The sequence below is a fragment of the Zea mays genome, chromosome 8, assembly GCF_902167145.1.
Source record: "Zea mays cultivar B73 chromosome 8, Zm-B73-REFERENCE-NAM-5.0, whole genome shotgun sequence".
NCBI lineage: Eukaryota > Viridiplantae > Streptophyta > Magnoliopsida > Poales > Poaceae > Zea > Zea mays.
This window is the reverse complement of record NC_050103.1, coordinates 181,072,802-181,144,336: the sequence shown is the minus strand read 5'-3', so window position 1 is coordinate 181,144,336 and position 71,535 is coordinate 181,072,802. Positions and strand designations below refer to the sequence as shown.

The window sequence follows — 71,535 nt, the reverse complement described above, 5'->3', positions numbered from 1 at the left end:
TGCGCCCTTCCATGGGATCATTCCCGGGAAGCGCGTCCAGCCCCTCGGACAGCTCGACCTTCCCGTCTGCTTCGGAACACCCTCCAACTTCCGAAGAGAGACCCTGACGTTCGAGGTGGTCGGGTTCCGAGGAACCTACCACGCGGTACTGGGGAGGCCATGCTACGCGAAGTTCATGGCCGTCCCCAACTACACTTACCTGAAGCTCAAGATGTCGGGCCCCAACGGGGTCATCACCGTCGGCCCCACGTACAAACACGCGTTCGAATGCGACGTGGAGTGCGTGGAATACGCCGAGGCCCTCGCCGAGTCCGAGGCCCTCATCGCCGACCTGGAGAGCCTCTCGAAGGAGGTGCCAGACGTGAAGCGTCATGCCGGCAACTTTGAGCCAACGGAGACGGTTAAGTCCGTCCCCCTCGACCCCAGCAGTGACGCCTCCAAGCAGATCCGGATCGGCTCCGGACTCGATCCCAAATAGGAAGCAGTGCTCGTCGACTTTCTCCGCGCGAACGCCGACGTCTTCGCGTGGAGTCCCTCGGACATGCCCGGCATACCGAGGGATGTCGCCGAGCACTCGCTGGACATCCGAGCTGGAGCCCGACCCGTCAAGCAGCCTCTGCGCCGATTCGACGAGGAGAAGCGCAGAGCCATAGGCGAGGAGATCCACAAGCTAATGGCGGCAGGGTTCATCAAGGAGGTATTCCATCCCGAATGGCTTGCCAACCCTGTGCTTGTGAGAAAGAAAGGGGGGAAATGGCGGATGTGTGTAGACTACACTGGTCTCAACAAAGCATGTCCGAAGGTTCCCTACCCTCTGCCTCGCATCGACCAAATCGTGGATTCCACTGCTGGGTGCGAAACCCTGTCTTTCCTCGATGCCTACTCGGGGTATCACCAAATCAGGATGAAAGAGTCCGACCAGCTCGCGACTTCTTTCATCACACCCTTCGGCATGTACTGCTATGTCACCATGTCGTTCGGCTTGAGGAATGCGGGCGCGACGTACCAGCGGTGCATGAACCATGTGTTCGGCGAACACATCGGCCGCACGGTCGAGGCCTACGTCGATGACATCGTAGTCAAGACAAGGAAAGCCTCCGACCTCCTTTCTGACCTTGAAGTAACATTCCGATGTCTCAAGGCGAAGGGCGTCAAGCTCAATCCCGAAAAGTGTGTTTTCGGGGTGCCCCGAGGCATGCTCTTGGGGTTCATCGTCTCCGAGCGGGGCATCGAAGCCAACCCGGAGAAGATCGCAGCTATCACCAGCATGGGGCCCATCAAGGACTTGAAAGGCGTATAGAGGGTCATGGGATGCCTCGTGGCTCTGAGCCGCTTCATCTCACGCCTCGGTGAAAGAGGTCTACCTCTGTACCGCCTCTTAAGGAAGGTCGAGTGCTTCACTTGGACCCCTGAGGCTGAGGAAGCCTTCGCGAACCTGAAGGCGCTCCTCACGAAGGCGCCTATCTTGGTACCCCCAGCTGCCGGAGAAGCCCTCTTGGTCTACGTCGTCGCAACCACTCAGGTGGTTAGCGCCGCGATTGTGGTCGAGAGGCAAGAAGAGGGGCATGCATCGCCCGTTCAGAGGCCAGTTTACTTCGTCAGCGAGGTACTGTCCGAAACCAAGATCCGCTACCCACAAGCTCAGAAGCTGCTGTACGCGGTGATCCTAACGCGGCGGAAGCTGCGACACTACTTCGAGTCTCACCCGGTAACTGTGGTGTCATCCTTCCCCCTGGGGGAGATCATCCAGTGCCGGGAGGCCTCGGGTAGGATTGCAAAGTGGGCGGTGGAAATCATGGGCGAGACGATCTCGTTCGCTCCTCGAAAGGCCATCAAGTCCCAGGTCTTGGCGGACTTCGTAGCTGAATGGGTCGACACTCAGCTCCCAACAGCTCCGATCCAGCCGGAGCTCTGGACCATGTTCTTCGACGGGTCGCTGATGAAGACAGGAGCCGGCGCGGGCCTACTCTTCATCTCGCCCCTTGGGAAGCACCTACGCTACGTGCTACGCCTCCATTTCCCGGCGTCCAACAATGTGGCCGAGTATGAGGCTCTGGTCAACGGGTTGTGGATCGCCATCGAGCTACGGGTCCGACGCCTCGACGCTCGCGGTGACTCGCAGCTCGTCATTGACCAAGTCATGAAGAACTCCCACTGTCGCGACCCGAAGATGGAGGCCTACTGTGATGAGGTTCGGCGCCTGGAAGACAAGTTCTACGGGCTCGAGCTCAACCACATCGCTCGGCGCTACAACGAGACTGCGGACGAGCTGGCTAAAATAGCCTCGGGGCGAACGACAGTTCCCCCGGACGTCTTCTTGAGAGCACCTAGAGGGGGGGGTGAATAGGTGATCCTGTAAAAACTTCAAACTTATAGCCACAAAACTTGATTAGGTGTTAGCACAGTTTATGCCAAGTGGCTAGAGAGGAGTCAAAACACAATAACCACAAGAATCCAATCAAGCACAGAGTGACACAGTGGTTTTATCCCGTGGTTCGGCCAAGACCAACGCTTGCCTACTCCACGTTGTGGCGTCCCAACGGACGAGGGTTGCAATCAACCCCTCTCAAGCGGTCCAAAGACCCACTTGAATACCACGGTGTTTTGTTTTCCTTTCACTATCCCGTTTGCAAGGAATCTCCACAAATTGGAGTCTCTTGCCCTTACAAGTATATGATCACAAATGAAACACAGAGTAAGGGAGGAAAGCAACACACACAAATCCACAGCAAAAGCGCACACACACGGCCAAGAATCGAGCTCACAAGACTATCTCAGAGTTCTCACTTAGAACAGAGCTCGAATCACTTAGAAACACAAACGAATGCGCAGAGACTTAGTGTGGATGATCAAGAATGCTCAAAGGTTGCTTGTGTCCTCCTCCATGCGCCTAGGGGCTCCTTTTATAGCCCCAAGGCAGCTAGGAGCCGTTGAGAGCAAATCCGGAAGGCCATCCTTGCCTTCTGTCGTCGGGGGCACCGGACAGTCCGGTGCACACCGGACACTGTCCGGTGCCCGATTTGTTTCCTTAAACGGCGAAGACGACCGTTGCAGACCGTTGGCAGATCTGGCGCTGTTGGCGCACCGGACATGTCCGGTGCACACCGGACAGTCCGGTGCCGTCTTCCGACCGTTGGCTCGGCCACGTGTCCCGCGCGGATTGCGCGGCCGACCGTTGGCCCTGGCCGACCGTTGGCTCACCGGACAGTCCGGTGCACACCGGACAGTCCGGTGAATTTTAGCCGAAGTCGCCGGCCAATTTCCCGAGAGCGGCCAGTTCAAGTCGCGCCAGCCTGGCGCACCGGACACTGTCCGGTGCACACCGGACAGTCCGGTGCTCCAGACCGAGCTGGGTCTTGGCAGCACACAGCCAAGTCCCTTCTCCTTTTCTCTATTCTTCTTCTTTCTGTTTCTAACACTTAGACAAATATATTAGTACTTAAAACCAATGTACTAAGGCTTAGAAACATACCTTTACTTCATGATTTTCACCTTGTTCATCCATGTACATAAATTCACATTTAGGCCCTTGTGTTTGCACTCAATCACCAAAATACTTAGAAATGGCCCAAGGGCACATTTCCCTTTCAATCTCCCCCTTTTTGGTGATTTATGCCAACACAACATAAAGCAAGTGGAACAAGTGCAAAATCACTTCAAATAAAAACTCAAATTGGTTTTGATTCAATTTTGGCATATATGGATCATCCTTTGCCACCACTTGGTTTGTTTTTGCAAATCAAACTCAAATCTCTATCTCTAAGTCAAACACACATGTTGAAGTATAAAGAGAGTCATTCCAAAAGAGATTGATCAAAGATTTCAAAAACTCCCCCTATTTCCCATAATCAATACTTCTCCCCACAAGAAGCCAACTTTTGACAAGAGAGACAATAAAAGACAATAAAAGCTTTTGACAAAACAAAAACTCTATTCTCTCAAGTGGTAGCTGATCCATTTATCACTTTGGCCTTTATTTTCTCCCCCTTTGGCATCAAGCACCAAAACGGGATCAATCTTGGCCCGTTAACCCCATTGCCTCACCAAAGTCTTCAATTAAGAGCAAATGGCAATAAGATTTCATGAGATGAACTTGGAATTAGTTACCCTCTCATCGGAGTGCAGTGGAAGTCTTTCATGGTCCAAGTCCACCTTTTCCCTTTCAATCCTCCTTCGAGACTGAATTATCAAACTCAAGCACATGGTTAGTCTCAAAGGGTCAAGTTGTAACACATCTCCCCCTACACATGTGCATCACTTTGCAATGGACTTGTGAGGTCCAGGGAGTGTTTGTACAACTTGAGCACCATAATAAGCAACATAATGCAAAAAGGAACATGATCAAAAGCATAACTACATGTATGCTACAATTCAATCCAGGTTCCGCGAATCTAAGACATTTAGCTCACTACGCAACCTGCAAAAGGTCTTCTCATCTAGAGGCTTGGTAAAGATATCGGCTAGCTGGTTTTCGGTGCTAACATGAAACACTTCGATATCTCCCTTTTGCTGGTGGTCTCTCAAAAAGTGATGCCGGATGTCTATGTGCTTTGTGCGGCTGTGCTCAACAGGATTCTCCGCCATGCGGATAGCACTCTCATTATCACATAGGAGTGGGACTTTGCTCAGATTGTAGCCAAAGTCCCGGAGAGTTTGCCTCATCCAAAGTAGTTGCGCGCAACACTGACCTGCGGCAACGTACTCGGCCTCAGCGGTGGATAGGGCAACGGATGTTTGTTTCTTAGAGTTCCATGACACCAGGGACCTTCCTAAGAATTGGCACGTCCCTGATGTACTCTTCCTATCGACCTTACATCCAGCATAGTCGGAGTCTGAGTATCCAACTAAGTCAAAGGTAGACCCTTTTGGATACCAGAGCCCGAAGCAAGGCGTAGCAACCAAATATCTAAGAATTCGCTTCACCGCCACTAAGTGACACTCCTTAGGATCGGATTGAAATCTAGCACACATGCATACGCTAAGCATAATATCCGGTCTACTAGCACATAAGTAAAGCAAAGAACCTATCATTGACCGGTATGCTTTTTGATCAACGGACTTACCTCCTTTGTTGAGGTCGGTGTGTCCGTCGGTCCCCATCGGAGTCTTTGCGGGCTTGGCGTCCTTCATCCCAAACCGCTTTAGCAGATCTTGCGTGTACTTCGTTTGGGAGATGAAGGTGCCGTCCTTGAGTTGCTTCACTTGGAACCCAAGGAAGTAGTTCAACTCGCCCATCATTGACATCTCGAATTTCTGCGTCATCACCCTGCTAAACTCTTCACAAGACTTTTGGTTAGTAGAACCAAATATTATGTCATCGACATAAATTTGGCACACAAACAAATCACCATTACAAGTCTTAGTAAAAAGAGTTGGATCGGCTTTCCCAACCTTGAAAGCATTAGCAATTAAGAAATCTCTAAGGCATTCATACCATGCTCTTGGGGCTTGCTTAAGTCCATAGAGCGCCTTAGAGAGCTTACACACATGGTCGGGGTACCGTTCATCCTCGAAGCCAGGGGGTTGCTCCACGTACACCTCCTCCTTGATTGGCCCGTTGAGGAAGGCGCTCTTCACATCCATTTGGAACAACCTGAAAGAATGGTGAGCGGCATATGCTAGCAAGATTCGAATTGACTCTAGCCTAGCCACAGGAGCAAAAGTCTCCTCAAAATCCAAACCTGCGACTTGGGCATAACCTTTTGCCACAAGTCGAGCCTTGTTTCTCGTCACCACCCCGTGCTCGTCTTGTTTGTTGCGGAACACCCACTTGGTTCCCACAACATTTTGCTTCGGACGAGGCACCAGTGTCCAAACTTCATTGCGCTTGAAATTGTTTAACTCCTCTTGCATGGCCAACACCCAGTCCGGATCTAGCAAGGCCTCTTCTACCCTGAAAGGCTCAATAGAAGAGACAAAGGAGTAATGCTCACAAAAATTAACTAATCGAGATCGAGTAGTTACTCCCTTGCTAATGTCACCCAGAATTTGGTCGACGGGATGATCCCTTTGAATCATCGCTCGAACTTGGGTTGGAGGTGCCGGTTGCGCTTCTTCCTCTATCACTTGATCATCTTGTGCTCCCCCTTGATCAAGCGCCTCCACTTGAGGTACCTATTCGTCATCTTTGGTTGGGGGTTGCACCATAGTTGAGGAAGAAGGTTGATCTCGTTCATCTTGTTCCTGTGGCCGTACTTCTCCAATCGCCATGGTCCGTATAGCAGCCGTCGGAACATCTTCTTCATCTACATCATCACAATCAACAACTTGCTCTCTTGGAGAGCCATTAGTCTCATCAAATACAACGTCGCTAGAGACTTCAACCAAACCCGATGATTTGTTGAAGACTCTATACGCCTTTGTATTTGAGTCATAACCTAATAAAAACCCTTCTACAGCTTTGGGAGCAAACTTAGAATTTCTACCCTTCTTTACTAGAATGTAGCATTTACTCCCAAATACACGAAAGTACGATACATTGGGTTTGTTACCGGTTAGTAGCTCATACGACGTCTTCTTGAGGAGGCGATGAAGGTAGACCCTGTTGATGGCGTGGCACGCCGTGTTCACGGCTTCCGTCCAAAAGCACTCGGGGGTCTTGAACTCTCCTAGCATCGTCCTCGCCATGTCGATGAGCGTCCTGTTCTTCCTCTCTACCACACCATTTTGCTGTGGTGTGTAGGGAGCGGAGAACTCGTGCTTGATCCCTTCCTCTTCAAGGAACTCCTCCACTTGAAGGTTCTTGAACTCGGACCCGTTGTCGCTTCTTATCTTTTTCACTTTGAGCTCAAACTCATTTTGAGCTCTCCTGAGGAAGCGTTTGAGAGTCCCTTGGGTTTCGGATTTATCCTGCAAAAAGAACACCCAAGTGAAGCGGGAAAAGTCATCAACGATAACTAAACCATACTTACTTCCTCCTATGCTTAGATAGGCGACGGGTCCGAAGAGGTCCATATGCAGTAGCTCCAGGGGTCTTGACGTGGTCATCACATTCTTGCTGTGATGCGCTCCTCCTACCTGTTTACCTGCCTGACAAGCTGCACAAGGTCTATCTTTTTCGAAATGTACATTTGTTAGACCTATCACATGTTCTCCCTTTAGAAGCTTGTGGAGGTTCTTCATCCCCACATGTGCTAAGCGGCGATGCCATAGCCAGCCCATGCAAGTCTTAGCCATTAAGCATGCATCTAGACCGGCTTCTTCTTTTGCAAAATCAACTAAATAAAGTTTGCCGTCTAGTACACCCTTAAAAGCTAGTGAACCATCACATCTTCTAAAGACAGACACATCTACATTTGTAAATAAACAATTATATCCCATTTGACATAATTGACTGACAGATAGCAAATTATATCCAAGTGACTCTACTAAAAACACATTAGAGATAGAGTGCTCATTAGAAATTGCAATTTTACCTAGCCCTTTTACCTTGCCTTGATTCCCATCACCGAATATGATTGAATCTTGGGAATCCTTATTCTTGACGTAGGAGGTGAACATCTTCTTCTCCCCCGTCATATGGTTTGTGCATCCGCTATCAATAATCCAGCTTGAACCCCCGGATGCATAAACCTGTAAGGCAAATTTAGGCTTGGGTCTTAGGTACCCAACTCATGTTGGGTCCTACAAGGTTAGTGCAAATATCCTTAGGGACCCAAATGCAAGTCCTGTCTCCCTTGCATTTTGCCCCTAACTTCCTAGCAACTATTTTCCTATCCTTTCTACAAATAGCAAAGGAAGTGTTTAAAGCACAATAAATTATAGAAGGTTCATTCACTACTTTCCTAGGAGCATGAATAACATTCTTTCTAGGCACATGAGCAATATTTCTCCTAGGCATATCCCTATCATGCTTATAAGAAGAACTAGAGGCAAACATGGCATGAGAATCATAAACATGTGAATCAAAATCATTATAAGCATTTCTAGCATTTCTCCTATCATAATACATAAAAGCATGGTTCTTTTTAGCATTACTAGCCATAGGGGCCTTCCCTTTCTCCTTGACGAAGATGGGAGCCTTATGGCTTGTTAAGTTCTTGGCCTCTCTCTTGAAGCCAAGACCATCCTTAATTGAGGGGTGTCTACCAACCGTATAGGCATCCCTTGCAAATTTTATTTTATCAACTTCATTCTTGCTAGTCTTAAGTTGGGCATTAAGACTAGCCACTTCCTTATTTAATTTGGAAATTAAAACTAGATGTTCACTACAGGCATCAACATCGAAATCCTTACACCTAGTGCAAATCTTAACATGTTCTACACAAGAATTAGATTTATTTGCTACTTCTAACTTAGCATTTAAATCATTGTTAACACCTTGTAAAGTAGAAATGGTTTCATGACAAGTAGATAGTTCATAAGAAAGCATTTCATTTCTTTTTACTTCTAAAGCATATGATTTTTGTGCCTCTACAAATTTATCATGTTCATCATACAATAAATCCTCCTGCTTTTCTAAAAGCCTATCCTTTTCATTCAATGCATCAATCAATTCATTGATTTTATCTATCTTAGATCTATCTAAGCCCTTGAACAAGTATGAATAATCTATGTCATTATCACTAGACTCACTATCACTAGAAGAAGCATAAGTGGAGTCTTGAGTACTCACCTTCTTCTCCCTTGCCATAAGACATGTGAGACGCTCGTTGGGGAAGAGAGCCGATTTGTTGAAGGCAGTGGCGGCGAGTCCTTCGTTGTCGGAGTCGGAGGAGGAGCAATCCGAGTCCCACTCCTTTCCTAGATGCGCCTCGCCCTTTGCCTTCTTGTATTGCTTCTTCTTTTCTCTTTTGTTCCCCTTTTCCTGGTCACTTTCATTATCGGGACAGTTAGCGATAAAATGACCAAGCTTACCGCATTTGAAGCATGAGCGCTTCCCCTTGGTCTTGGTCTTGCTTGGCTGCCCCTTGCGACCATTTAGCGCCGTCTTGAATCTCTTGATGATGAGAGCCATCTCTTCATCGTTGAGTCCGGCCGCCTCAATTTGTGCCACCTTGCTAGGTAGCGCCTCCTTGCTTCGTGTTGCCTTGAGAGCGAGAGGTTGCGGCTCGTTGATCGGACCATTCAAGGCGTCGTCCACATATCTCGCCTCCTTGATCATCATTCGCCCGCTAACAAATTTCCCAAGAACTTCTTCGGGCGACATCTTGGTGTACCTGGGATTTTCACGTATATTGTTCACCAAGTGAGGATCAAGAACGGTAAATGACCTTAGCATTAGGCGGACGACGTCGTGGTCCGTCCATCGCGTGCTCCCGTAGCTTCTTATCTTGTTGATAAGGGTCTTGAGCCGATTGTATGTTTGCGTTGGCTCCTCGCCCCTTATCATTGCGAACCGTCCAAGCTCGCCCTCCACCAACTCCATCTTGGTGAGTAAGGTGACGTCGTTCCCCTCATGAGAAATCTTGAGGGTGTCCCAGATTTGCTTGGCGTTATCCAAGCCGCTCACCTTATGGTATTCATCCCTGCACAAGGAAGCTAGAAGAACAGTAGTAGCTTGTGCATTCTTATGAATTTGTTCATTAATGAACATGGGACTATCCGAACTATCAAAATGCATTCCACTCTCTACAATCTCCCATATACTAGGATGGAGAGAGAATAGGTGACTACGCATTTTGTGGCTCCAAAATCCGTAGTCCTCCCCATCAAAGTGTGGGGGCTTGCCGAGTGGAATGGAAAGCAAATGTGAATTTGAACTATGCGGAATACGAGAGTAGTCAAAAGAAAAGTTAGAATTAACCGGTTTCCTTTGTTTGTCGTAGTCGTCGTCCTTTTGGGAAGAAGAGGACTCATCGCTGTCGTAGTAGACGATCTCCTTGATGCGTCTTGTCTTCTTCTTCTTCCCATCTCTTCGCTTGTGGCCCGAGCCCGAGTCATTGGACTTGTCATCCCTTGGCTCGTTGACGAAGGACTCCTTCTCCTTGTCGTTGATCACAATTCCCTTCCCCTTAGGATCCATCTCTTCGGGCGGTTAGTCCCTTTCTTGAAGAGAACTGCTCTGATACCAATTGAGAGCACCTAGAGGGGGGGTGAATAGGTGATCCTGTAAAAACTTCAAACTTATAGCCACAAAACTTGATTAGGTGTTAGCACAGTTTATGCCAAGTGGCTAGAGAGGAGTCAAAACACAATAACCACAAGAATCCAATCAAGCACAGAGTGACACAGTGGTTTTATCCCGTGGTTCGGCCAAGACCAACGCTTGCCTACTCCACGTTGTGGCGTCCCAACGGACGAGGGTTGCAATCAACCCCTCTCAAGCGGTCCAAAGACCCACTTGAATACCACGGTGTTTTGTTTTCCTTTCACTATCCCGTTTGCAAGGAATCTCCACAAATTGGAGTCTCTTGCCCTTACAAGTATATGATCACAAATGAAACACAGAGTAAGGGAGGAAAGCAACACACACAAATCCACAGCAAAAGCGCACACACACGGCCAAGAATCGAGCTCACAAGACTATCTCAGAGTTCTCACTTAGAACAGAGCTCGAATCACTTAGAAACACAAACGAATGCGCAGAGACTTAGTGTGGATGATCAAGAATGCTCAAAGGTTGCTTGTGTCCTCCTCCATGCGCCTAGGGGCTCCTTTTATAGCCCCAAGGCAGCTAGGAGCCGTTGAGAGCAAATCCGGAAGGCCATCCTTGCCTTCTGTCGTCGGGGGCACCGGACAGTCCGGTGCACACCGGACACTGTCCGGTGCCCGATTTGTTTCCTTAAACGGCGAAGACGACCGTTGCAGACCGTTGGCAGATCTGGCGCTGTTGGCGCACCGGACATGTCCGGTGCACACCGGACAGTCCGGTGCCGTCTTCCGACCGTTGGCTCGGCCACGTGTCCCGCGCGGATTGCGCGGCCGACCGTTGGCCCTGGCCGACCGTTGGCTCACCGGACAGTCCGGTGCACACCGGACAGTCCGGTGAATTTTAGCCGAAGTCGCCGGCCAATTTCCCGAGAGCGGCCAGTTCGAGTCGCGCCAGCCTGGCGCACCGGACACTGTCCGGTGCACACCGGACAGTCCGGTGCTCCAGACCGAGCTGGGTCTTGGCAGCACACAGCCAAGTCCCTTCTCCTTTTCTCTATTCTTCTTCTTTCTGTTTCTAACACTTAGACAAATATATTAGTACTTAAAACCAATGTACTAAGGCTTAGAAACATACCTTTACTTCATGATTTTCACCTTGTTCATCCATGTACATAAATTCACATTTAGGCCCTTGTGTTTGCACTCAATCACCAAAATACTTAGAAATGGCCCAAGGGCACATTTCCCTTTCACTTCTCCCGGGATCTGCATCAACCCTCCGTCAAGATCGACGACACGCCCGAGCCCGAGGCACCCTCGGCCCAGTCCGAGGCACCCTCGGCTCGGTCCGAGGCATCCTCGGTTCGGCCCGAGGTACCCTCGGCCCCCGAGGGCGAGACGCTGCACGTCGGGGGGAGCGAAGTGGGGTCACGCCTGATCAAAACTGGTAGACCCCGTACCTGCAATATCTCCACCGAGGAGAGCTACCCTCCGACCGAGCTGAAGCTCGGCGGGTGGCGCGGCGCGCCAAGTCGTTCGTCTTGCTGGGAGATGAGAAGGAGCTCTACCACCGCAGCCCCTCAGGCATCCTCCAGCGATGCATCCCCATCGCCGAAGGTCAGGAACTCCTGCGAGAGATACACTCGGGGGCTTGCGGCCATCACGCAGCGCCTCGAGCCCTTGTCGGGAATGCTTTCCGACAAGGTTTCTACTGGCCGACGGCGGTGGCCGACGCCACTAGAATTGTCCGCACCTGCGAAGGGTGTCAGTTCTATGCAAGGCAGACCCACCTGCCCGCTCAGGCTCTGCAGACGATACCCATCACCTGGCCTTTTGCTGTGTGGGGTCTGGACCTCGTCGGGCCCTTGCAGAAGGCACCCGGGGGCTACACGCACCTGTTGGTCGCCATCGACAAATTCTCCAAGTGGATCGAGGTCCGACCCCTAAACAGCATCAGGTCTGAGCAGGCGGTGGCGTTCTTCACCAACATCATCCATCGCTTCGGCGTCCCGAACTCCATCATCACCGACAACGACACCCAGTTCACCGGCAGAAAGTTCTTGAACTTCTGCGAGGATCATCACACTCGGGTGGACTGGGCCGCCGTGGCTCATCCCATGTCAAATGGGCAAGTAGAGCGTGCCAACGGCATGATTCTACAAGGGCTCAAGCCTCGGATCTACAACGACCTCAACAAGTTCGGCAAGCGATGGATGAAGGAACTCCCCTCGGTGGTCTGGAGTCTGAGGACAACGCCAAGCCGAGCCACGGGCTTCACGCCGTTCTTCCTAGTCTACGGGGCCGAGGCCGTCTTGCCCACAGACCTGGAATACGGCTCCCCGAGGGCGAGGGCCTACACCGACCAAAGCAACCAAGCTAGCCGAGAAGACTCGCTAGACCAGCTGGAGGAGGCTCGGGATAAGGCCTTACTACACTCGGCGTGATACCAGCAGTCCCTACGACGCTACCACGCCCGAGGGGTCCGGTCCCGAGACCTCCAGGTGGGCGACCTGGTGCTTCGACTGCGACAAGACGCCCGAGGGCGGTACAAGCTCACGCCTCCCTGGGAGGGACCGTTCGTCATCGCCAAAGTTCTGAAGCCCGGAACATACAAGCTGGCCAACAGTCAAGGCGAGGTCTACAGCAACGCTTGGAACATCCAACAGCTACGTCGCTTCTACCCTTAAGATGTTTTCAAGTTGTTCATATACCTCGCTCCCACGCAAAGTTTAGTCATCAAGGAAGGGTCAGCCTTGCCTCGGCAAAGCCCGACCCTCCCTCGGGGGCTAAAAGGGGGGAACCCCCTCTGCGTCGAATTTTTTCCTCGAAAAAAGGTCCTTTCTGCCAGAATGTCTTTCGTGCTTTTTGACTACTTCGAAAGCAGATCCTGAAAACGACAGAGTACACGTAAGCAGCCAAGGCTGACCGAGCCGAGGGACTCCTACGCCTCCGGGATACGGATACCTCACTCATCACCTTCTGCGATAAGTAACTCGCGTTCGGATAGGTGATTCCGCGGACCGAACAAGTCTTCACGTTCGGAAGCTCTTCTGCCGAAGCGATTTCTTGAGCCTTCTCGACTGCGTCGGGAACAGAACCCCATGGACGGGTAAGAGTGCGCGTAAGCGGCAAGGCCGACCGAGCCGAGGGACTCCTATGCCTCTGGGATACGGATACCTCACTCGTCACCTTCCGTGAGAAGCAACTCTCGCTCGCACAAAACAATTCTGTTACCGACAAAAAAGTCCAGATACTCGAAACAAGAGGAAAAGAGACGCAGCTTTACAACACGGCGAGGGTGTGTTTAGGCCTCGGCGGCCGCAGAAAACACACGCTACAAGATAATCTGATCCTGCAGGCTCGGATCTTGATGGCTGAAGGGAGCAGCAGCACCCTCGGCATCGACGACACCTTCGGTGAGGTCCGACCTAGCCTCGGATGGCGACGCGGTCCGAGGATCTCCACTCTGAAGGACGACGTCATCGCCACGCCCGGGCCATCGCCGCCAGGGTCTTCTCCGGGAATCCGGCCCGAGCAGGCGGCTCGGCTGGTCAACTCCGGCGTCGGTCCCGCTAACGGACGACCCGGCTAGGCTCCGGCCAACCAGGTTTCCTTTTCGAGCCAACCTCGCCTCTGTTCATGCTGACACCGCTACCCCTGGCCTCGGCTCATCGAAGAGCGGCCGAGGGGTTCCTTTAATTAAGCTAGAGAAGCCTCGGACAACAAGGCCGGCCGAGCCGAGGGACTCCTACGCCTCCGGGATATGGATACCTCACTCGTCACCTTTACACGGGGCGACTCACGCTTGGTGAAGCGGTTCAGACAACCAACAGGCGAGTCTTAGTGCTCGAAAATGAGAAAAAAAACACGGTTCCGTGCCGAAAATACATACATGTTCAGGCCCCGACAGCCACAATGAACAAAAACACTGGCATTCAAAGTGCCATTACAAACGGAACTCCGGTTCCACCTCCGCAGGTACGAACAACCCCACTCAATGGGGGGGCCTGCGGAGCAACAGAAGACCGACGGACGGCTCACCGTCGCCCGCTCCAGCAGCAGCGACAACAACCCCCTCTACGGGTGGCCAAACTGCAGCGGCGATGGCCTTAGGGCAAACGCTGCTGCAACCTTGCCCTCGCCCACGCCGACGCTCGAGGGGCGAGGACAAGTACAAAGAGCCGGAGGCCCGAAGCGCGGATGGTGGCGGTGATCCCGTCGGCGACGGGGACTTCTCGGGCCGCCTCCGCCTCGGCACCGACGACAGGGGCCGTCAGCCCGCTGGCAGATCCCCACTCGGATCCTCCCGGACGAGCAGGGCACCGACCTCCCCGCGGAGGCACCGTACTGGTGCAAAGGCAGGACCGCCCCAGAACACGAACGCCGCCCTAGCAGCGCGCGACATCTTGGGCGGTCCTCCCGTGCACATGGCGCGGCAGCCGCCTTCCGGCAGGAGGGGGCACTGGGGGCCAAGTCGACGAGCCCGACGCGCTGGGGCAGACGACGCCTGCCGTCGACCGGCCCCGCGTTGTCGAAGTCCGACCCGCCCGCAGGGCCGGCGAGCGCCCTCTCCCTCGAACGCCGCAGGAGAGGGTGACCCACGAACCCGCGCGGGAGGTAGAGCTCCGGCTCAGCCCGGCCTCCACCCCAGCGAGGATGATGAACATCCTTGAAGCTGAGGGTGGGACCAAGATCGCAGCCCGGCTTGCTTCTCCCCACCCAGGGGCTGGTGGTCATCGTCTTGGGTGACCGCCGGCGGGGGGGTACAGCCGGGCTGGCTGATGAAAATCCTTGAAGCCGAACGATGGCTGAAAGGTACCCACTCCCACGGAGTTGCGTCCTCCAACAACGAGGCAGAAAGACGGCGGATATCCCCCATCCGGGGGCTTGGAAGGTGGAAAGACACGATGCATAAGGGAGCGCGAAGACAGGTCGCCTTCCAAAGGGGGTCACCCTCCTTTTAAAGGCGACTCTCCCTACTTGCGCCCCCAACCGTCGCGGGCTGAGCCTTCTCCAACACACTCCAAGGTCCTCCCCTGCGGCGCGGGGGCTGGGTCCCGCATGTCATGCAAGCCGGCTCAGAGCAGAAGAAGCCAAACCGCCGTGCGCGGTGCGTACAACCGCCCAGCGGTTACAAGCGACTCTCCACTTTTGCCCAGACCAACGGGCGAAAGGGGCGGGCAACCATGCAGGCAGCATGCAACCGCGCCAAGTGGGCGCGCTTCTCCGACTCCCAACACGCCCAGCATGGAGGCCCAGGCCCACGCGTCATGCAACCGGCGCGCCGAATGCTTCGTGCATGCAACAGCACCGCCACTCGCGCCACTACCATGCCTCCTCGACTGTGGAGCCAATACCGCGACTCGAGGCGACCCAGCGCACGACCCAACAGCGCCAGCCTGGCGCGGCGGTCAATGCGGCCAAAAATGGGCCGGCAGTAATGGCGATGGCAGGCGGGCAGGAGCAGCGGCCACGTCGTCAGCCAAGCTCACATCCCGTCCGGGGGCAGCGAGAGAACCCTCTCGCACGGCGTGAAGACAACGCGCCCGTGATCCGTTCCTCGAACGGCTCACGCACGCGCAACGACCGCCCCGCCAACCACTCGCCCCGTCACATTAACTCCGCGGCGGGACAGACGGCGCCTCTGGCAGGAGAAGCGGGCGACGCTTCGCCTTCGCCATAATGACCGCGTCAAAAAAGGTACGCCGTGTCGTTCGATTTCGTATCCTTTTCCTTTTTTCCTCTTTCTCTCTCTTGCAACAGGGACCGAGAAAGGGGGATACCCCGAAAAGGATCCTTCCCCGTGAAGGAACCAGGCTCCGAGCCTCCCTACTGATCAAAGGTTCGAAGGCTGGCCCCCCGGAAGGGTTCGACAGCCGCCTCAGATCGCGTGGGCCCTACACCCACTACTGGTCAGAGGTTCGAAGGCCAGCCCCTCGGAAGGGTTCAACGGCCGCCTCAGGCTACTCGGGCTCCGCGCCCATTACTGATCAGGGGTTCGAAGGCTGGCCCCCAAAGGGTTCACAGCCGCCTCAGACGCCGAGCGAGGGATTACCATGGGTACGTTCGATACATAGCCGAGGCTCGGGCTGTGCTCCCGAGGTACCCTAGGACGTTTCCGAGACCAGCGGGAACGGTCTTGTAACGGAATCCCATCGGAGGGAGGCATCGAGCCCTCGGACCCCGTCGCCAGGGGACCGGGTCCGGCAGATCACGCGCAGGTACTTTTGGGCGTGCCCCTGGGCCCCTAGCCGACCCCCAACGAACGGGGCACGGACGTCCACTCGGATTACCCGCTTGCAGCTCACCGGAGACACCATGTTCGGCGCCCATCGAGGGCAATATGGCGCTTTCCCCCCCTCCTCCTTGCGGAAAGGCGACGCAGGGGCGTATGTAAAAAAGTCGAGTCTGTCCCTGATCGTCCTCTCGCCCTGTGCAGAGGCTCGGGGGCTGCTCTCGCAAACCCGGCTCTGGCCGAACCGTTGACAGCGTCAACATACCAGCCCGAGAACTTGGGACCCGACCGTACACCCGGGCTACGGCCAGCTCGCATGAGGGACGACCAGACCAGCCGAAGCATTACGCGAGGCATTAAGACCTCGGAGGAGTGAAACCACTCCTCCGAGGCCTCGGGGGCTACACCCGGCGGGTGCGCTCGCGCGCACCCACCGGAACAAAACGCAACCGAGAAAGGCTGGTCCCCTTGCAAAAAAGTGCGACGAAAGCCTCCAAGCGAGTGCTAACACTCCCTTTGAGGCTCGGGGGCTACTGTCGGGGACCATAATTAGGGGTACCCTCAAGGCTCCTAATTCTCAGCTGGTAACCCCCATCAGCATAAAGCTGCAAAGGCCTGATGGGTGCGATTAAGTCAGGGATCGGTCCATACGAGGGACTCGATCACGCCTCGCCCGAGCCTAGCCTCGGACAAGGGCAGCCGACCCCGGAGGATCTCCGTCTCGCCCGAGGCCCCCCTCCAACGGCGAATGTGTTCCCGGCTCGCCCGAGGCCCTGTCTTCGCTAAGAAGCAACCCTGACCAAATCGTTGCACCGACCGACCAAGTCGCAGGAGCATTTAATGCAAAGGTGGCCTGACACCTTTATCCTGACGCGCGCCCCCCAGCCGGCAGAGCCGAAGTGACCGCCGTCACTTCGCCGCTCCACTGACCGGCCTGACAAAAGGACAGCGCCGCCTGCGCCACTCCGACTGCGGTGCCACTTGACAGAGTGAGACTGACAGGCAGTCAGGCCCTGCCGCAGGCACCATAGGAAGCTCCGCTCCGCCCGACCCAGGGCTCGGACTCGGGCTAAGTCCCGGAAGACAGTGAACTCCGCCCGACCCAGGGCTCGGACTCGGGCTAAGTCCCGGAAGACGGCGAACTCCGCCCGACCCAGGGCTCGGACTCGGGCTAAGTCCCGGAAGACGTCGAACTCCGCCCGACCCAGGGCTCGAACTCGGGCTAAGTCCCGGAAGACGGCGAACTCCGCCCGACCCAGGGCTCGGACTCGGGCTAAGTCCCGGAAGACGGCGAACTCTGCCCGACCTAGGGCTCGGACTCGGGCTAAGTCCCAGAAGACGACGATCTCCGCCTCGCCCGGCCCAGGGCTCGGACTTGGGCTCGGCCCCAGAAGACGACGAACTCCGCTTCGCCCGACCCCAGGGCTCGGACTCCGCCCCGGCATCAGCCAGCGATCTCCGCCTCGCCCGAACCTGGGGCTCGGACCCGACCTCGGCCACGGAAGACAGACTCGACCTCGGCTTCGGAGGAGCTTCCACATCGCCCAACCTAGGGCACAGACCAGCCACGTCGATAGGAGGCGCCATCATCACCCTACCCCGAGCTGACTCGGGCCGCAGGGAACAAGACTGGCGTCCCATCTGGCTCGCTCCGCCAGATAGGCAATGATGGCGCCCTGCATACTCTGTGACGACGGCGGCTCTCAGCCCCCTTACGGAAGCAAGAGGACGTCGGCAAGGATTCAACCGCTCCGACAGCTGTCCCTCCGCCAGGCTCCATCGCTCCTCCGACGGCCACGACATCACACCAGCTGGGTGCCAAAGTCTCTCCGGCTGCCACAACGGCATGTACTTAGGGCGCTAGCTCTCCTCCGCTAGGCCAGTAGCACCCTGCTACACCCCCCATTGTACACCTGGATCCTCTCCTTACGCCTATAAAAGGAAGGACCAGGGCCCTCTTAGAGAGGGTTGGCCGCGCGGGGACGAGGACGAGATACGCGCTCGCTTGAAGCCGCTCGCTCCCTCTCCCGCGTGGACGCTTGTAACCCCCTACTGCAAGCGCACCCGACCTGGGCGCGGGACGAACACGAAGGCCGCGGGATTCCCACCTCTCTCTCACGCCGGTCTCCGGCCGCCTCGCTCTCCCCCCTTCGCGCCCGGCCTCGCGCTCGACCCATCTGGGCTGGGGCACGCGACGACATTCACTCGTCGGCCTAGGGACCCCCCGGTCTCGAAATGCCGACAAGACTCACAACAAACTGGACTTTTGGAGCAAAATTGTAGTTGCAAATTGTTAAGGATATATACTTGGGTCCTAGGGTACCCAAGACTTGTCAACAATAAAGGCAATGACTTACAGGACCAGATAACTCAGACTCATCTAAGGGACTTGGACTCAGAGTCTCAAACTAGATAAGTCGGATTTAGCGAAGGGACTCAAAATCAGATATCAGGGGGACTCGACCCACATGTCAGAACAGAATCGACATGGAAAACATATAAGGGGAGAAGATAGTTCATGAAAAGGGTGGTATCTTTGTTGCAACATTCCGATTTATATGAAAATCTACATGTAAAGATAAAGATAGATCTCCTAGATTATAGGAAGAACTTTTTTAGATGATCTCCATTCTTATATACACGACAGTTAGATAAGATTCTTGTAATCTACTGCACCTCCTTAGACTATAAAACATGGCGGTAGCTCCCATCTAGAGTATATCAATAAGCAGTAGCCATCAATATATAGGACGTAGGGTATTATCTCATATTTAGAGACCGAATCTGTCCATTTTTCTGTTATATTTGCTCTCAACCCCCAACACAAATTCATTTAGCATATTGTTGACTACACGCACATGTCACATGTGTAACCTCATCAAAGCCAAAGCCTGCATCCAAGCAGAGGAGCAATTGGCCCTGTTTGTTTCAGCTTCTTGTTACCAGAAGCTGTTGCGGACTGTCAAACGCTCAGCTTTTCAGTCCGCTTATATAAGAATCACTTTAGTCAAAACTGTTCAAATCAACGTGAACATAGAATCGGTCGAGTCGTTACGACATTAGAAAGCCATCACTTTCTACATCCTAAACCCTGTAGACTCTTTTATCTTCTTTCTGCATGTAATCTTCGTGATACTCAGATTCTTTTTACAGCCAGATTCCACCCTAATCAGATTCTCAGAAAAACTCTTCAGAAAAAAAGCTGAACTAAATAGAAAAAAGCTGAACTAAATAGGTATATCAAGTTTTTTTTTACAAAAATAAGTTAAAATACAGCTGAGCACGAGGGAGTGTGGAAGGTGTTTTTTTTTTAAACACATCAGCCGAAAGATGATGCACATGCTTAACAGGTAAACCAGCTGGGTGGATACACATACACAGCACCCAGCCACCCACAACAGTCAAACAAAATGAAGTACTATTTGATCACGGAGGCTCAATGGCATCATTGCACAACGAAGAACACAGATCGGACATTAGGTCATAGGATTTCCAAAAACACCTTCACTTACAATCATGAGGCTTATAAGAAAACACTCAATAGTCATCACCATAAAGGACCTGGGTGTGTAGCCCCTGCTATACATCAGATATCAGACAACTACGATTTATTCAAGTAAATTATTAAATATGGGGCTAGGACGCACACAGCATTAAACTACAACTGCTGTACACGATTTGCACATGTTTGCAGCTTGCTACAGGGCATAAAGTTCAAAACATGCACGGAAGCTATTATGCTAGTTTGCTACTGCACATACAACAAAGGGAAGGTACGAAACAGAAATCAGTTCTAACGCGGCTCTCTTGACTGAGACCTATCAGCCTGCCTATCGTCATCCCTGCCACCATGCCTGTCATCAGGCCTAACATGATGCCTTTCATTATCCGAAGGCTGCCTATCAAACTGTCGATCATTTCTCTCATTGTGATTCTCATATCGCATCTCGTTGCCCGAATCCTGGATGGATGGATATCCCTCTGTGTTTGTTGAATGGGCGAATTTGCAGTCAACTTTAAAGCAGTCCCCGCGTTCAAGAAATGTATAGCAGACTCCTCTATGTCCCCCATGACCCCCCATCGGCACCAGAGCGTGGCTTCCATGACTTTCTGCCTGAGTCGCCAGCACTAAAAGCACCACGGTGTCCAGAGTGCCTGCCCTCATTCTCTCTCTGCTGATTATTCCAATTATTAGGATTACCATTTGGTGCATTCCAGTTCATGTTGTTATTTTCCTGACTCGGGTTTCCCTGCACAGGAGCACTCCATCGAACGTTTTGGTTCATGTTTCCAACTTGTTGGTTTCCCCAGGCAGGATAAGAATTTGCATTTCCTGCTGCAACACCACCCCAAGGGGCCACTGCGACTCCTTGCATCTGACCTCCCATCATAGCAGCTGCATTTGGAATCCCCTGGCCTTGAGTTGCGGCCCAGATCATGTTCATGTTGGTGTTTCCTGGATTTGGTAACCAACCCATGTTTGGAACTGCATTTGGCTGGGTTGGCATGGCTGCACCCATGTTGTAGCCCGAAGCACCTTGAGCTGATGCTACCCAAGGCATATTCATATTGTTCTGTCCCATCATTCCCCAACCTAAGCTTGCATCACCCTGAGGTGTATTTCCCCAGGTCAGATTTCCAGTTATCTGAGACTGGCCAGATGTGTTCACCACTTGTGTAGGTACAGCCCACCCACTGCTTTGATTATCACTGCCAGCAATGGTTGACAATGAAGGTTGTACTGATGCAGCGGATGGTGTTGACATCATCTGCGATGGCATCGTCGAGTTGGAGACATCAGTTGATGACATCTGGTTTTTTATGTCTGCTGGTCATACAGCAACAATATAATTAGGTTGGCTTACACTTAAAAATCTTAGTAGGCGCAGATGAATAAGACTGAAATCACTGAATGTGCTTGAAGTAAAGGAAACAACAGGATCCATGATTTCTAAAAGCAAAAGGAAAAACAAACAGCAAGCGAGCATTGAGCTAATACCTTCATGTTGCTGAGTGTTCAGTTGTCCTTGTCCAAGCTGTGCACCCAGTGGTCCAATTGCTGCAAGAGACAAAAAAAATGTTTGCATCAAATACAAACATTTCTGTACTACAATTTCCAGATCTCAAATACATCGCCACCTATTAAGGTCAAATAGTGGAGTTACAATCTAAACAAGTCAGACAAATTTTAACCATACAAATTTGGTTCCAGTTTCACAGTTCTGAGCACAAATCGAGGGGATCTAAATGGGCGATCAATGGATTGTACTGAAACAGAAAAACCTTTTATAAGAGCCTACCTTTGGCTGAAGAGCTCACTTTTCCATGTGAAACATCTTCTCCTGATTTGGATTCAATGTCATCAGCTAATATGCCGTCTGTTTGCGGTAAATACGATATTTGCTTCTGGGAGGTCAAATCTGAATTAACCATTTCTGCATTTGCAGCTGCAGGAGCCGTTCCAGGAGTTAGATGACCCATATTTTCTGCAGACACTATGTTTTGTCCTGAAAAGCTCCCCATGGCAGGCTGAGTAGGTGTCACAGGATTTACCGCAACCCCAAACTGACTTGACGTGGCATTCCAACTTCCAGTAAGAGAATGTTGGCTTGTGTATGCTGCATGGGAATTTTGCATTCCATAATAACCTTGTGTGCCAGAATGGATCATGGTTGTTCCAAGGTTTGTTGAACTATAACCATGTCTTTGATTACTACTTGAGAAAGACTTTGCAACTACTGATTTTGGAGTTTGTTCACCAGCTATTGTGCTTTGCTCAAGAGGGGTTTTGTTAATTTGAAACAAACTAACATGTGGCGGTTCCCATGGAGGAAGGTCTTTCTCAAACTTCCCTGCCAAAGCATCAGTCAATAGAATGGAATCGTCCTGCTTCTCACTAGCTTTCCATATTTTCAAACTAGGAGGGAAGTAGCCATTGCTGTTCCATTTCCGCAGCTGTATGATTGAGAAAGGACCTTGGATTTTATTAGAAGGATCCATGTACAGCCAGATCTTCTCAGACTCGTTAATGGCTGATTGAGGTGCAGTTTTTGCCCCTGAACATATGTTATTAGCTAAAATTCCAGAAGAGGCACCAGGTGACCCTTGTGGAGCACTGCGTGTGGTGCCTTCCAGTTTAACTGTTTGTGCACCAGTGTTTGGGCTCTCTGATTTACTTGTATAACCAGCACTTTCACCTTGAGAAGAAAATGTGGACCTCCGTGGAAGGGGTGATTCCATATGAGAACTCGATTCGGCCCATGTATTTCGATTAGATTCCCAATTAGTTTTTGAATCTCGCTGTGCAGCATTTCTACCATCTCCTTTACCTGGAGGCACAGGATTACCATCTTTCCTCAAGAAAGAACCTCTGGACTTGTTGAAGCTACCTGTACAATAAAAATATGGAAATTCATGTCAGAGTTGTAATAATAATATCAGATGATACTATGGGCGGGAGTACAATACTTTTTTCAATTTCCTGCTCCTGTTCCTCCGGAGATTCATAATATGGATCCATCGCAGGGTCAGCATGTATTTCAAGTTCTTCATTCAGCCTACGAGCACGCTCCTCAGGAGTGCTTAGCAATCTAAGCTTCTCTACACATTCCCTAAGAGTGAATACTGATTAAGGTAGACAAGCCAAATTCGCATAAAAAGAAAGAACAGTCCTCATTGAAACTTCCATAGAATTCTTGTAAGACTTTTTCCTTCTCTTCTCTAATTTATAAAGATGTGCAGCTCTCCTGCGTGTTCGAGAAAAAAAAACTTCCAGAGAAAAAAAATGTAAAGCCTACTGGCAGAAGTGACAGAAGCAGACTAATTGACCATAAACACCAGTAGAAATTAACTATACTGACTGACTATGTATAATGCTGCTTATAGATGATAACAATAATGCATGAAAAAGGATATTCTTTTCTATAGCCCATATCACTTGCGCGGTCACGAAGATGCCCAAGTCGCATCTTTTCGCTTTCAATCCACTGAAAAGTTTGTAGTTTGCAGTGAAATCAGTAAAACAGAATTACTTAGCCAAAAAAAACGTTTAGAGTTCATTCGTATGAGCTGCTTACGTCATTGACTTTCAGAGTTTGGAGAACCCTTGCCTTCTCCTGAACCTCTCCCTGGAAGATAAGATAGTTAGACAAAAGAAAACAGTCAGAAATAACACAAAAATGTGCAAGAAACACTCATAAATAATTAATGATAACTTTACCACAGTCAGCCTTGGAATGAATCCATACTTTATGCTTTGACGCAAGCGTTTGCATTCCTCCTAGAAAAGAAAAAAACTATTGAGAATCAGGAAAAAAAGGCATGAAATTTGAGCAAAATAGAGTAGCAAATTTATTGATCAAGTGCATGTTTGTACCCTTGAAGTCAAGTAGCAAGGTCAGGGATCTTCCAACAGCAGTTAACATTAACAGTATCCAAAGTGGAAGACGGCCTTATACTAGATTTTAGTAAACTGCGTAATACTAGTAAAACTACTAAGTTCAAACTGAGAAGAAAAAATACCTCAGTGAACTCTTGGTTTGAGATTATGTCAATAGTTACTGCCTCCCGCTTGTCTAAGTTTAGTATCTCTAGAGTTATATCAGTAGTCCTTTTCCCATATTTATATTTTTCTGCAGATCTTCCAGTCCCTGAAAAAGATAGAAGGAAATTTAGTATAATGCAGTTAAGACAAACAATACCAATTAGGAAGTAAAACAACCCTTACCAACAATTTGTACAAGTCTATAAATGTCTTGCCTTTGCCCTGTACCAGGTATTTTTATCCTCACAAATGATCCAACAACTTTCTCATCAAATGTGTCAACATCGCCAATCAATTCTTCCATTAGGTTGCGACGTAAGTACATCAAGCCAATGTTATGGTTATCTATTGCCGCATAATCATCAAGATTAGGCTGGTGCCTCAGGTCATACTTGCGTGATTTTCTTCTTTTTTCTGAACTCATAACAACTGAAGCTTCACTGTTACCATCAGCATCCTGACTAGGATCAGGATCTACTACACCACCATGATTTTCATCAGCATCAATTGGTGAAACCTCACTCATGAAAAAATGTGATTCAAGAAGCTTAAGCATCTCAAAATGCCCAACACGTTCTTTCGCGAAGAGACTTTGGAGCAAAGAATCACAAATTATCTGGCTTTTCCGACGAGGATCACGCAGTTTGTTGCGTTTGATATAGTCAAGTAAAAGGGGTTGAACGTCATATCGGCTGATCACAGATTTATCGCCATTTCTCACATGAGCTACAAAGTTAATGAGCTCCTTAGAAGCCCAGCTGTCCTCTTCAGCTGAGGATGTAGATGTCCCAACACTTTCAGAGTCTTTTGATGAATGCTGGCTGCTCAAAGAACGCCTGGATAGTTTTCTAACCTTTTTCCCTGACGAGGTCTGAACATCATGAATGCCTGACAGGTCTCGTTTGGCAGATTTCCTAGTGCTCGCTTTTCCTTCAGAACCCTCATTGATGGCAGCTTGTTTAGATCGCTTCCTTCCCCTCTTTTTTGATGTATTGCTTTCTAGATTGCGCCCTGATGAACTCTCTGAATTAACTTCATCATTAGTATCAGGTAACTCTCCACTCTTTCGAGATTTGGCTGCTGATATTTCCTCAACTGTCAACGACAAGTTTGTCTTCAAATTTAACCAATAGTCCTTGAACAAATACCACCAGCTGCCTTTGTCATCAAAATCCACCTCCTGTTAAAACAAATTTTCATAAGACAAAATTCTACAGGTATAAAAAAACTACTTTAATCAATAGGGTTCCCTTCACATGAACTACAACAGATTGAAAGTAGTACACACCAACAATAAGCTAAAGGAACAGGAAAAAAGAACAAAGTCGAACATACAATAACCAACCTGAAAGTTTTCCAAAATGATTGTAATTACTACAATAGCTGATGTTGATTAATGAGAATTTGAAACATGGTGGGTAGTGGGTACTTTGTGCAACGTGTAAATGCTTTGTAACTCAGTGAAACTACATGCATCTAATGTTATATTGGTTTGCCAAAATAATATTTCCTACAATAAATGAGTGACTAGTAATTGTGGTAAATGCCGGATTGTAAGTGACAGGGTTATCTACCCAGAGTCATAACCATATGATGCATGGTACCATTTTCTGTGACTTATTAATCGATTGTTGTAATGTATGCAACTATGCATGATTGAGTATGGCAGCAGGTAGAATGTAAAACTTGAAGTAGTGATCAACTAAAATCTGATCACACTTGCACCAAGTGTTCCAAGTTGCAGCATGTATTCCCCTTTTCTTTTCAAAACACACACCGAACATATTTAAGGTCCCATTTGAATGCAGAAATTCTGTAAGAAACTTAAATAAGGGGAACTCTTCATTTCTGTGCAGAATAAAAAAACAATAATAACTTATTGCCAACGGATATAAATTGTAGCATGGAAAGTATCCAACATTGTCTTGGTATACTCCAGGAAAAACTAGGCTGTTTGGTTTGAGGAATGAGTTAGTCCATCATCTTCTCACTCCTCACTTTTTTTGTTTGGTTTGTGAAATGGAATGAGTTGGTCCATCATCACCTCATTCCTTCTAGTTAGTTAGTTAGTACTAATATGAGGAATGAGGTCATCCGACCAAATTTGAGGAATGGACCCATGATGCACCACCACATTTTGGATGGAGTGATTCCTCAAACCAAACACCCCCTAAGTGATGCACTGGTAAGCAATTAAGCATGCAGTCAAGCCTTCCATACATTTGCTATCTATTCTGGCATTTTAGATTGGACAGTGGACACCCAAAGGAGACATTTGCCCTACCGGAATTTTACATAAACAAATATATAGAAGAGGCAATAGTTTTCAATATTTGATTTTAGGGGCAGTACGGATGACCAAAAATCCAAAATACCACTTTTGTGACTAAAGAGTACCAAAATGTAAAACTATTTAGCACAAGTTCAAAAACACAATTCTGACTACACAGCAAATTGCCTACAAGTTGGATTGATCCACTAGGATTGACCAAATCAAATAAAAAGTCCAAATATGGATCAGCAACTTAATTGTAGCTGGGGGCATGGACATTGTGGAACTTTAGGAACAGAAGGAATTTTTGATGGGGCATCTCCTTCCTTTTCATCAACACTCCAATTCTTCAGAGAGGAAGCAACTTGCATGGTCAGGTAGGGGGGTGGTTGTTTGGAGCTACAAAGCTTCAGCCTCCAGGAGCTGACCATGGTCAGGTAGGGGGTGGTTTAGATAGCAGGCTGGTTGTGAGACCCCTGCTAAGGTCAGTGTTGTTTTGTTATAGGTGATTCGACCTGGTTGTATTTTTATTTTGCAACGTTCTTCAGCCTCCTAGAGGACTTTAAAGTGGCTGCTTTGTATGGGACATTTTACTTCTTTTTTTTCTTTCTAATATAAAAGAAGCACAGCTTTCCTGCGCTTCAAGAAAAAAAACTTAATTGTGCTGTGTCACTTCTATAGAAGTAGAACAAGTACTAGGAGAACATGGAAAAAACCAAGAAGCAACTTGCATGTCTGGTCTAAATCATTTGCATGGAAAGATCATATAAAACAATAAAGTGGTGACCTCAGTGCCATAAATAAAGAACTACAAAAACATAATGATAAAGAAAATAACTAGACTGAGGAAACTAGAATAGTGGTGAAGGATACCATTGGGTCCGCAGCCTCCTCTCTATTCTCTATCAACATCACAGTGTTCATGCATGTATCACAGAAGCCCTTATTTTCTCTGACACAGCTAAACTTTGCATCTTTCATGCATGCCTTGCATAATGAAAAGGTGCATGTGTAGCACATATGGCGGGCAGGTTTCTGACAGTTGCTACAAATGTGCCACCCTGGAAGCAAAGTAAATAGAATCAAATAAACCCGGAGTCCTTATTTCAGAAGTCAGAATAACAGAAAATATCAGGTTTAGAAATAAGCTAGCATCAGAGTATCAAACGCAAAAACTAAACATAATTCCTAATTTCATACACAGCAAGAGATAGCATACTTTCTAATCCATATCATCAACATAGTCTTTTAGTCCCAAGCAAGTTGGGGTAGGCTAGAGTTGAAACCCAACAACATGTCACCAAAAGGGGAAAGAGAAAGGGGAACGAAAAGCTTTTGAGAGCACTAAAAGGAAAAAGGCCTAATCAAGGTTCGGGCACGTGGATAGCTTCTTTCCAAGCACTTCTATCCAAACACAACTCCATTGGGATATTCCATTCCTTCAAGTCCCTTTTGATTGCCTCCTCCCATATCAAGTTTGGTCGACTTCTACCTCTCTTCACATTATTGTCCCGTCTTATGATGCCTCTATGCACCGGTGCCTCTGGGGGTCTCCGTTGGACATGCCCAAACCATCTCAACCGTTGTTGAATAAGCTTTTCTTCAATTGGCGCTACTCCTAGACGATCACTTATGTCATCGTTTCTCTCTCGGTCCAATCTTGTGTGCCCACATATCCAACGCAACATACGCATCTCTGCGACACTTAGTTGTTGAATATGTCGTCTCTTAGTAGGCCAACACTCAGCCCCATATAACATAGCAGGCATAATCGTTGTCCTGTAGAACTTGCCTTTCAACTTCTGTGGCACTCTCTTGTCGCACAGGACTCCCAATGCTTGACACCATTTCATCCACCCCGCTTTGATTCTATGGCTAACATCTTCATCAATAACACCATCTCTCTGTAGCATTGATCCCAAATAACGGAAGGTGTCCTTCTTTGGTACTACCTGGCCTCCCAAACTTACATCTCCATCCTCACTAATTGTAGTACCAAGGTCACATCTCATATACTCTGTTTTGGTCCTGCTAATTCTAAATCCTTTTGACTCTAGGGACTGATGCCATAACTCTAGCTTTCTATTTATCCTTCCCGGCTTTCATCTACTAGAACTACATCGTCAGCGAAAAGCATACACCAAGGGATATCTCCTTGTATATCCCTCGTAACCTCATCTATCACTAAGGCAAATAGATAAGGGCTCAAAGCTGAACCTTGATGTAGTCCTATGTTAATCGGGAAAACATTTGTATCACCATCAGTTGTTCTAATCCATATAAGTTAAACAAATCAAGACTGATATCACTAGCATCGGTGTTCAGGAACAAATAAAACATTCTCAATACAACAGTTCTATGAAAAAAAAACTCGACCTGCGAGGGGTAAGACAGCCCCCGGGCATTAAATTAAGAAGAAGACCTTCTCACACAGGTCGAGAAAACCCCCGAACCCCTGCCCCACTCATACACAGCGGCATCAAAGCCCATGTGAGAACGACCACGACCGGGGCTGAGCCTTAGACCTGTGCTTTGGCATGGGACAGACGAGGGGATTTTTTTAACCACAGCCTGAAATTCGCTCCCACGGGGAGTCGAACCCAGGACCTGAGGAGTGCTACTCAGACCACCTAGCCAACTCAGCTAGAGGCCCTTTCGCTCAACAGTTCTATGAACAATACAACAAGATCTCAGTTGCTCAATGCTTGAATTTTAACATGCAGCTAACCTTTAGAATATGGTTTTTTCAGGAATTAAGGCTCCAGTGGGAGCAGATATGAAGTGACATTTCCAGTGTTCTTAAGGCATCGCCTAGGCGACGCCTAGGCGTCCAGGCGCTCGGGCAAAACTGGTCGCCTTGCTCACCTTACCCGCCTAGGCGCCGCCTAAAGGCTAAGGCGGTTGTCTGGTGCACTTGCTCGCCTAGGCGCCTTAAGAACACTGGACATTTCAAAATTTTCAATTCCAGGCAGGGGAAGATGTGTTAAGCTGGAAAATAGAAAAAGAATTACAGGTTCTCAGACAAATCATTATACAATGGTTTTACAGTTAATGATGCTGGTCCCTCATTTAAATATATTTGAAAAGGGGAAAAATCAGGCAAAAATCAAAATCTTTTTATGGCTAATGGAAAACAATGCTGTGCTAACTAAGGATAACATGATCAAGTGGAATTGGGAGACAAATCCCCTCTGCTATCTTGAATATATACATATATTTATGTACATTAATATATACATATGATATGTATAATTCTACGTTATGCAGCAGGCCCGCAATGGTAATGGAAATGGCTAATTATTGAATAAAAAGCCCTTTTAACCCAATAGTAGAGTAATGCCATGGTAAGTCACAAGCCATCGGTTCAAATCCGATAGAGGGCTTTTCACTTAGTGCTAGACAAAAGTCATCGGTTCTGCGATCAGGAGGAAAGCATCACTCACCTCTTCTTTGATTGTCCAGTGGATAAAGAGGTGTGGAAAATTGTGGATCAAAACCTTGGGGCTGATGACACCCAAAACCTTAGCTCAATATTGAAAGTGGACTAAGAAATAGTGACCTAATGGTAACAAGTTCTATGCTGTTGGGATTGCTGCAATTTGCTGGGCAATCTGGAAAACAAATAACAAAGCTTGCTTTGATGGTAAATTGGTGAAAGTGAAACACCCTGCTGAATCGTTTGCTATGCTTGTGTGTTTATGCGATACTGGACAAGTCTGTATCTGGCAGAGATTGAGGAGATGATGGTTGAAGGGGTGAATGTCATGCTGCATGTCAACACAAGATTACTGGCAGAATCAGCTTTCTTCGGGCCAGGCGATGCTGCAGCTGGAGGACACACCTTGAAGGGGTGAAGGCAAGAATTGAAGGTTGCCTGAAGATGGTATGGTTGTGTACCCTGTGATGTATAAGGGAGTTTGTTGCACTGGTTGAACGTTTAACTTAGTTGGTTTGTTTGGTAGTCAGTTGTATCATTAGCTTTTAGTCTATGTTTTGCAAGGCACCTATTTCTCTTCTGCCTGACATCTGAAGTGGACTATTGGTCCAGACAAGAGTGGTCAACCATTTGTTGCCCCTGTCTCTTTCATCTAGGTTCTCTCTCGAACATCTGTATTTCTGTTGTGATTAATAGAAATAGGGTCGACCCCGGTTCAGGAAAAAAGGAACAAATAAAACATTCTCAAACGTAAGCAATCACTAATCTAATGTTGCAGGGGACCCTCTTCTTACACGATTCCCCTGTTCATAGTGTAAAATACAGATTAGTGTAAAATACAGAAATACAGATTAGTGTAAAATACAGAAATACAGTAAATGTCATACCGACGGAGGCAACTGCCAATGTCACTAATCTAATGATACTATGAACAGGGGAATCGTGTGATGACCAATGTTGCAGGATCAGTGTAAAATTTAAACAAGTTAAACAAATCAAGAAGAGCATGATAGAAAGATCTCACTAATCTCAATGTTTAGGAATAGATAAAACATTTTCAAGTAAGCTATATGATAGTAAGAACAGGGAAAACACGTGATGACCAATGCTGTAAGATCATTATGAATTCCATATTTCATACAAATTAAACAAATTGAGAAGGGAACTGTGAGACGACCAATATTACAGGATCACTGTAAATGTAGCTTCAAGAAATAATGCATGTCCACATGATCCAAATGCAAGCATTTATGTAAAGAAAATGAGGATCAGTCAGACAAATTTATTGCACATACCACAGTTCCACCGACCCTTTGACTTGAAGAAGTCATCATCCCGGTTAACACAAGAAGGATGGTAGGCTTTAGGGCAACCCCTGAAATGAGGACATATAAATGAAGACATGGTTAACCCAAAGCTGTAACATGTTCGATCTTCCAGATTTTGGAATAAAGAAACTCCATGTGATGCACAAACCTACGATCACAAATCACAAGATCACCACCATCAAAGCAAATGAAGCAAACCTCCTCCTCATCCTTCCTCTTTACAGATGGCTTGACCACACCCTGGACCTTGGAAGATGGACGGCCTCTCTTACGACGCCCTCCACCTTTCTTTTCCACTAAAGGAGGAGGTTCGTCGTCGTCATCATCTTCCATATGTGCAGCCTCTTCGTCAGGGACATCATCACCAGTTATGTCATTGACAGCCTCTGCAACATCTTCACCAACAATTGTGTTGTTTTCATCATCATCGTTAGTTGTGCCAGTTGCCTCCGTCGGTATGGCATTTACTTCCACTCCATCATGATCAGCAATCACAGCCTCTTTCAGCCCATTATCACTGCCAATCAAGCCAGCTTCCCCCATTTGGAGACCCTCTTCTTCGGGAATGTCATTACCCGCCCTGTCTATCTGAGCAGCCTTTTCTTCAGGGACATCAATACCACCCTCGCCAATTACAGCTTCACCTGCAATGTATTCAACAGCAATTCTGCCTTCCTCAACCATGTCTCCAGTAATGTTTACTGCATCTACCTGCATGCCTTCATCTTCCACACGATCTTCATCAGCTGTTGCAACTTCCTTTTGCTCATTATCATCTCCAGGCAGTCCACCCCTACCCATTTGTATCCTCTCATCAGGCACATCAACACCACCTGCCACATCATGTTTCTCACTATCATCTCTGGTCATGGTAACTTCACCCATGTGTCTGTGCTCCTCATTTGTGGCAGTGTCAGCAATAGTGCCAACACGTTCTGCCTCATTGTTATCTCCGGCTTGAATCCGCATATCCATATTTGTGCATTCCTGTACAGCATGGTCACCAGCTTCCACAAGCTCTGTTCCCACCTCATTTAACAGAGCTGTAGCCACATCCAACTGTGAGCTTTCCCGATCCTGAGCATGCACATCACCATGGGCTGAAACATCCATATCCATCCTTGCACTGTCATCTTGTATGTCATTTACCAAGAGAGCGACCTCATCAGCGTCAAGGGAATTGCCACCAAACTCCTGATCAGTTTGGTCATCGGACCTATGCACACCTCCAGGGAAAATTATATTGCAGTCATCATTAACCAGGCAAGCAGCCACCGCTGTGCAATCCTCTGCAGATGATACCAGAGCAGCACCGACCTCTATGAGATCATCTGCAGCAGCACTAACCTCTGTTTGCATGCCAACCTCCATGGGATCATCCACCAGCTTGGAGGTTGACACGGCAGCACTAATGTCATTAGTTTGCCCCTCTACATCAGCACCCTCCTCTGGCTCGTCAGCAGTAGCAATATCGGGTTGGTTGGGGTCTTCAGAAATCCCCACGAGCTCATTTGCCACTATAACACTGCCACCTCCACCATAACAAGTCTCGTAATCCTTCTGACCCTCAATAGCCTCAATATCCTTGTAGTCCTCGCCTAGCATAACATCCGGGGTTGTCAGCGTGGCCACCTCCATTGCAGGAGGTGGCTCAGCGTCGGACATACTGATTCTATGAGTGGAATAGTGCCAGACCAGGATTTGGGTGATTGAGTATTCCCAGCCACCGCTACTACACACCGTCAGTCGGACGTGTGTGCGCGGCGCTCGAGCTCGGCCCCGGGAGGCCGGGACGCTGGATGCTGCCCGCCTGCTCTACTTCCGTTGGCGCGCTGCAGAGTTCGCACGCTAGGCGGTGGCGCGCATTCGCCTCCGTCCGCTTGTCGCAGCCTCGCGCTGGGCGATGGCAACGCGGTTGCACCGTCGCAGCGTTGCGCTTGTCGGCCGCCGGTGCCTGCCTACCGGCTTCCCTAGGGTTTGTGATTGGGGATTGTGGTTGCCTCTCAGAAGGAGAGACCGAGAGGCGAGAGCAGCAGGGCGCAGGAGAGATCTGCTACAGGCGACTCGAGATGAGATGGCGTCGAGTGGGCTGCGGACAGTTGAGTACGGCTTGCTGCGACGGGCTGACGGCCCATGGGTTTACTCGTGTCGGACACGGGACATCCTCCAAATGTACGACTTGATTTCCTATTTTATATTTTACTAGGTCGGTGCCCGTGCGTTGCAACGGAACCGTATAATAACACGATAACCAAAGAATGAGATAGAGATTTGCCTGTTTCCATTATACGAGTGTACTGAATATACATGTAAATGAAACAATTCCTGAACTAATGGACCAAAAACTGGAACTTGTATCCTGTCCAAGAATTGTACACCACCAATCAAGTAATCCCTTCCCAACTCATCAATCACAACCTCCAACCTAGGGCCTAATGAATCAATCTGTATCATAGTGCAAAATGAACAAGAATTTGGCTCACTGTCCTGTACAGGGCATGGCGATTCTCTATCTTCTCTAATGCACAGGGCGTGGCGTTTTAGTCACATACAACTGGACGATCGATCATCCACCAACGCGGTGTTGCACTGCACTGCACGGTCATCTCTTCCACTGGGGCAGCCGTTCAGCCAGACTACCTGCGAATACAGCATATAGTACACAGAAATTGTAAAGAGAGCACTACAACAAGTATCTGCCTGTAACTATGTCATTGTCTCCACAGATGGTAATGAAGCAAGTGATTCCATACATGATATCTAACTTTTGGGCAAAATAACATGATATAAACATTCGCAAAGTTAACAGAACTTGTTAACAAGCATGATCAGAGAACACCAGTATCAGTGCTAAGACCAGAACTTGCTTTCCAAAATGCAGGCCACGGTTAAACATGAGTCATAGTAGTAGGTGACAATTTCAGCTGTCCAAGACCAGAACCAATTGATATCCAAGTCCAGAACCAAGACTAACTTCTACAAACATTTAGAATAAAACTGGGTTGCTACAAACATTTAGACTAAAAACGAGAACACACATTTGGAGTGAACCAAGTGGTATCCAAGTACAGAACCACACATTTTGAGTGAACCAACTGCTGTTGCATGGCATAGGATCACACATTTCAGATTTCAGGAACCAAATTACAGTTGTACATGGCTTGGATCTTCTTCTTTGGAGTTATCTTTTTCACAGCTTTCCTTAATTTCCTAGGTGGGGACAGTGTTGAAACAACCTCTGCTGCACATTCCACCGGTGGCACAAGTTCATTCACAGGAGGCATTGGTACAATTTCAAGTGAGGAAGATGGAATGCTAACAAGCTGCTATGAGGAAGAATCCACACTTAGTTCGGGCTGCTCAGCATATGCCTCAGGCTCTTTTGGAAACCACTTTTTAGTCATGCGTCTTGATGTACCAAAATGTTTGTAAGAAACTGCATCAAATCAGTGTTCATAAGAAACAGAATTTCTCTAGTGTAGGTCAAACATAAACTGCAAGGTATGATTTCATATCACTTGGGAAATGTACCAAATGCTCCCAATGGAACATCAACATGATCATGTTAAACTGCATCAAGTACATGTTATCTGTTATTTTAGTGAAAATCTGAACAGCACACAGAAGAAACATGGGTGAACTTTTGCTAGCCAAGCTATACAGAAGCTTATTTGATCATGTCAAAAGAAAAGAGGAGAAAGATAAAGAAAGTTATATGTACCTACTGTGTACTATGCAGACAGTATATAAAAGTAGAAAAGATCGCTAACCAATCATTTTACCACACAGCTAAGCTAACTGCTTGAAGTAGCGGTGGCGGTGGTCGAGCGCGGGCTGAGGCGGCAACAATGGCTAGGAATCAGATAAATAATTAAGATTGATAATGTTATTGTGTAATTACTACACACCTCTAATTAAGAGAGTTTCGGTATTCTCACCTCGAGAAGTCTCTTAGACAGTTTCGATATTCTCACCTCAAGATTGTGAACAGGTGCACCCATGTCAACCTCTCTGATACCAGGCACCAACAATAGATTGCAGCCCATCCGTTCTCAATCCTGCTAGCAGCAACAGCAGCCCATCGCCAAGCAAATAATATTCAACAAACAAAGCAATACAATAATTGTGCAACGAATAAAATCTTTCAGTTAAATTTGAATAATATCTTTTGAACAAACACAGTCTAGCGCAGATGAGCAGTCGGTGAGGTCGCGACCGGCCAGGTCAAGACGAAGGATGGCGTGGGGGAGGGCGTATCCCTCGTAGATGGGGATGGTGTGGCTCACACCATCTCCCGAGTCGAGCACGATACCTGAGAGAGGCCACAGATTTTAGAGATTACGGACTGCAGGAGAAAATCGGATTTGGAAATTGTTAAGCAGAGAACGGAATTAGCTCACCTGTGGTACGACCACTGGCATATAGAGAGAGCACGGCCTGGATGGCGACGTACATAGCTGGGGTATTGAAGGTCTCGAACATGATCTGGGTCATCTTCTACCTACACCAGAGCTCGCCCACTGCCGCGTTTGTTAAAACAAGCAGAAAGTATCCATGAGTTGCTCTACAGAATCCGTTCTAAAAGGCATCAATTGAAGCTATTCTTTGTTTCTATTTTGCTCCCAGCATAAGACAGTAATAAAAAAACATGGCATTGACCAACAAACCACAGATCGGGCCATTTCGTTAACGAAAGCAAGTGAAAAATGCTTCCTGATCAAAGGCAAGTATTTGTTTTTGCATACTTATGGTCAGGTCAAATAATTAGCTTACCGCTTGTCTCATGGTTCGAGGAAAGCCATCAAGGATGAACCCCAATTCACCCTTTTCTTCTCCCTCTTCCAGGCGTCTTGACAGCAGATTTATGATGATCTCATCAGACACCAGTTTTCCTTGATTGACAATCTCAGACATGGTGTGCGATCTTAACGCAGTCGCGCAGATGCCGAGATGCAGGTCCTGTTCACTTGGCGAAAAAGAAAGATCACAAGTAAGCATATAAGCAAGATCAAACAGTCTTCTAGATTAAACCAAACTTATTCCCGCAAATGAATTGAAGCATCGAAAGTTCAGAAACGCATACATGAATAGATTGAAATTTTGAAGAATGCATGCGGAAAGTCTCATAAGATATGATAAGTACCTGAAGATTATTCATGCACCACAGAAATTGTCATTAACTTGCAGCTACATTTTCATTTAGTATAGTGTATATTAACAAATAATTAGTAAGCAAAAGAAAACCTGGAGACGGCTCAAGGGTTTTAAAAAACTTTCAATTCCGGAAAGAACGCCAGCACGTGTGCTTTCACAGAGGGCCAGCACCTGCACTTTGCCTTTCAACCACTTAATTATCTCAGATTCCCAGTTGCTAACTAAGCTTGTGAGAAGAGTATCTCTGTTTTAGGAGTTGCTGCGAAATTTTCTTTGGTCCTTGCAGCATTTTCATCTCCTCATCTTAGACCTTAAGAGCAGTTCTCTGAACAAACTGTTGCAGTGGTATTTCCTTGTTGATTTCCTTCATATATTTCCTTGGTTTTTGGCAGACCGCAGCCTGCAGGGCAGCAGCCTGTGCCCATGACTTCGCCTTCACCGCCACAGAAAACTAACATCAGCCGCAGTACAACCATGATGCAGACGCCAACTGATGCTGGAAACTGTACTTTACAGTGGTTAGTTTTTTCGCTGTGCGTCTCGTGTCTTGTATACGTGTAAGATCAGGTTAGATTCACAAGACAACTCTTGAACTACACGGAGAGAAGTTGATGAGGTGAAAGAATTAATTGAGATAGTGAGAGAGTATATTCTTGGTCTGAAGATGGAACTCAAGAGAAAGGAATTGAGGGATGAGGTGACCCGCCAAAAGGAGTTGGCTGCTTACTTCACAAATTGCAAGCTTCAGAGAATTCATATGAGGCTTGTGCTTTCTAGTGCCATGGCTCTTTTCTTATCTTTTCCATTAATCTGAACCTCTTTTTCCGCATATATAGGTGCATGTTTGTAACTGAACATTATCATCTATTTGCTACAATCAACCCATCTACTTTCTGAATGTGTGATTGTTAGTTTTATTAGAGAAGATGAGTAATGTTCCAATATTGGTAGATAACTTTTAAAATTATAGGTCTGAGAAACTGGTATCCAAAGCCATGAAGTATGTCTCATGTGAAGTGATATTTGTGCTAACCTTATTGATTGTTATATTGTAGATGAATCTAATTCGTGTCTACCAGCTAGGCCATCCAAAGCGAAAGGATTATGTCCCTTGGTTCTATGGCTTGACAAAAACATTAAAGAGCATAAGGATTCAGGCTACATTTTGGGTTTTTTTATTGTCTTATAGTTCTCTCAGTCCAGTGTTTATTTCTTTGTCTAGGCTTGTCTCAATTTACCCTAACATTTCAGGGCTGGCCGTTACGAGGTGGATGGGTATGTGTACAGTGCAGCGGAAGAACCCAGAATTATGATTACAGGGAAGTGGAACAAGTCCCTGAGTTGCCAACCATGTGACCAAGAAGGCGATTCGCTTCCAGGCACGGAGCTGAAGGAGGTCGTACTTTCTTTCACATATTTGCGGATGACTGATGCACTGAACTGGTCATACTTGATTGACTGCAGATCTGGAGAGTTGCTCCTGCCCCACAGGGCGACAAGTATCAGTACACACAATTTGCACACAAAATAAACAGCTTCGACACGGCACCTAAGAAGCTGTTGGCATCTGATTCACGGTTGAGGCCTGATAGATATGCCCTCAAGAAGGGTGACATGTCTAAGTCTGGGGCAGAGAAGAGCAGGTACTTTCCCCATTCTCTGCTTTTCTGATTGTATATTGGAATTTCGAATGGCCTGTTTTCCTGCCTTCAGTTTTGACACCACCCCCGAGTTTCTGCAAACTTTCAGGCTCGAGGAACAACAGAGAGCTGAGAAACGAACTCGAGAGGCCAAGGGCGAGCAATTTACTCCTAGATGGTTCAACCTGACAGATGTGGTCTCCCCTACACCGTGGGGTGACCTGGAAATTTATGAATACAACGGAAAATACACAGAGCACCGGGCTGCCATAGACGGCTCCGATGTCACCGACGAGACAGATGTCACTTCAGTCAAGTTCAGCCCATGGCAATATGGTAGATCATCTTCCCAATGATTCTCCGTGGCCAGAAGCCGCCATGCCTACGCTCGCTGTGTAAAACACTTCCAGGCCTGGCCTTGCTGGTTTGTTGTGCCATCAGCGGTTTCCTTGCCCTTGTAGTATTGTGGCCTTCCCCCCCTTTCCCTTAAATGCTACAGTTATTCAGGAAGTGGTGTAGTCCGTGTACTGTCGCAAGTCTAGCAGAGATTGCAGAGTTTTGTTGAATCACCACAATATACTACTCTAGGATTAGGCTCTAGAAGGTGCGAAAGATGCACCACCACATGAAAAATTTAGCATTTCTTATCTTTTCCATTAATCTGAACCTCTTTTTCCGCATATATAGGTGCATGTTTGTAACTGAACATTATCATCTATTTGCTACAATCAACCCATCTACTTTCTGAATGTGTGATTGTTAGTTTTATTAGAGAAGATGAGTAAAGTTCCAATATTGGTAGATAACTTTTAAAATTACAGGTCTGAGAAACTGGTATCCAAAGCCATGAAGTATGTCTCATGTGAAGTGATATTTGTGCTAACCTTATTGATTGTTATATTGTAGATGAATCTAATTCGTGTCTGCCAGCTGGGCCATCCAAAGCGAAAGGATTATGTCCCTTGGTTCTATGGCTTGACACAAACATTAAAGAGCATAAGGATTCAGGCTACATTGGACTTGTTCACGTGAAAGGGGTACTTTCTTGCCTTGCATAACTTCTGCAGAAGTTATTGAATGTATCCACTACAGGTGAAAGATATCTCATAGATGCAGCATGGTTGTTGATTGAAATGGTCAACGGAAATTGAGGAAAAATCTTCTTCCCTCCCAGATTCAAGAACCATATGCAACGAACGGGCACGAACAGCTCCTGCAACCAGTGCCAAAAGGACCACTGCTGCCCCTCAAAAGCCTTTGTACAAGTTTTTAATATATGGCAGGACTGGATGGATTGGTGGCCTCCTTGGTAAGATTTGTGACAAGCAAGGGATACCATATGAGTATGGGAAAGGACGTTTGGAGGAGCGCTTTGAGCTGTTGGAGGAGATCAGAAAGGTGAAGCCAACTCAAGTTTGTAATGCTGACGGAGTAACTGGGAGACCAAATGATGACTCGTGTGAGACCCATAAACAGGACACGTATTGGTCCTTATCTTAAAATTAGCATCAACCGATATGTACCGGAAGAATGCATATAAACAAAAAAATGTTATAAGAATTAAGAAAGAATTGATATAACACTGATCAATACTCAAAGAGGTCATGCTATAAATCAGAAGTATAAAAAGACTAATGCAAGACCACCATACATAATGATCTAGGACTAATCAATTATTCATGCCGATAGAATAGCCACATGATGTTAAGAAAGGGGTAGTTAGATACAGAAACTGCACCTTGCACTCATAACAAAAATACATGAAAACTTCCACATTCACTAACCAACAGTTTGAATAATGTTTAACCAACATTGTGATCACAGTGCTTATGCTTTAAAATCCTATTTACATTTGCCATTCTCAGTAATGTTTAACCAACAGTTTGAAATTGTGACGTACCTCCGTGTCTTCTCTGCACCTCCGTGTCTTCTCTAGGGACGGCGGTGGCGAGGGCGAGGTGTGTGGAGGCAGACGCCTCCACCTTTGCTCGGATGTGGCGGCAACGTCTGAGCTGTTGATTGGGCGGCGAGCGAGGGGCAGGATCTGAGAGGTGAGGGTTTAGGGCGAGCGAGTGCTGTCGGTGGACTGTTAAAAATAACCAGCGACCTCACTATTAATAATAAACCATTAAATAATATTATTACAGGTAGCTGTAGGTTAGATGTAATGTGCTTGTCAATTGAAGTGAACACATATGATACTTGGTAAGAAGAAATATAGGATGATCACCTGCATACTCTGGTGCAAGGTACCTGCAGCCAGCAAGTCTTTCCTCTACGGAGAAAGGACAGACCAGGAGAAAGGACAGACCAGGAGCCTATTCAAAGAGAGGGAAAACGTTTCAAGTAATCATAAATTCAGAATGATCACTGGAACCTTGTTCTAAGCATTGTCTAAGTTCTATCCGATAGTCTATGGGTTCACTGAGGTACCTGTAACAGCTCCAATTCAGCAACAGTGTCAAGTGATGAAGCAAGTGCTATAGAAAGTTTGTCAGGGTTATTCTCCTTAATATATTTCAAGAGAGTCTGCAAACCAGTCTGCAGATGGTGCAAAATAGCTCAGCTATCATGCTACAAGAATAAAGATCATGGCTAAATACAGGTAAAAAATAGGTTCATGTTTGTTCCGTGAACTACATTTTGCACCCTTAGCATTTTTTAATTACCTTCTCTTCGAGTAATGAGGTATATAGCTTGGCACCCTCCTCCTTATGCTCTTCAGGAATGCTTGCCAGGATTGCCTCCTTGTTGTCCATTGCTATCTGCACAAGAGCATCAGAGTAGTATATGAATGAAGTGCAATCCTATCAAGTGGAACTGGCAAGTGCACAAGAGCACGGATCAAACATGTGCCATCAGTCTAGATAGCTCCAGGAAATAGTTACTCTCAACTCTGAAGAGCAACCAGAAAAATTAACATGCTGAAAGGGAAATGTGCCTTTGGGCCATTTCTAAGTATTTTGGTGATTAAGTGCAAACACAAGTGCTTAAATGTGAAAATATGCCCATGGATGAACAAAGTGCAAATCACAAGGTAAGGTATGTTTCTAAGCCTTAGTACATTGGTTTGTGTACTAATATTCTTGTCTAAGTGTTAGAAACAGGAAGAAGAAGAGGAGTGGAGGGCTGCTTCGGGCTGGGGCACCGGACTGTCCGGTGTGCACCGGACAGTGTCCGGTGCGCCAGACCAGCGCGGAGCAAACCAGTCGCTCTCGGGTTTTTCTCCGGCGACTTCGGCTAAAATTCACCGGACTATCCGGTGTGCACCGGACTGTCCGGTGAGCCAACGGTCGGCCGGGCCAACGGTCGGCCGCGCGATCGGCGCGCGACACGTGGCCGAGCCAACGGTCGGAATGGGGCACCGGACTGTCCGGTGTGCACCGGACATGTCCGGTGCGCCAACGGCGCCCGGATCTGCAACAGACAGCAACGGTCGGATGCGCTGTTTATGGAAATAAATCGGGCACCGGACAGTGTCCGGTGTGCACCGGACTGTCCGGTGCGCCCGATGACAGAAGGCAAGGATGGCCTTCCAGATTTGTTCTCAACGGCTCCTAGCTGCCTTGGGGCTATAAAAGGGACCCCTAGGCGCATGGAGGAGTACACCAAGCAACCTTAGAGCATTCTTGATCATCCACACTCAGTCTTTGCGCATTCGTTTGTCATTCTCAGTGATTCGAGCTCGTTCTAGTGTGAACTTTGAGATAGTCTCTTGAGCTCGTTTCTTGGCCGTGTGTGTGCGCATTTTGCTGTGGATTTGTGTGTGTTGCTTCCCTCCCTTACTCCGTGCTTCTTTTGTGAAATTCAATTGTAAGGGCGAGAGACTCCAAGTTGTGGAGATTCCTCGCAAACGGGAAAAGATCAAAGAAAAGAAGAACACCGTGGTATTCAAGTTGATCATTGGATCACTTGAGAGGAGTTGAGTGCAACTCTCGTCCGTTGGGACGCCACAACGTGGAGTAGGCAAGTTTTGTACTTGGCCGAACCACGGGATAACCACCGTGTCATCTCTGTGATTGATTTCTTGTGGTTATTGTGTTTTGACTCCTCTCTAGCCACTTGGCCATACTTGTTCTAACACTTAACAAGTTTTTGTGGCTTAAGTTTTGAAGTTTTACAGGATCACCTATTCACCCCCCCCTCTAGGTGCTCTCAATTGGTATCAAAGCCGTTCTCTTCAAGAAAGGGACTAACCGCCCGAAGAGATGGATCCTAAGGGGAAGGGAATCGTGATCAACGACACGGAAAAGGAGTCCTTCGTCAACGAGCCAAAAGATGATAAATCCAACGACTCTGGCTCGGGCCACAGACGTAAAGATGGGAAGAAGAAGAAGACAAGGCGCATCAAGGAGATCGTCTACTACGACAGCGACGAATCCTCTTCTTCCCAAAAGGACGACGACAACGACTACAGGAAGACGGTCAATTCAAACTTTTCATTTGATTATTCTCGTATTCCACATAGTTCGAATTCGCATTTGCTTTCCATTCCTCTCGGCAAACCTCCACACTTTGATGGGGAGGACTACGGATTTTGGAGTCATAAAATGCGTAGTCACTTATTCTCTCTTCATCCAAGCATATGGGAGATTGTAGAGAATGGAATGAAATTTGATAGCTCGGATAGTCCTATGCTTATAAATGAACAAATCCATAGAAATGCACAAGCTACTACTGTTCTTTTAGCATCTTTGTGCAGGGAAGAATACAATAAGGTGAGCGGCTTGGACAATGCCAAGCAAATATGGGACACCCTCAAGATCTCTCACGAGGGCAACGACATCACCATGCTCACCAAGATGGAGTTGGTGGAGGGCGAACTTGGAAGATTTGCTATGATAAGGGGGGAGGAGCCAACCCAAACATACAACCGGCTCAAAACCCTTGTCAACAAGATAAGGAGCTATGGAAGCACGCGATGGACGGACCACGACGTCGTCCGCCTAATGCTAAGGTCCTTTACCGTTCTTGATCCTCATTTGGTGAATAATATTCGTGAGAATCCCAGGTACACCAAAATGTCGCCCGAAGAAATTCTTGGAAAATTTGTAAGCGGGCGGATGATGATCAAGGAGGCGAGGTACGTCGATGACGCGTTGAACGGTCCAATCCACGAGCCTCAACCCATTGCTCTCAAGGCATCGAGAAGCAAGGAGGCACTACCAAGCAAGGTGGCGCAAATTGAGGCGGCCGGGCTTAATGATGAAGAAATGGCTCTCATCATTAAGCGCTTCAAGACGGCGTTAAGGGGTCGCAAGGAGCATCCCAACAAGACCAAGACGAAGGGGAAGCGCTCATGCTTCAAGTGTGGTAAGATTGGTCACTTTATCGCTAATTGTCCCGATAATGATAGTGACCAGGAAAAGAAGAGTGGAAAATGGGAAAAGAAGAAAAATTACAAGAAGGCAAAGGGCGAGGCTCATATTGGAAAGGAGTGGGATTCGGATTGCTCCTCGTCCGACTCCGACAACGAAGGACTCGCCGCCACCGCCTTCAACAAGTCATCCCTCTTCCCCAACGAGCATCACACGTGCCTCATGGCTAAGGAGAAGAAAGTAAGTACTCAAAACTCTACTTATGCTTCTTCTAGTGAGGATGAGTCGAGTGATGATGAAATAGACTATTCATGCCTATTTAAAGGTTTAGATAGATCTAAGATTGACAAAATTAATGAATTGATTGATGCTTTAAATGATAAGAATAGGCTACTAGAAAAGCAAGAGGATCTCTTGTACGAAGAACATGATAAGTTTGTAGAGGCTCAAAAATCCCTTGCATTAGAAATTAAGAGAAATGAAATGCTTGCTTGTGAATTGTCTACATGCCATGATTCAATTTCTAAATTAAAGAGCATTAATGATGACTTAAATGCTAAACTAGTAGAAGCACAAAAATCCAACTCTTGTGTTGAACATGTTGAAATTTGCACTAGGTGTAAGGATGTTGATATTAATGCTTGTAGTGAACACTTAGTTTCCATTTCAAAATTGAATGATGAATTAGCTAGTCTTAATGCCCAACTTAAGACTAGCAAGAGTGAATTTGAAAAACTAAAATTTGCAAGGGATGCCTACACTATTGGTAGACACCCCTCAATTAAGGATGGGCTTGGCTTCAAGAGGGAAGCCAAGAACTTAACAAGCCATAAGACTCCTATCTCCACCAAGGAAAAAGGGAAGGCTCCTATGGCTAATAGTGTTAAGAAGAATCATGCTTTCATGTACTATGATAGGAGATACTCTAGAAATGCTTTTAGAAGTAATGATGTTTTTGATTCACATGCTTATGACTCTTATGCTATGACTGCTTCTAGTTCTCATGTTATGCATGGTAGAAATGTGTTTAGAAGAAATGTTGTTCACCAAATGCCTAGGAGAAATGTAGTTCATAATGCTCCTAGGAAAGTAGTGAATGAACCTTCCGAAATTTATTGTGCTCTAAATGCTTTCTTTGCTATTTGTAGAAAGGATAAGAAAATTGTTGCTAGGAAGTTAGGGGCAAGATGCAAGGGAGATAAAACTTGCATTTGGGTCCCTAAGAATATTTGTGCTAACCTTGTAGGACCCAACATGAGTTGGGTACCTAAGTCCCAAGCCTAAATTTGCCTTGCAGGTTTATGCATCCGGGGGTTCAAGCTGGATTATTGATAGCGGATGCACAAACCATATGACGGGGGAGAAGAAGATGTTCACCTCCTACGTCAAGAATAAGGATTCCCAAGATTCAATCATATTCGGTGATGGGAATCAAGGCAAGGTAAAAGGGTTAGGTAAAATTGCAATTTCTAATGAGCACTCTATCTCTAATGTGTTTTTAGTAGAGTCTCTAGGTTATAATTTGCTATCTGTTAGTCAGTTGTGCAACATGGGGTACAACTGTCTATTTACAAATATAGATGTGTCTGTCTTTAGAAGAAGTGATGGTTCACTAGCTTTTAAGGGTGTATTAGACGACAAACTTTACTTAGTTGATTTTGCAAAAGAAGAGGCCGGTCTAGATGCATGCTTAATAGCTAAGACTAGCATGGGCTGGCTGTGGCATCGCCGCTTAGCACATGTGGGAATGAAGAACCTTCACAAGCTTCTAAAGGGAGAACACGTGATAGGTTTGACTAACGTGCAATTCGAAAAAGATAGACCTTGTGCAGCTTGTCAAGCAGGTAAGCAAGTGGGAGGAGCACATCACAGCAAGAATGTGATGACCACTTCAAGACCTCTGGAGCTGCTGCATATGGACCTCTTCGGACCCGTCGCCTATCTGAGCATAGGAGGGAGTAAGTATGGTCTAGTTATTGTTGATGACTTTTCCCGCTTCACTTGGGTGTTCTTTTTGCAGGATAAGTCTGAAACCCAAGGGACCCTCAAGCGCTTCCTCAGGAGAGCTCAAAATGAGTTTGAGCTCAAGGTGAAAAAGATAAGGAGCGACAACGGGTCCGAGTTCAAGAACCTTCAAGTGGAGGAGTTCCTTGAGGAGGAAGGGATCAAGCACGAGTTCTCCGCTCCTTATACACCACAGCAAAATGGTGTGGTAGAGAGGAAGAACAGGACGCTAATCGACATGGCGAGGACTATGCTTGGAGAGTTCAAGACCCCCGAGCGTTTTTGGTCGGAAGCCGTGAACACGGCTTGCCACGCCATCAACAGGGTCTACCTTCACCGCCTCCTCAAGAAGACATCATATGAGCTTCTAACCGGTAACAAACCCAATGTATCGTACTTTCGTGTATTTGGGAGCAAGTGCTACATTCTAGTAAAGAAGGGTAGAAATTCAAAATTTGCTCCCAAAGCTGTAGAAGGGTTTTTGTTAGGTTATGACTCAAATACAAAGGCGTATAGAGTCTTCAACAAATCATCAGGTTTGGTTGAAGTCTCTAGCGACGTTGTATTTGATGAGACTAATGGCTCTCCAAGAGAGCAAGTTGTTGATTGTGATGATGTAGATGAAGAAGATGTTCCGACGGCCGCTATACGAACCATGGCGATTGGAGAAGTGCGGCCACAGGAACAAGATGAACGAGTTCAACCATCTTCCTCAACTATGGTGCTACCCCCAACTCAAGACGATGAACAGGTTCATCAACAGGAGGCGTGTGATCAAGGGGGAGCACAAGATGATCATGTGATAGAAGAAGATGCGCAACCGGCACCTCCAACCCAAGTTCGAGCGATAATTCAAAGGGATCATCCCGTCGACCAAATTCTGGGTGACATTAGCAAGGGAGTAACTACTCGTTCTCGATTAGTTAATTTTTGTGAGCATTACTCCTTTGTCTCCTCTATTGAGCCTTTCAGGGTAGAGGAGGCCTTGCTAGATCCGGACTGGGTGTTGGCCATGCAGGAGGAGCTCAACAACTTCAAGCGCAATGAAGTTTGGACACTGGTGCCTCGTCCCAAGCAAAATGTTGTGGGAACCAAGTGGGTGTTTCGCAACAAACAAGACGAGCACGGGGTGGTGACAAGGAACAAGGCTAGACTTGTGGCAAAAGGTTATGCCCAAGTCGCAGGTTTGGACTTTGAGGAGACCTTTGCTCCTGTGGCTAGGCTAGAGTCTATTCGTATCTTGCTAGCATATGCCGCTCACCACTCTTTCAGGTTGTTCCAAATGGATGTGAAGAGCGCTTTCCTCAATGGGCCGATCAAGGAAGAGGTGTACGTGGAGCAACCCCCTGGCTTCGAGGATGAACGGTACCCCGACCACGTGTGTAAGCTCTCTAAGGCGCTCTATGGACTTAAGCAAGCCCCAAGAGCATGGTATGAATGCCTTAGAGATTTCTTAATTGCTAATGCTTTCAAGGTTGGGAAAGCCGATCCAACTCTTTTTACTAAGACTTGTAATGGTGATTTGTTTGTGTGCCAAATTTACGTCGATGACATAATATTTGGTTCGACTAACCAAAAGTCCTGTGAAGAGTTTAGCAGGGTGATGACGCAGAAATTCGAGATGTCGATGATGGGTGAGTTGAACTACTTCCTTGGGTTCCAAGTGAAGCAACTCAAGGACGGCACTTTCATCTCCCAAACGAAGTACACGCAAGACTTGCTAAAGAGGTTTGGGATGAAGGACGCCAAGCCTGCAAAGACGCCGATGGGAACCGACGGACACACAGACCTCAACAAAGGAGGTAAGTCTGTTGATCAAAAAGCATACCGGTCAATGATAGGTTCCTTGCTTTATTTATGTGCTAGTAGACCGGATATTATGCTTAGCGTATGCATGTGTGCTAGATTTCAATCCGATCCTAAGGAATGTCACTTAGTGGCGGTGAAGCGAATTCTTAGATATTTAGTTGCTACGCCTTGCTTCGGGCTCTGGTATCCAAAGGGGTCTACCTTTGACTTGGTTGGATACTCAGACTCCGACTATGCTGGATGTAAGGTCGATAGGAAAAGTACATCGGGGACGTGCCAATTCTTAGGAAGGTCCCTGGTGTCATGGAATTCTAAGAAACAAACCTCCGTTGCCCTATCCACCGCTGAGGCCGAGTATGTTGCCGCAGGACAGTGTTGCGCGCAACTACTTTGGATGAGGCAAACCCTCCGGGACTTTGGCTACAATCTGAGAAAAGTCCCACTCCTATGTGATAATGAGAGTGCTATCCGCATGGCGGAAAATCCTGTTGAACACAGCCGCACAAAGCACATAGACATCCGGCATCACTTTTTGAGAGACCACCAGCAAAAGGGCGATATCGAAGTGTTTCATGTTAGCACCGAGAACCAGCTAGCCGATATCTTCACTAAGCCTCTAGATGAGAAGACCTTTTGCAGGTTGCGTAGTGAGCTAAATGTCTTAGATTCGCGGAACCTGGATTGAATTGTAGCATACATGTAGTTATGCTTTTGATCATGTTCCTTTTTACATTATGTTGCTTATTATGGTGCTCAAGTTGTACAAACACTCCCTGGACCTCACAAGTCCGTTGCAAAGTGATGCACATGTTTAGGGGGGAGATGTGTTACAACTTGACCCTTTGAGACTAACCATTTGCATGAGTTTGCTTGATTTAGTCTCGAAGGTGGATTGAAAGGGAAAAGGTGGATTTGGACCATGAAAGACTTCCACTGCACTCCGATGAGAGGGTAACTAATTCCAAGTTCATCTTTAGACTCTTATTGCCTTTGTATTCTTATTGAAGATTTTGGTGAGGCAATGGGGTTAAAGGGCCAAGATTGATCCCGTTTTGGTGCTTGATGCCAAAGGGGGAGAAAATAAAGGCCAAAGCAATAAATGGATCAGCTACCACTTGAGAGATTTTGAAAACAGTAGAATAGAGTTTTTGTTTTGTTAAACTCTTTTATTGTCTCTCTTGTCAAAAGTTGGCTTCTTGTGGGGAGAAGTACTGATTATGGGAAATAGGGGGAGTTTTTGAAATCTTTGATCAATCTCTTTTGGAATGACTCTCTTTATGCTTCAACATGTGTGTTTGATTTAGAGATAGAGATTTGAGTTTGATTTGCAAAAACAAACCAAGTGGTGGCAAAGAATGATCCATATATGCCAAAATTGAATAAAACTCAAAGTTAGTTTTTATTTGAAGTAGTTTTGCACTTGTTCCACTTGCTTTATGTTGTGTTGGCATAAATCACCAAAAAGGGGGAGATTGAAAGGGAAATGTGCCTTTGGGCCATTTCTAAGTATTTTGGTGATTAAGTGCAAACACAAGTGCTTAAATGTGAAAATATGCCCATGGATGAACAAAGTGCAAATCACAAGGTAAGGTATGTTTCTAAGCCTTAGTACATTGGTTTGTGTACTAATATTCTTGTCTAAGTGTTAGAAACAGGAAGAAGAAGAGGAGTGGAGGGCTGCTTCGGGCTGGGGCACCGGACTGTCCGGTGTGCACCGGACAGTGTCCGGTGCGCCAGACCAGCGCGGAGCAAACCAGCCGCTCTCGGGTTTTTCTCCGGCGACTTCGGCTAAAATTCACCGGACTGTCCGGTGTGCACCGGACTGTCCGGTGAGCCAACGGTCGGCCGGGCCAACGGTCGGCCGCGCGATCGGCGCGCGACACGTGGCCGAGCCAACGGTCGGAATGGGGCACCGGACTGTCCGGTGTGCACCGGACATGTCCGGTGCGCCAACGGCGCCCGGATCTGCAACAGACAGCAACGGTCGGATGCGCTGTTTATGGAAATAAATCGGGCACCGGACAGTGTCCGGTGTGCACCGGACTGTCCGGTGCGCCCGATGACAGAAGGCAAGGATGGCCTTCCAGATTTGTTCTCAACGGCTCCTAGCTGCCTTGGGGCTATAAAAGGGACCCCTAGGCGCATGGAGGAGTACACCAAGCAACCTTAGAGCATTCTTGATCATCCACACTCAGTCTTTGCGCATTCGTTTGTCATTCTCAGTGATTCGAGCTCGTTCTAGTGTGAACTTTGAGATAGTCTCTTGAGCTCGTTTCTTGGCCGTGTGTGTGCGCATTTTGCTGTGGATTTGTGTGTGTTGCTTCCCTCCCTTACTCCGTGCTTCTTTTGTGAAATTCAATTGTAAGGGCGAGAGACTCCAAGTTGTGGAGATTCCTCGCAAACGGGAAAAGATCAAAGAAAAGAAGAACACCGTGGTATTCAAGTTGATCATTGGATCACTTGAGAGGAGTTGAGTGCAACTCTCGTCCGTTGGGACGCCACAACGTGGAGTAGGCAAGTTTTGTACTTGGCCGAACCACGGGATAACCACCGTGTCATCTCTGTGATTGATTTCTTGTGGTTATTGTGTTTTGACTCCTCTCTAGCCACTTGGCCATACTTGTTCTAACACTTAACAAGTTTTTGTGGCTTAAGTTTTGAAGTTTTACAGGATCACCTATTCACCCCCCCTCTAGGTGTTCTCACATGCCATGGAGACAGACAATTTACTTTCATGGACTTCTTCACATCGCCCTCCATGGAACCGTACGGCTTCCTCTGCGGTATCCTCAACAAGTACGAAATATCCTCCAGCGATTCCTGCCAAATGTAGGAATGTAAGGCAACGCCCAGACGGAAGAATCGAATAAGCAAACCTACATGCAAATCCTCAGGAGCAGGCAAACCTGTATGGCCTTCATGTTCGGGTTAGCGGGGATCGCCCTCCTCAGGGCCAGCTCCCCGGTCCTCGGCACCTTAGTGTCAGGCGATGTACGGGTGGATGGTGGCTGGCTTGACATCGTAAGCAGCGCGGAGTGGCAATTGCAGAAGGCGAGCTTGCCGGGGGCGACGGGAGAGCGACGCGAGAAGTGGATCTAGGGATAGAGCGTCGGGGAGGGAGAATGTGCATCGAACAGGGAGGGGTCCATGGCGCACCAGAACCTAGAGCGCACCAGGGGGCTCTCGCCGGCGGCGACTACCATGCGGGCCTCGCGCGTAGGTCCTCTCCCCGGCCACCGTATGCCTGGCCGCATCGCCCAGCGCGACGGCGGCGGAGGCTAGCGAGGCGAGGCACCCAGCGAGCGGTGCGTCTTGAGGAGCAGCACCCACATGGTATGCGTGGAGTTCTTGGAGCGCCCCGCTGGAGAACGGCGAGGGCGGTTCGACAGCGGAGGGATTCGCGGCGGGATGCGCGGAGCGTGCGCTGCGGCGGACAGACGGGCGTGCGGGCGTTTCGCGCAGGCGGGCGTTCGGTTGCGGCGATTTTCGCGGGGGCTGGGCGCGCGGTAGCAGGAGGAGTTGGTAGAGGCGGGGGCAGTCTACGCTTCACTCTTAATAGTTGTAGAGATATAGGTTGAAACTAAAATTTAATTTTTACTATTATACTCCCTCCGTCGTAAATTAAAAATTATTTTAGTTAATTAATGGATTCGTACAATATTTGATGTATGTGTTTTATGCATGTATTTAGATTTATCTTCATCCATTTAAATATAAACATAAAACCATGAGCTAAAATGACTACTATTTTAGGATGAAGAAAGTATATATTATGGTAGCATATACAGTGTACAAAAGGTAAATGTGGAAAAATGATAGGAGGGTGCGAAGTGAGTATTGGTACTATAGAGTTGTGCCTACCACGTCACCACAACACAAATCTAATGACACAAGAATTTTTGGACCTATTTGGGACAACTTTTTCTAAAAAAACTTTTTTGATAATCTAGATTCCTAGCTAATCTAGCTGCTATGAGAATCTGGATACCACAAGACTTGCATGTGAAGGAAGATGAAGGATTTGGACGATTTGGGATTTAGGAAGCGACGGATTCCTCCTGTCATGACGACTCGGTGAATTCTACGTTCACGTACATTTAGGTGATTTTCATAGAAGTGATTCTCACATAAGCCAGATGAGAAGCAAAGTTTTTGGCTGTTAAAAGCCTATTCTGATGACTAGAAGCCGAAATAAATAGGGTCTTTATAGAGGTTCGGTCCGTGGAGTGTGTAACACCCTACATTCTCTTTCTGGTCGTGGATTTCTGTATGATAGGTGTGTACAATATTACAAGGACCAAGTCAAATGGGGAGGAACAACTTATTTAGAGAGGTGTAGGATAAGACAAGCTAAACTAACTTCTTTTATTGTTGGTTTGGATGGATTGCTTGCAAGTCTATTGTCTTGGGTTTGGTTTTATGAACATAGAATTGAACATCGTCCTACCAGAGCTTTTGTAGTCCAAAGGAGTGGAAGCGTTACAAGTATATACTTTCTATGACCAATGCTTTTCATAGGGCCAACCACTCATCTCATGTCACGGGATTATATGGTGTATAACGTAATCTGATGCAATCATGTTGTTTTGCTCTCGATGTATTAATGATCATCATACCTTTTATTCCAAGTCGGTTCCATACGGTATCTCATGTCTACATGTCATGGTATATCTCTACTATATCTTAAGGACACAGTGAGGGCGTCCACCCGGCATCACCGTGCCCCCGCATATCTCCTCACGCGTGTCTTCCTTCTCCGGCTGCCGAATGCCACGCGCGACCCCCCACCAATGGCGCCCTTCCTCCCCCAAATGTTGTCGAGTCCCCCACCAACGACGCCCTTCCTTCCTCGGCAGCCCGCCCCTGCTAGCTCCGCGCTCCGCACGCCCCGCCAGCCGTCACAGTGATGTCGCCCTTCCTTCCCCGGCTGCCTGCCACCTCCGCGCCCCCACCAAACCGGAAGGCGAGATCCGCCGCTAGCTCCGCGCGCCCCGACAGCCGTCATAGTGATGTCGCGTGGGTCGGGGAAGGAAGTCTGCGCGAGTCGCCGCCGGAAAACTCACCAGACATCACTGTGCCCGCCGCCGGGATACCCGCGTCCGCCGCCACGTCATCCCCACCTTTCCCCCTGTTCAGCCCCTCCATGCCCCCACCCACACGCCCCATTCCCTCCCCCGTAGTCGTAGCCCCCGCTGCCTAGCCCCACTAGAAATCCCATCCTGCCACTCCCCACCCCACCGACGGAGACAATGCGCGATGCCTCCCTCCAAAGTCGTCCACCTCCCCCTCCAGCATCGCACAGCACACACACACACCCTTGCGCCAACGCCATTTCCATGCCTGGATAGATCAAGACTACGAGGTAGCATCAGATGGCTCTATAGAGATTGGAGGCAAGGATGGAGGTGTCGGCGGGGTGGTGAGGATGAAGGCGACTATGATGAGGCGGAACCCGGACGACATGATGGAGGCGAGCCGGTGCCGGTGACGATGATCCCACGACCATGGATGTCGCCAGGACATAGCTGATGCCGGAGGAGGAGGCGCTCCGGCTCTGCACCGGTTGCGTCCACTTCTAGACTTCCTTGCCTCGCTTGTCACCTGCAGGAAGGTACGCCCACGTCATCCCCACCCCACCCCTTCATTGTCCCTTCGTTATGAATCTGCATCCCCTCACCTCCACAATGTTGCAGCGATGCCCAGCTTGGAAGAATTTGGGGATGAGGAGCCCACGTCGCAACGTTCTAGATAGCGAACAAACGAGGGCAAAAGAGAGGAAAATACATGTTCTGCAAGGTCTGGGCTACACCACGTCTTCACCTGCGGTCACACCTCGTGCCTAAGACTGGTTAGGATTCTTGACAATGGGGTAGTGGGTCATCTCTAGCGCCTGTCGGGTCAGTACTTGATCCTTGATGAGTTCTTTGCTTGGGTTCTGACCATCGATCAGAAGCCTTCTGGACCGATTCTCCTCTGGTTCTTAAGTTGCAGTTAACAAGATTTGAGAAGTTACTTCTGTGTATACTACTACTACGGTTGGATTAGGCTAGGTTACATAGAGCGACTTATTAAGTTAATGATGTCCTAATAACGATGTGCAACTGTTCATCCTCTTGCGTGTGATCTGTTCATGCGAGTTAATCATCAGTTAAGTTGTCACCGTAATAAAAATTGTTTCTTAATTTCTCAAAAGCTTCATATGTATACATAACCAAAGTAGTCGTTCTATGTACGGAATGAAATAAGGATCTCTCCAAATCCAGATAAATTTCTTCTTTTTAGGTTTCATCGGAATGAAAAGTGCTTCCTTGATATACTTTTCTCTATCTTCTGAGTGGGCCATACTCTTGATACTTATTTACATTGGTATTATGGGTTCTTGTCTTTTATTTATCCTTGATATGCTTTCCTCTATCTTCTGAAGTTTTTATCTTGAGAAATCTGCTTTCTGTTCTACTATTGTGAAGTAAATCTACTCACAATTTCTCTCGATAAGGAAACACTTGCATCAGAAGTAGTCCTAACCCAGAAGTCAAAAGTAGTGTAAACCTTGAAGTCAGAAGTAAGGCTAAAATAGAAGAGGAAAGTAGGAAGCTCTTTGCCAGTAGAGGCAAACCATTTCTCTGATGAACTTGAACCAAAGTTGGAGGATGTTAAGAATGGGGAGGAGGTCTAAGTGAAAAGTAAAAGTGGGTTGCGTCGTGATGCCAACTACCCCTACCATGGTCATCTACTTGTTTCTCATTTCCCTGCCAGACTGGTATTTTGTACTAAATTGGAGGCCAAAATCGTGTGCTCTCTTTATGATGGGCTGCCATACTAAATTTAAGGGTGAGCTAGATGACATGGCCAAAACCTAAACTAGGGGCCAAAATCATACACTTGTGCTTCTCAAAATTGCAGTAAGGAAGTGAACCAATATGATTAGGGCACTTTTTTGAGGCTAAAAGAATTCCTTTTGCAAGTAAGGCTTGTTAGGATGGGAAGATAGAGGTCAAGTTTCTCATGTTTCAGTCCAAAATGGAACTAAATCTAAAATCTGTGGAGCAAACCACTCAATCCAGATCTCTATTTAATCAAACATTTTTGTTATGATGCAATTCCACGTGAAATAGCCATATGGATATGTAACAACATAAATCTGTTGAGTGGGAAATAAGTTTCTATAATACATTTATGCACCCAGGTGACAAGAAAAAATATTTTGTAATTTCTATAAAAACATGATGCATTTTTTCTCAATTCATAGTGTGATGTTATTCCTCTTTTGCCTTTAGAGAAGCCCATAATACAAAGGGATAAGAAGTCACCAAACATTTCTAAATCACCGGTCTTCATCCAGTGACAACAGAAATAACTAAGAGGCTCCACCATGTATGTGGTGGGAGGCAAACTCAAGAGCTAGAAAGTTGGATGGTACTTGTTGGGGCGAAGGCAAACACGCCACCCTTCACTCAACGACTTCGTCCTCTCCTCTCCTTGTGCAGACGAAGGCTAAATCCACAGAACACACCAGAACAAGCCGAGGGCGCCGATCGGACGGAGGCCTGTGCGACCCCCTTCGATCTTGCGGTGCAAGACGAAGGCCCTACCGATGTCTACGAACCTCCCGCTCCCTCACCACTGGGGGAGGCCCATGTGTGACTCGGCCCATAGTGATGGGCCCCGCGAGGACAAGTGTGGTAAGGGTCGTGTCTATAATAGAGTTTACCTTAATGACTATCTGTAACCTTCCCTCGTGGGAATATTCTGGGGATAAACCGGGTACTCGAGGGTCTAAACGTCTTTGACAGGAATAGGCTGCCCCTCGAGTACCTATAAATACCCCCGTACAGTGCCCAGGCACAGAGAGATGAACAAAGCTTTTGGATTCCGTGCTAAACTTTGCAAACACGCTTTCCACTTCCCCGTTGGATCAAATTGCCCAGGAAGGCAGGTTCCAACATTTGGCGTGTAACACCCTGAATTTGGGGTATAAAATTTCTTTCTAATTATCATCCAAATTCATGTGTTACTCTTCTCTTTCTCACTCTAGGTTCTATCTCTCTCTAGATTCTCTCTCCCTTTTTCCCTTTTAAGTAGCTTAAAGTTAGGGGGATTTAATTATTTATTTTTGCTAAAACATTATGAGTCATGACATGTTGCATTATGCTGAGCTTAAAACATTCTTTGAAGTGTTGCACATGTTTAAATTTATATGAATTTGAAACCTAATTTGAATTTGGAATTGAAAACCCTATAGAAAAGAAATAGAAAAGGAATTAGAAAATACAGAGAAAAATAAAAAAGAGAAAGCAGCCCAAACCAGCCCAGCTAGGTCGTGCGCCCGCGCGCCCGCGCCGCCTGACAGGCGGACCCGCCTGTCAGCAGCTCTCTCTCTCGCGCGCCCTCCCTCTCTCGCTCGCTGCCCAGTGGGGCCGACCTGTCGGCACCAGTTTCTTCACTCGTGCGCTTCTCTCTCTGCCTCGCAAGCCTGGTTCGCCAGTTGCTGAGCTGTTGCCCCGCGCGTCCCCTTTTCTCTCTCTGCACCATGGGCCTGCCCTGTCAGATCCGCCCTCCCCGCGCCCGCCGTGGACCGGTGAGTGCGCACTCGCGCACGTCACCGGATTTCTCGGCCACGACGCCCGCCCACGCGCCCAACTCCCTTCTTAGAGCCTTGCCAGTACCCCGCGCTTGCCCCCGCCTCATTTCGCACAGCATTGCCCTCTCTCGCGCTCTGCCCTCGCCGCCAGACGCCGCCGGAGACCCGCGCCCGCGTTCCCGACCATCCAGCTCGCTGGAGACCGCGCCAAGCCTCCCCGATCTCCGCCCCGAGGTGAGACACCTTTGATCGTGCCCAATTTTCCCTATTGCGCTCTATGCTTGGCCAATTTTGGCACCGCTGGTGCTCGGCCGCGACAGTCCGCCGTGCTCGTGCGGTGGCTGGCCAATTTAGCCCGGTCTAGTTCCCCGGCGTTAGTCCCTAAGGTGCCTCTGCCTCTACTGAAGCTAGCCCAGGCCTTAGCGCGCCTTAAGCCCCTCCCCGTGGTCGGAATGCCTCGTCGGAGTTCATCCGGTCCGCCCGAGACCCTCTCCTCGTCGTTCTCCCCTCTCTGCCTGTGGATTCATGGCCTCTTCCCCGCCATTGAGTTCGCCATGGCGTTCTCTCCCTCTCTGCTCAACTCCAGCGACCCCGGAGCCACCCTAGCTTGCGCCTGCCTCAACTCCAGCGACCTCACTGCCGCGGAGAGAGCAACGCCGCCCGCAGCCGTTCACCCATCCCCGATCTGATCCCCTCCGTCCGATCCTAATCGCACGACCCAGATCGTGGGTACCGTTTCGCGCACGCGCGCCCTGCGCCCCTGGCCCGTCTGTCAGCACCCAAGTCCCCCGGCGCTGGGCCCGCTCGGTCAGTGCGCTCTCCCCCTCTTTCCTTGCGCCCCTGGCCCGCCTGTCAGCGCTCGCCCGCCCGCGCGCGCCCTTGGCCGCAGATCTAATCTCAGTCGTTGGTTTTAGATCTGACGGTTGAGGGAGCCTGATACCCCTTCGCGTGGTTGTTTTGCGTAAGAGACCCTCAGTTTGTTTAGAATCAACCCGTCGTCCCTGGTTTTCGCGCACAGGCCCATGTATTCTTGCAGATTGAACCCTGGACTTTTAAATATTCACAGAATTAGACCTATTTTCATATTTTGAATTCCCAAACTTGTCTATTTCATATCTTTTGTATATGAACTCCAAATTTAGTGCTTCAAATTGCAAAATGTTCATAGGATTATTCTTTGTTTAAATAAAATAGTTTCATTTACTGTCTGCACAGTCTAATTTCTATGATTAAGTATGAACTAATGTAGGTGTAGATTTATTTATTTAATAAAATAAATAAAAGGAGAACCCTAGAGATTTAAACATGTTTAATCTTGTGAGATTAATAGTGTGTATTACATGAAATCATCTCTGTTCTAATTTTTAGGTCACAACAAAATAAATTGAACTATGTTATGTATTTGTGAGTAACACTTAGAGAAATAATAATCTATTTCCAAATGAAGTTAGTTTATGTTATACTCTGAACTCATTATCCCTTATGTAGCATTGTGTCTTTTTAAGATGCATCCCTATGTTTGTACATGTTTGGTGTGTTGTTCATTTGTACTTTCCAAATGTATTGAATGCATGCTCGCTTTATTTAGACAACAATCAGTCCAAGGTTCCTGAGTGTGTTGTTGGAGACCTCCCTGAGCAACAACCTGGTGAAGGCAAGTGTCCTCTGACCTATTATGTCCTACATACTTTATGATTCACTGTCCCACATTACATTATCAAAACCTAAGGATTGACTAGTCTGTATTCACTTATCCTTGTTTACCTTTTGGGTTATCATGGTTAGCATTTTGCTATTGCCTTGACTTTAATTAATGAACATGATGTGAACATTTATGATACAATACTATTACCCTGATTATGTTGATGATCTGGTGATACTCTAGGGGACTCAGGCCTTTTTCCTGAGTACCTCTCCGTAAGGACCTATTCGTGGAGTGATCACCCGGGATAACAGTGCAACCATGAGGGTGGAATAGGACGCCCTTAACTGATTAATTAGATAAACCTAGGGGTGTAGTTGGCTTTGCTGGAGGGCCGTCAATGGGGGCCGGGGTGTAGTGCTCGCTCTGTCAAGGTTGGGGTGCAGAGGTTCATTCGATTTGGTTTTGTTAGTCACCCACCTTGGGGAGGTGTACTGCGTTTGTACGACTGGCAAAACCTAACGAGTAGCTATGCACCAGGGGAGTCTTTGTAAAGGCTACGTAGTGTATCCCTGGCCATTCACCTTGGTAGTAAAGATCGGGTCTGTACAACCCAGGCTGGAAAGGGATCACGACTCGTGGGTAAAGTGTGCAACCTCTGCAGAGTGTTAGAAACTGGTATATCAGCCGAGCTCACGGTTAAGAGCAGCCTTGGGATCCTCTTTGATTAGAAGAACTTTGGATACTTTGATGATGATGGTTAACAATGTTGTTATAAGTCTGATCTCTGGTATTTCCTCTTTTGAGGGAGTACTTTTGGGTAATAACTGGGTTTATTACTAAAACTTGGCTCTACCAATAATAATAAATACTTGACCAACTAAAAGCAACTGCTTAACCTCAACCCCATATATAGCTAGTCCACTTTAGCCAAATGGGACATTTGCTGAGTACGTTGATGTGTACTCACCCTTGCTTTACAAACCACCCCACCCTAGGTTGTCCCCACTGTACTCAGTGCTCAGGAGGTGATGCTGGCAACATGGAGGACTTCGAGGAGTTCCAGGATTACGACGAGTTCTAGTTTACTTAGTGGCAAACCTCCAACCAGCTGCCTGTGAAGGCTTAGCATCTACGTTTCGTTTCTCTGCACTTTGATATTTATGTTGAACAATGGTTATGTAATAGACTCTGTGGATGTCTCAGACATCTTGATGTAATAAAGTACATTTCCGCTATTTATTTCGAGCATTGTGTGATGATGTCTAATTATGTAATCGTTGTGTACGTGAGTTCTGATCCTGGCACATACATGGTTCGCATTTGGTTTGCCTTCCAAAGCCGGGTGTGACATGGCGCCCACCGTTCGTGCTACGAAAAACAACCCGTGATGGCCCCTAAGAGAGCGAATTCGAAGGCTGCTCCATCCATTGACGACGCGGCGAAGGCAGCACTACTGGCGGAAAAGAAAGGCAAGGCCCTCGCGGACACCATCCCCCAAGAGGCCTTTGAAGATGACGTCGTCAACAGCAAAAGACAGCGCCAAGACCACCCCACCCTAGACGGCACTATACGCACCTGCAGTTCCGAAGGCGCACCACAAGCACCACCACCAGACTTCGCTCCACCAGAGGGCGAAGACACCATAGGGGACGAAAAAGTCACCGGCATCTCAACCGAAGACCAGCTAAAGTTGCGAGCTCTGCGCATCAAAAACGACCACCTGCAGAAGCAGAAAGAAGTCCTCAAAGCTAAGCGCCAATGAGTCACAATGCAAGCCAAGGTGTGTCAGATGATACAAGATGAGGAGCAAAGAGCGCGAGAGCTAGAGCAAGAGATCGCACTCATGCAAGGCAAAGGCCAATACAACCTGCAGCGCGGACCCCTCGCACCGCCAGCGCCTCTCCAGCAGTACATTCAAGCCGGAGACCCATTCATACCATAGCGCAACCCCTTCATCCCACCCGCCGCAGCTTTCCAGGGGATCAACTATCTCGACGAGCGAAGCCCCCTGGCTCCGCAACTCCAGGCATCGCCCTGGCCCACCAACTTCAAGGTCGGCACCTACCCCAAATACAACGGCAGCATCGACCCGACTCAGTACACCATGAGCTACCAGGTAGCCGTCGCATCGTCCGGAGGGGACGACGCCACCATGGCCAAATCCTTCATCATCGCACTCGAAGGTCCGGCCTTGACTTGGTACACCAGGTTACCGCCATTGTCCATTAAGTCCTGGAAAGGGCTTCGCGACAAGTTCCTGCTCAACTTTCAAGGGTACCGACCCGATATAGACGCCCTGGCCGAGTTATCCCTCTGTAAGCAGCAAGAGAAGGAAACCATTCGCGAGTACTACAGGAAATACCTGACGCTTAAATCGCAACTGCGATCAGTTGACGACCACATCGCAATCCATTACGCCATCAGCGGTCTTCGGGCAGGCGTCCTGTACAATCATTGCATCAGGGACCCACCCAAGAATCTACAAGAGCTATACCAATTATTTGAGAAGTATGCCAGGTCTGAGGAGCTCCATCAACGCAAGGTTGAATCTCAGAGAAAGCCCAAGGACCCTCCGCAGTCCAGCAGAACCTAGACCAGACCGGCGCAACCAGACCGTAGCATCCCAAAAATTCAAATCTTGGAATTTTCTCAAACTTGCTCTAAATTCAAAATGAATTTCAAATTTCATTTCAAAATGTTTGTTTGCAAGTTGATATCAGCAAATAAAATATAGTGGTCTATATTCTTTCCAAAATCCTCCTCAAAATATTCTACAAATATTTCCCCAGTGATCATCCTCAATTTCTTTTCAGAAATACTGCCCAGATATTTCCCTAGTGATCCCCTTCAAATTGTTTACAGAAATACTGCCCAGATATTTCCCTAGTGATCCTCTTCAAGTTCTTTCCAGAAATACTGCCCAAATATTCCACCGATATATCTCCAGGTATTTTCCTCTTGAGAAATACCTTCATAATCATTTTTCGAGTCCCTATAAATATTTTCTTCATAACTTTCTTCATGCTCATACGTATACATATGCCTCCAGTGTCATACGGTGAGCTCTACAAGCTAATTACACTCATATAAGACAAATCCATGATAATCTCCCACTAATCCTCTCATCCTCCCACTAATCCTCTCATCCCTCCCCCTAATCCCCCCACCATGGCTATAAATAGAGGGGCAAGGGCCTCCTCTCATCCCACCCCAAGCATTTCATGGCAACTCTCTCCCCCCCACATACACACCCACTCCATGTTCCACACAAGCACACACTAGCACAAGGATCGTTCGATCGTTCTTCGATCGTTCGTCCCCTGTTCTTAGTTTGTTCGTTCGTTCGTCCGATCGTTCGATCGTTCGTCCGATCGTTCATGGTTCGTTCGTCCGATCGTTCGATCGTTCGTCCGTCCAAATAATCTTTTTTTCCTACCATTATGCTGCCGAAATTCCGATCGTTCGTTCGTTCGATCATTCGATCGTTCATCGTTCGTTCATAGTTCCTATTCATCGTTCATCATTCGTTCATAGTCCCTATTCATCGTTCTTCCATATAATCTTTGTCCTGCCGTTATGCTGCCGAAATTCCGATCGTTCGCTTGTCCGATCATTCGATCGTTCGTCCGTTCGTTCATCCAAATAATCTTTGTCATGCCGTTATGCTGCCGAAATTCCGATCGTTCGTTCGTTCGATCATTCGATCGTTCATCGTTCGTTCATAGTTCCTATTCATCGTTCATCGTTCGTTCATGGTCCCTATTCATCGTTCTTCCAGATAATCTTTGTCCTGTCGTTATGCTGCCGAAATTCCGATCGTTCGTTCGTCCGATCATTCGATCGTTCGTTCATAGTTCCTATTCATCGTTCATCGTTCGTTCATAGTTCCTATTCATCGTTCGTTCATACGACTATTCACAATCACTATTCATCGTTACTATTCACTGACACTGTTCACCATCGTTACTATTCATCATTGTTACTATTCATCATCGTTACTACTCATCGATGATATCTAGTAACTTTTTCGTCGTCACTATTCATCGTTACTATTCATCGATTAGGCGATCACCCCAAATTTCAACTACTCATACATCATGCTGTCCAGTCCACCTAAGACCAGCCAGACCCATATTCCAGTCATACGAACTCCGGTGACTGTGATTTCCCTTCTAGTGGGAACTTCCCATCTGGTCACCCATCCCAGGTTTCTCCAAGTTGAGCACGCTTAACTTTAAGATTCCTTCGAACCAGGCTTCCAAACTCCGATTCCAATAATTCTTGTTTCTAAATTCTTATCAAACTATTCCCTATCCAACCATGTCATCCCTTAAGCATGGTCCATATTCCAGAAAACTCCCAAAATACTCTTGTCCCATATTCTGCCTATAACTCTCTTGTTCATACCAAGTCAGACGATTCATTCGTCACTATTCTCACCAACAGTGAACTTCACTGTGCTACACCACATACACTCAGCTATAAATACACCTAGCTACCCTCTCGCTCTCCACACACACTCAACACCCTCAGCCAAGGCAAACACCCCACCCACTCAGTTACTCCGCTCTGCCGGCTACACGCATAGTGTCGCTTCGCCTCCAGTCCACCCTCCTGGTAAGCACCTCCGCTCCACCACTAGTAGTATCTCAACACCACATGACACATATTCTACTCAAGACTCTACCCATCCATGTATCACTATTCTGACCACTATACTAAATATTTGTTGGTATACTTGCTGGTTTGTATGTTTGCTTGTTCATGTTGCATAGTTATCGGAGTGTTCGTGCCGTCTCGTGGAGGCCAGATCTGCAAGTCTACGCCAGGCAGTGGAGCTAGAAGCCAGTTCCGCGAGCTCCCCTTCGCCGAATAAGCACGACAAGCTCACTGGATCCCTTTGATGCATAAATTACCTATGATTTTTCAACCACAACCCTCAGCCTGTTATTTTATGCATGATATGATTTTGAGACAAGTTATTATGGCCACCCAGCCGCTTGCCGCAACCAATCCCTGATATATATGTTCCAAATGATTTGAGAAAAGGTGTGAGTTTTCAAAAGAAAATGCTTTTCAAAATGTGTATGATGAAGGGTTTTCACCCTTATTACCTTGTGAGTGGGATAATCAGGGACTCCCTGGTTTAGGGGAGGGCCTAAGGTGTTGGCTCAGCTGGTTTAGGCGTGAGCAGAAGGATTGTGCCCTCATATAAGGACCGGTTTGTCATCTTCACTACCTGTACTCATGATAAGTACAACCACTCGAGACTGTGTGGGCAGTCACTCAATCTGAACTCGTACGGTCCAACCCCAGGGTTATGAAGGCTGGGGAGCACCGGGAGGATAAGGAGGGGGAAAGTTTTGTCTGGTTTGGACATGGTGGTGGCCTGACTCCTTCCGGATAACCGTTAAGGTTAGGACGTGTGGGGAAAGAAAGAGAGTCGGATTCGGGTCTCATTGGCCATGGGATCGCAGAGCCAAACTAGTGGGTAAAGTGTACACCTCTGCGCAGAGTTTGAAAACCTATTCGAATAGTTTGTGTCCACAGGAATGGACGAGTCTGGTGTGGTATGGCAATTAATGTTTTGTTTTCCAAAAAAAAAGATGCTTTTGAAAAGTGGTTTTTAAAAAGGTTCGGCGGTTGAGCCGTGAGCTATGGTGGACGGGAAGTCCAGTAGCTATTTTTGAAAATGAAAACCAGTGGGAACTGTTGAGATACCTGGATGGTTTAGTCCAGGGGATTTTGTTATAATGCTGAAAAACTTCCTGCTCCTTTTGGAGAGGATGCGCTTTGCAAAAATACAAAATGTTTTTCAAAATAACTCTGCATAAAATATTGTTGTTTCTGCAAAATATCCTGAGCTCCACATATTCCATGCATTATATCTGATTTCCCCATTCCGCGGGTGAAGGTGGGCTGCTGAGTACGTTTGTACTCACCCTTGCTTATTTGTTGTTTTTCAGAAAAAGGAGATCGGGTAAGAGTTACGACTGTTCCCAACCTTGCCTGTGGCTGTTGGACCGCTGAATTGCTTCACTGCGTATATCGGGCTGCTTCAACCCCACTCTGATGATATGTCCCGAGTTGTGGACCAACTCTTAAAGTTGTTCGCCACCTTTATAGGTTTGTCTCGTTTAAGCAGATCTGTAATCATCTGATGTATAAATGTGTTTACTAGCCTCCTTGGACTAGTAATTGTATCACATTTGAGTCCCAGAGGATTGGGGACGCTTCACAGACTCCAATCGGGACAATCACAATCATCAACAGGTGCACAACATAGCCAATCAGCACCCAATCGGAGAGACCTCCCGTCGTCAGGAATACCCCCCCAAGGTCGCAGCAACGGCGCAAGAGGAAGAGGCCACGGACGGACATAACAGCCCCACATATTATATTACTTGTTTCACGGCGAAGACTGCGCGCACCCAACAAGGGATTGTCCGGAGACCAAGGCCACCAGGGATAGAATGTCCAGAGCACAACCAGCCGACAACCAGAGGGTCGTCGCGCACACATACCATCACCAGCAACCCTACCACAACGAGCAAATCCAGCACCTACCCAACCATGCTTACCAACACCATCAAGAGGTCCAGGTTCTACCACCACCGCCTCCGCATCACCCAAATCCTCTACACCACAACCACCCCCCACAAGCACCCAAACAAGAAGACTTCGCTGAACCACCATATCGCGGAGTCATCCACATGATCACTGGGGGATCAAGCGTGGACTTCGACACAAAGCGGCAGAAAAGGGACCACTACCGAAGTGTGAACCATGTCGTTCTCACTGGCCCAGTGGTGCAAACAAAGTGGTCCCATGTACCACTCACTTTGACGCCAGAGACGTTGACTTGCGCAGCGCTCCTCACGCAGACGCCATGGAGATCAACCGCATGGTAGCAGGCTGGGACCTACACAAGGTGCTGGTCGACAATGACAGTCAAGATGACATCATTTTTTTGCACACATTCGATCGCATGGGAATAAGCCATAGCCTCCTCAAGCCTGCGAACAATCCTCTCTACGGCTTCGGTGGCAAGGGCACCTTCCCCGTCGGCAAGATAGAGCTCCCCTGTCATTTGGTGTAGCACCCAATGCACTAAGTGAGCAGGTCACTTTCGACATTGTCGACATGGTCTACCCATACAATGCCATAATGGGTCGGGGCTCGATCAACAAGTTTGAGGCGGCAATTCATGGACTCTACCTCTGTATGAAAATCCCAGGCCCGCAAGGCGTGATCACCGTCTACGACGACCAGCAGACATCGCGCAACATCGAAAGGGACTTCGTTCTAGGGCAACGGAAAGTACACTGCCTCACGACAGAGCGTGAAGGTTTCAAAAGCAATCGCCCGGTTGAAGACGAAAAAGTCAAAGTGTAGCTCCAAAGCAACGACGGAACGAAGGCGGTACCCCTCGACCCGGCAACGCCGAGGCAAACGGTAATAATAAGCGAAGACCTGACCTCGCGAGACGAGGAAAAACTCCTTTCCTGTCTCTCCCAAAACAAGGATGTCTTCTGATAGTCGCCTAGAGGGGGGGTGAATAGGGCGAAACTGAAATTTACAAATATAAACACAGCTACAAGCCGGGTTAGCGTTAGAAATATAAACGAGTCCGTGAGAGAGGGCGCAAAAACAAATCGCGAGCAAATAATCAAGTGTGACACACAGATTTGTTTTACCGAGGTTCGGTTCTCTCAAACCTACTCCCCATTGAGGAGGCCACAAAGGCCGGGTCTCTTTCAACCCTTCCCTCTCTCAAACGGTCCCTCGGACCGAGTGAGCTTCTCTTCTCAAATCAAAGCCGGGAACAAAACTTCCCCGCAAGGGCCACCACACAATTGGTGCCTCTTGCCTTGATTACAATGGAGTTTTGATCACAAGAACAAGTGAGAAAGAAAAGAAGCAATCCAAGCGCAAGAGCTCAAATGAACACGGCAAATCACTCTCACTAGTCGCTAGGGCTTTGTGTGGAATTGGAGAGGATTTGATCTCTTTGGTGTGTCTAGAATTGAATGCTAGAGCTCTTGTAGTAGTTGGGAAGTGGAAAAACTTGGATGCAATGAATGGTGGGGTGGTTGGGGTATTTATAGCCCCAACCACCAAAAGTGGTCGTTGGGAGGCTGTCTGCTCGATGGCGCACCGGACAGTCCGGTGCACACCGGACAGTCCGGTGCCCCCTGCCACGTCATCACTGCCGTTGGATTCTGACCGTTGGAGCTTCTGACTTGTGGGCCCGCCTGGGTGTCCGGTGCACACCGGACAGGTACTTTTTGCTGTCCGGTGTGCCAGTATGGGCGTGCCTGACCTCTGCGCGCGCAGAGTGCGCATTAAATGCGCGGCAGAGAGCCGTTGGCGCGGAGATAGCCGTTGCTCCGGAGTCGCACCAGACAGTCCGGTGCACACCGGACAGTCCGGTGAATTATAGTGGACTAGCCGTTGGCTTTTCCCGAAGCTGGCGAGTTCCTGAGGCCGACCTCCCTTGGCGCACCGGACACTGTCCGGTGTACATCGGACAGTCCGGTGAATTATAGCCGAGTCGCCTCTGGAAATTCCCGAAGGTGGCGAGTTTGAGTCTGAGTCCCCCTGGTGCACCGGACATGTCCGGTGGCACACCGGACAGTCCGGTGCGCCAGACCAGGGGTGCCTTCGGTTGCCCCTTTGCTCCTTTGTTGAATCCAAAACTTGGTCTTTTTATTGGTTGAGTGTGAACCTTTTACACCTGTATAATCTATACACTTGGGCAAACTAGTTAGTCCGATTATTTGTGTTGGGCAATTCAACCACCAAAATTATTTGGGAACTAGGTGTAAGCCTAATTCCCTTTCAATCTCCCCCTTTTTGGTGATTGATGCCAACACAAACCAAAGCAAATATAGAAGTGCATAATTGAACTAGTTTGCATAATGTAAGTGTAAAGGTTGCTTGGAATTGAGCCAATAAAACTACTTACAAGATATGCATGGAATGTTTCTTTCTTATTTAACATTTTGGACCACATTTGCACCACATGTTTTGTTTTTGCAAATTCTTTTGTAAATCCATTTCAAAGATCTTTTGCAAATAGTCAAAGATAAATGAATAAGAGTTTGCAAAGCATTTTCAAGATTTTGAAATTTTCTCCCCTCGTTTCAAATGCTTTTTCTTTGACTTAACAAAACTCCCCCTAAATGAGATACTCCTCTTAGTGTTCAAGAGGGTTTTGATATACCATTTTTGAAATACTACTTTCTCCCCCTTTTGAACACAATAGGATACCAATTGAAAAATACTTTTGGAAAGTACTAAGTTTTTGAAATGGGTGGTGGTGCGGTCCTTTTGCTTTGGGCTCGTTTCTCCCCCTTTTTGGCATAAATCGCCAAAAACGAAATCATTAGAGCTCTCGAAGTGCTATCTTCCCCTTTGGTCATAAATAAATGAGTTAAGATTATACCAAAGGCGAAGTCCGGTCCTTTAGCTTTGGGCTCTTACTCTCTCCCAAAGACGAAGTCCTTTTCTTTGATGCTCATTTCTCCCCAAAGAATAGAGAGTTGCTTGGAGTGATGGCGAAGTATGAGTTACGGAGTGGAAGCCTTTTGTCTTCGCCGAAGATTCCAATTCCCTTTCTATACACCTATGACTTGGTTTGAAATAGACTTGAAAACACATTAGTCATAGCATATAAAAGAGATATGATCAAAAGTATATAAATGAGCTATGTGTGCAATCTAGCAAAAGAAGTTGCGAGAATCAAGAATATTGAGCTCATGCCTAAGTTTGGTAAAAGTTTGTTCATCAAGAGGCTTGGTAAAGATATCGGCTAATTGATCTTTAGTGTTAATATAAGAAATCTCGATATCTCCCTTTTGTTGGTGATCTCTAAGAAAATGATACCGAATGGCTATGTGTTTAGTGCGGCTATGCTCGACGGGATTGTCGGCCATTTTGATTGCACTCTCATTGTCACATAGCAAAGGGACTTTGGTTAATTTGTAACCATAGTCCCGCAGGGTTTGCCTCATCCAAAGCAATTGCGCGCAACAATGACCTGCGGCAATGTACTCGGCTTCGGCGGTGGAAAGAGCGACCGAATTTTGCTTCTTTGAAGCCCAAGACACCAAGGATCTTCCCAAGAACTGGCAAGTCCCTGATGTGCTCTTCCTATTAATCTTACACCCTGCCCAATCGGCATCGGAATAACCAATTAAATCAAAAGTGGATCCCCAAGGGTACCAAAGCCCAAACTTAGGAGTATAAGCCAAATATCTCAAGATTCGTTTTACGGCCGTAAGGTGGGATTCCTTAGGGTCGGATTGGAATCTTGCACACATGCAAACGGAAAGCATAATGTCCGGTCGAGATGCACATAAATAAAGCAATGAACCAATCATCGACCGGTATACCTTTTGATCCACGGACTTACCTCCCGTGTCGAGGTCGAGATGCCCATTGGTTCCCATGGGTGTCTTGATGGGCTTGGCATCCTTCATCCCAAACTTGTTTAGAATGTCTTGAGTGTACTTCGTTTGGCTAATGAAGGTGCCTTCTTGGAGTTGCTTTACTTGGAATCCTAAGAAATACTTCAACTCCCCCATCATGGACATCTCGAATTTCTGTGTCATAATCCTACTAAACTCTTCACATGTAGACTCGTTAGTAGACCCAAATATAATATCATCAACATAAATTTGGCATACAAACAAGTCATTTTCAAGAGTTTTAGTAAAGAGTGTAGGATCGGCTTTTCCGACTTTGAAGCCATTAGCAATGAGAAAGTCTCTAAGGCATTCATACCATGCTCTTGGGGCTTGCTTGAGCCCATAAAGCGCCTTAGAGAGCTTATAGACATGGTTAGGATACTCACTGTCTTCAAAGCCGGGAGGTTGCTCAACATAGACCTCTTCCTTGATTGGTCCGTTGAGGAAGGCACTTTTCACGTCCATTTGATAAAGCTTAAAGCCATGGTAAGTAGCATAGGCCAATAATATGCGAATTGACTCAAGCCTAGCTACGGGTGCATAGGTTTCACCAAAATCCAAACCTTCGACTTGGGAATATCCCTTGGCCACAAGTCGAGCTTTGTTCCTTGTCACCACACCATGCTCATCTTGCTTGTTGCGGAAGACCCATTTGGTTCCTACAACATTTTGGTTAGGACGTGGAACTAAATTCCATACCTCATTTCTAGTGAAGTTGTTGAGCTCCTCTTGCATCGCCACCACCCAATCCGAATCTTGTAGTGCTTCCTCTACCCTGTGTGGCTCAATAGAGGAAACAAAAGAGTAATGTTCACAAAAATGTGCAACACGAGATCGAGTGGTTACCCCCTTATGAATGTCGCCGAGGATAGTGTCGACGGGGTGATCTCGTTGTATTGCTTGGTGGACTCTTGGGTGTGGCGGTCTTGGCTCTTCATCCTCCTTGCATTGATCATTTGCATCTTCCCCTTGATCATTGCTGTCATCTTGAGGTGGCTCATTTGCTTGATCTTCTACTTCATCAACTTGAGCTTCATCCTCATTTTGAGTCGGTGGAGATGCTAGCGTGGAGGAGGATGGTTGATCTTGTGGAGGCTCTTCGGATTCCTTAGGACACACATCCCCAATGGACATGTTCCTTAGCGCTATGCATGGAGCCTGTTCTTCACCTATCTCATCAAGATCAACTTGCTCTACTTGAGAGCCGTTAGTTTCATCAAACACAACGTCACATGAGACTTCAACTAGCCCAGTGGACTTGTTAAAGACCCTATATGCCCTTGTGTTTGAGTCATAACCAAGTAAAAAGCCTTCTACAGTTTTAGGAGCAAATTTAGATTTTCTACCTCTTTTAACAAGAATAAAGCATTTGCTACCAAAAACTCTAAAGTATGAAATGTTGGGCTTTTTACCGGTTAGGAGTTCATAGGATGTCTTCTTGAGGATTCGGTGAAGATATAACCGATTGATGGCGTAGCAGGCGGTGTTGACCGCTTCGGCCCAAAACCGGTCCGGTGTCTTGTACTCATCAAGCATGGTTCTTGCCATATCCAATAGAGTTCGATTCTTCCTCTCCACTACACCATTTTGTTGTGGAGTGTAGGGAGAAGAGAACTCATGCTTGATGCCCTCCTCCTCAAGAAAGCTTTCAATTTGAGAGTTCTTGAACTCCGTCCCGTTGTCGCTTCTTATTTTCTTGATCCTTAAGCCAAACTCATTTTGAGCCCGTCTCAAGAATCCTTTTAAGGTCTCTTGGGTTTGAGATTTTTCCTGTAAAAAGAATACCCAAGTGAAGCGAGAATAATCATCCACTATTACAAGACAATACTTACTCCCGCCGATGCTTATGTAAGCAATCAGGCCAAATAGATCCATGTGGAGTAGCTCAAGTGGCCTGTCGGTCGTCATGATGTTCTTGTGTGGATGATGGACTCCAACTTGCTTCCCTGCCTGACATGCGCTACAAATTCTGTCTTTCTCAAAATGAACATTTGTTAATCCTAAAATGTGTTCTCCCTTTAGAAGCTTATGAAGATTCTTCATCCCAACATGGGCTAGTCGGCGGTGCCAGAGCCAACCCATGTTAGTCTTAGCAATTAAGCAAGTGTCGAGTTCAGCTCTATCAAAATCTACTAAGTATAGCTGACCCTCTAACACTCCCTTAAATGCTATTGAATCATCACTTCTTCTAAAGACAGTGACACCTACATCAGTGAATAGACAGTTGTAGCCCATTTGACATAATTGGGAAACAGAAAGCAAGTTGTAGTCTAAAGAATCAACAAGAAAAACATTGGAAATAGAATGGTCAGGAGATATAGCAATTTTACCCAATCCTTTGACCAAACCTTGATTTCCATCCCCGAATGTGATAGCTCGTTGGGGATCTTGGTTTTTCTCATATGAGGAGAACATCCTTTTCTCCCCGGTCATGTGGTTTGTGCACCCGCTGTCGAGTATCCAACTTGAGCCTCCGGATGCATAAACCTACAAAACAGATTTAGTTCTTGACTTTAGGTACCCAAACTGTTTTGGGTCCTTTGGCATTAGAAATAAGAACTTTGGGTACCCAAACACAAGTCTTGGAGCCCTTGTGTTTGCCCCCAACAAACTTGGCAACGACCTTGCCGGATTTGTTAGTAAGCACATAAGAAGCATCAAAAGTTTTAAAAGAAATGGCATGATCATTTGATGCATTAGGAATTTTCTTCTTAGGCAACTTAGCATGGGTTGGTTGCCTAGAACTAGATGTCTCACCCTTATACATAAAAGCATGATTAGGGCCAGAGTGAGACTTCCTAGAATGAATCTTCCTAATTTTGTCCTCGGGATAACCGGCAGGGTATAAAATGTAACCCTCGTTATCCTGAGGCATGGGAGCCTTGCCCTTAACAAAGTTTGACAATCTTTTAGGAGAGGCACTAAGTTTGACATTGTCTCCCCTTTGGTAGCCAATACCATCCTTGATGCCCGGGCGTCTCCCATTATAGAGCATGCTACGAGCAAATTTAAATTTCTCATTTTCTAAGTTGTGCTCGGCAATTTTAGCATCTAGTTTTGCTATATGATCATTTTGTTGCTTAATTAAGATCATGTGATCATGAATAGCATCAACATCTATATCTCTACATCTAGCACAAATAGTGACATGCTCAATGGTAGATGTAGAGGGTTTGCAAGAATTAAATTCAACAATCTTAGCATGTAGAATATCATTCTTATCTCTAAGATCGGAAATAGTAGTATTGCAAACATCAAAATCTTTAGCCTTAGCAATTAAATTTTCATTTTCTAATCTAAGGCTAGCGAGAGATGCATTCAATTCATCAATCTTAGCAAGCAAATCAACATTATCATCTCTAAGATTGGGAATTGAAACATTACAAACATGTGAATCAACCTTAGCATTTAAACTAGCATTTTCATTTCTAAGGTTGTCAATAATCTCACGACAAGTGCTTAGCTCACTAGACAATTTTTCACATTTTTCAATTTGAAGAGCGTAAGCATTTTTAACCTTAACATGTTTCTTGTTTTCCTTAATAAGGAGGTCCTCTTGGGAATCCAAAAGGTCATCCTTTTCATGAATAGCACTAACTAATTCATTCAATTTTTCCTTTTGAGCTATGTTAAGGTTGGCAAAAAGGGAACGCAAATTATCTTCCTCATCACTAGCATTGTCATCACTAGAGGATTCATATTTAGTGGAGGATTTAGATTTAACCTTCTTTTTGCCGTCTTTTGCCATGAGGCACTTGTGGCCGACGTTGGGGAAGAGAAGTCCCTTGGTGACGGCGATGTTGGCGGCGTTCTCATCGTCGGAGGAGTCGCTTGAGCTTTCGTCGGAGTCCCACTCCCGACAAACATGGGCATCACCGCCCTTCTTCTTGTAGTACCTTTTCTTCTCCTTTCGCCTCCCCTTCTTGTCGTCACCTCGGTCACTGTCACTAGATATAGGACATTTAGCAATAAAATGACCGGGCTTACCACACTTGTAGCAAACCTTCTTGGAGCGGGACTTGTAATCCTTTCCCCTCCTTTGCTTGAGGATTTGGCGGAAGCTCTT

The 71,535-nt window shown here is 47.3% G+C and overlaps 2 protein-coding genes and 1 long non-coding RNA gene across 4 annotated transcripts; 1 reads left to right on the top strand and 2 right to left on the bottom strand.

Annotated features, from left to right (window-relative positions):
* Positions 1-19,722: 19,722 nt before the first annotated feature.
* Positions 19,723-33,013, bottom strand: LOC103636656 (zinc finger CCCH domain-containing protein 19). 2 transcript variants are annotated; one of them, XM_008659007.3, is made up of 12 exons: positions 30,995-33,013; positions 30,814-30,893; positions 26,956-27,143; positions 23,994-24,990; positions 23,789-23,916; positions 23,487-23,546; positions 23,344-23,394; positions 23,183-23,253; positions 22,736-22,884; positions 21,568-22,656; positions 21,267-21,326; positions 19,723-21,092 (listed from the first exon to the last, which is right to left on the bottom strand). In XM_008659007.3, exons 1-12 carry the CDS (start codon positions 32,509-32,511, stop codon positions 20,326-20,328), a joined length of 5,157 nt encoding a protein of 1,718 aa, XP_008657229.1. In that variant the 5' UTR covers positions 32,512-33,013; the 3' UTR covers positions 19,723-20,325. The 2 variants fall into 2 exon arrangements, with proteins under 2 accessions (XP_008657229.1, XP_008657228.1); XM_008659006.4 differs by having other exon boundaries at positions 19,723-21,095; positions 30,995-32,958.
* A 4,158-nt stretch (positions 33,014-37,171) lies between these two features.
* Positions 37,172-38,206, top strand: LOC103636655 (oxysterol-binding protein-related protein 3C). Its single transcript, XM_008659005.3, has 3 exons — positions 37,172-37,396; positions 37,465-37,643; positions 37,750-38,206. The coding sequence occupies exons 1-3, from the start codon at positions 37,310-37,312 to the stop codon at positions 37,994-37,996; spliced, it is 513 nt and encodes a 170-aa protein (XP_008657227.3). The 5' UTR covers positions 37,172-37,309; the 3' UTR covers positions 37,997-38,206.
* A 2,188-nt stretch (positions 38,207-40,394) lies between these two features.
* On the bottom strand, positions 40,395-49,761 carry LOC103636654 (uncharacterized). The gene is made up of 3 exons (XR_558108.1): positions 49,678-49,761; positions 49,502-49,591; positions 40,395-40,405 (listed from the first exon to the last, which is right to left on the bottom strand). It is a non-coding gene; the product is annotated as an uncharacterized lncRNA (long non-coding RNA).
* Between the last annotated feature and the right edge of the window lie 21,774 nt (positions 49,762-71,535).

What these genes read in the sequence shown, in the direction of transcription:
- LOC103636655 (XM_008659005.3), top strand. Translation starts at nt 37,310, where the DNA reads ATGATTACAGGGAAGTGGAACAAGTCCCTGAGTTGCCAACCATGTGAC. An exon ending in CAGGCACGGAGCTGAAGGAG is followed by an intron (nt 37,397 to 37,464) that starts GTCGTACTTTCT and finishes GATTGACTGCAG; the next exon opens with ATCTGGAGAGTTGCTCCTGC. An exon ending in TCTGGGGCAGAGAAGAGCAG is followed by an intron (nt 37,644 to 37,749) that starts GTACTTTCCCCA and finishes GCAAACTTTCAG; the next exon opens with GCTCGAGGAACAACAGAGAG.
- LOC103636656 (XM_008659006.4), bottom strand. Translation starts at nt 32,511, where the DNA reads ATGTCCGACGCTGAGCCACCTCCTGCAATGGAGGTGGCCACGCTGACA. An exon ending in CTTGTGATTTGTGATCGTAG is followed by an intron (nt 30,894 to 30,994) that starts GTTTGTGCATCA and finishes TCCTCATTTCAG; the next exon opens with GGGTTGCCCTAAAGCCTACC. An exon ending in TAGACTTGTACAAATTGTTG is followed by an intron (nt 23,917 to 23,993) that starts GTAAGGGTTGTT and finishes TATCTTTTTCAG; the next exon opens with GGACTGGAAGATCTGCAGAA.